The 72,089-nt window shown below is 46.4% G+C and overlaps 1 protein-coding gene across 8 annotated transcripts; it reads left to right on the forward strand.

Moving 5' to 3' along the window:
* Positions 1-21,225: 21,225 nt before the first annotated feature.
* Positions 21,226-52,331, forward strand: LOC103629136 (heat shock protein 90-6, mitochondrial). Of its 8 annotated transcripts, none has more exons than XM_020539737.3 (20): positions 21,226-21,588; positions 29,427-29,627; positions 29,722-29,795; positions 29,977-30,102; positions 30,206-30,299; positions 30,399-30,482; positions 30,646-30,789; positions 30,868-30,981; positions 31,057-31,116; positions 31,223-31,297; positions 31,487-31,591; positions 32,378-32,512; positions 32,616-32,708; positions 32,797-32,874; positions 32,961-33,215; positions 44,464-44,566; positions 44,839-45,010; positions 45,095-45,200; positions 45,853-45,942; positions 51,810-52,331. In XM_020539737.3, the coding sequence occupies exons 1-20, from the start codon at positions 21,478-21,480 to the stop codon at positions 52,002-52,004; spliced, it is 2,415 nt and encodes an 804-aa protein (XP_020395326.1). In that variant the 5' UTR covers positions 21,226-21,477; the 3' UTR covers positions 52,005-52,331. The 8 variants fall into 8 exon arrangements, with proteins under 8 accessions (XP_020395326.1, XP_020395330.1, XP_020395325.1 ...); XM_020539741.2 differs by having other exon boundaries at positions 21,233-21,707; XM_020539736.3 differs by lacking the exon at positions 51,810-52,331 and adding an exon at positions 46,664-47,008 and having other exon boundaries at positions 21,267-21,588; positions 32,797-32,841.
* The last annotated feature ends 19,758 nt before the right edge of the window (positions 52,332-72,089 follow it).

Genomic DNA, 72,089 nt, shown 5'->3' on the forward strand with positions numbered 1-72,089 from the left:
CATCTACTGATAAATGGTGACAGGCTCCTTCTTCTAGTTCAGGTAAGTACAGCTTGGTTACTACTTCCTTTCCGGATGGGGACACCAACTTAAATGTTCTCTTGTCACAACTGACAGTGGCTTGATTTCTGTGTAGCCAATTCATCCCTAGGATGACATCTAACCCTTGAGTTCCCATGACTACTAGGCTAGCGGGGAAGTCTATCCCCCTTATTTCAATCCTTAGATTCGGACAAATCCTATCGGACTGAACTTTTCCCCCAACTGAATTAACTATTAAAGGCGGGATCATGGGTTCTATGGGGATGTTATGTGATTCTACCCAAGATGCAGAAACAAAAGAATGTGTGGCACCAGTATCAAATAGTACTTTTGCTGGGTAGGATTCGATTGGAAACATACCTACTGCCACATCCTGAGCATCCTGGATTGCTTCGGCCTCCAGGTGGTTCACCTTTCCACGGTTGTAGGCCTGACCACAGACTTTTGGTGCTTGCTGTGGCGCTCCTTGTCTTGTTGGGTATTGACTGTTGGCAGTTGCTGGGCTGCTTTCTTGGGATAGTTCTTCGCCCAGTAATTTTGTTCCCCACAGTAGAAGCATGCACGACCTCCTACTTGTGCTGGGGCTGCTTGGCCATTCTGGTTGGTTGCTGGGGCAGGAAGACGAGTTGCCTGGTTGTTCTGACGTTGGAACTAATTTCCTCCCGGCTGAGTGTTCTCACGGTACTGCTGCTGCTGCTGAGGAAACTGCCTCTGGTACTGGTGCTGATGTTGACGCTAATGCTGGTGCTGGTGACCTTGCTTGAATTGCTGGGGTGAGTTGTCTGAGTAGCGGAGACGACTGCTACTCCCGGCCTGAGGTCCACCAATCTTGCGCTTCCTATCCTCCATCTCCCGACGCTTCCTTTCAGTCATGATTGCTCTGTCTATCAAATGATGGAAGGTGGGGAAAGTGTGGTTCATGAGCTGGTAATGGAGGGGATCAACCAATCCTCTCAGAAAGTGGTATTGCCGCTTGGCATCTGTGTTGACGTCTTTTGGGGCATAACGTGACAGCTGCAAAAACTTATCCATGTACTCAGTGACGGACATGGGACCTTGCTGCAGGGCGAGAAACTCCTCCTTCCTCACTATCATCAGTCCCTTGGGCACATGGTAGCGACGGAAGTTGTCCCTGAACTCCTCCCAAGTAATGGCTTCAGGGTTGGCATGGGTGGCGAGGTAAGACTCCCACCAAGAATGTGTTGCTCCCCTCAGCTGTCGGGGACCATACAACACCTTCTCGCGATCGTTGCACTGGGCAGTGTGCAACTCACGCTCCACAGTACACAGCCAATCTTCCACGTCCATGGGATCAACAGAGTGGGCAAAGACAAGGTGATGGCCCCTCATGAACTCTGCCCGCTTGTCTCTGGGCACCTGTGGCATCTGGACTTGCACTGGGGGCTGTGGTGGTGGTGGCTGCTACTGCACTTGCTGCATCGCTACTAAGGTCTGACCAATTGCCTGAACTGCTTGCGTCTGCATCAGGAACATCTGCTCAATGGTCATCGGGGGTGGCGGTGGCAAATGCTGCTGCAGAGCTGCCTCCTCCTGGGGTGTTTGCTGCTCTGGCTAAGCACGCCTCGCACCTCTATGCCTGTTCTCAGACATCTGTAGAAATCACACACATATCAGACCTAACTCTGCAGTCTTTCAGCATAAGAAAAGATATACGAGAATCTTCACAGCACTGAACAAATGACCATCTTCACTGGCAGCTTCTCAGATAAATAGGAAAGTGGAAATAAATGGATTACCCAACTAAATAACTGACTTTATTAATAACTACACCAAGTTGCAGGGATACCCACACCTTGGTGACAATCATTACAAAGATCCAACTTCATTACATGACCATCATAACAAGCATCCAACATAAGATAAGCAAACTAACTCTAACTAGACTGACTGGACTAAGACACTAAACTAAGCATTATTACAGACTCCGACTCTGTCGATCTAGGGATCCAAATCTATCCGGGTCCTGCAGTCTGGGGTACCATAGTTGAAGCGACCACGGGGCGGTGAACGGTAAGGGTGCGGAATCCCAACAGGGGCGGGAGAACCACCATCAAGATAGTGGTGTGCCGCGCATTCAGCACGCAATTCCGCAACCTTCGCCTGAACCTTGCCCAACTCGTCAAGGGCGTGGTCCAACTCTATGTTGAGCACGGCGGTCAGGTTGACCATGCTGCTCAGCCTGGGATTGCTCTCACCAACTGGCGAGACAATCACGACTCCAGCATTGCCGGTTGAACGGCGATGGTAGTACTTCAGGTCAAGGTCGTCAACTACCCCACTGAATAACGAGCAATACTGAGAAAGTGCCCGTCGTGCTGCATCCTGCATGGCTGCCTCGGCAGTGTCCCTCTCAGTGATAGAATAGTGCTATGAGAAGGCCTCTGCAACACAGAGATCATCGTCCGGACGGCGCACCAAGCAAGTAGCCTCCCACTGGTCCGGGTATAACCCGCGACGATGCTGGTAGACTACACAACGGTACTCGATAGACCATGTGTGTCGGTCGAAGGCCCGACGCAACAGGGTATCGAGAGCATCGTGGAAATGACACCCGCGAGCAGTGTCACGAGTGATGGGTCTAGCGATCCATCCCTCCAGCTCCGGCTCCTCCGAGCGCTCCATGTCGTGGCTCGAACTACCACCGGCGTCGTCGTCTCCATCTCCGTCAGGGTCTCCTCCAGCAGCCGGGATGCCCTGTGGTGGTGCAGGGGGCATCTCTGGCTGAGGTGCAGGGGAAGGCGGCCTCTTAGACTCCACCTCCCGTTGAGGCGAGGGGGGAGAGTCCTGCTGCTCCTGGCGTCGGCGCTCCTGCTCCTCGTGTAGGCGACGATGCAGTCTCTCCAGGTGACTGGACTGACCTGACACCGTGCGACGTAGGGGATGCTCCTCCAGTCAAGAAGGCAAAAAGGGGATCACAGACTTACATGCAGTGCACCTGATACAGGCCATCTACAAAACACATCGTAAGCACAAGAGTAAGAGTAGAACTATGAGACCAGAAAGTAAGGAGAAAGAAAAGTGAGACAAAACTTTTGGGATAAGTAAATAATATAGAGTTGGTCAAGATGACCAACTTTTGAGAAGACACTAAGGTCAAGGTAAGAGTAAGGGTCTATAGTCCTTAGGTCAACCATTCTAGTCTAAGTTAGCGGTCCTACAGTCAGCAAGGCTCTGATACCACTTATGTCACACCCGGTTTTGGAAGGTAAACCGAATGCGAACCATGTACATGCCAGGATCAGAACTCACGTACACAACGATTACATAATTGGACATCATCACACAATGCTTGAATTAAATAGCGAAAAAGTACTTAGTTACATCAAGATGTCTGAGACATCCACAGAGTCTATTACATAAACATAGTGTTTAACAATAACATCAAAGTGCGGAGTATCGAAACATAGAATGTAAGCCTACACAGGCAGCTGACTGGAGGTTTGCCACTAAAGTAAACTAGAACTCATCGCAGTCCTGTAACTCCTCAAAGTCATCCATGTTACCAGCTTCACCTCCTGAGCACTGAGTACAGTGCGGACAACCTGGGGTGGGGTGGTTTGTAAAGCAAGGGTGAGTACACTTCAACGTACTCAGTAAATGTCCCATTTGGCTAAAGTGGACTAGCTATATGTGGAGTTAAGGTTAAGTAGTTGCTTTTAGTCGGTCAAGTTTTATTACTATAAATAGAGCCAACTTTTAGTAATAAACCCAGTTATTACCCAGGAGTACTCCCTCCAAGAGAAAATACCAGAGATCAGATTTATAACCATCATTGCTATTCATCATCATAAAAGTGATCAAAGTTCTTCTAATCAAAGAGGATCCCAAGGCTGCTCGTAACCGTGAGCACGACTGATATACCAGTTTCTAACACTCTGCAGAGGTTACACACTTTACCCACAAGCCGTGATTCCCATTCTGCTCGAGGTTCTAGCCTCCCCATTGATCACTACCAAGGTGACCTAGCAGGGTCTAACTATGTAGCCTTTACAAAGATTTCCTAGAGGCCATAGTCGTCTGTTAGTTTTCTCCAGTTTGATAAACACAGTACATCTCCCCAGAGGAAGGGTGACTAACAAAACCAAATCAAAGAACCTCTGCAACCAGCCTCGGCAGAGCAAGTAATATGCCCGGACCCCATTGACGGCCCTACGGCGAAGCCAACTACTCCTCTGGTTCCTCTAATTAATCAGCTAAGGGCGTCCCATTCTACCCTCATGGTTGCACTGTTATCCCGGGTTGTCACTCCCCAAACAGGTCCTTACGGAGAGGCACTCAGGAAAGAGCCTAAGCCCCCTAAAGTAATTACAAGAACCTCATCGGGATAACATCATCGTATCATAAAAGATCACATCATGTTCATTGATTAAGTTTAAGCAATAGCATAAGCTAACCATGATTAACCCAAAAAGGTAAACAAGGGTAAGGTAAATACAGACTAGTCAATCCTTAGGTTTCGATAATGTAATGTGGGACAGTGAAATATAAAGTAAAGTAGGACATGATAGGTCTGAGGACACTTGCCTTCACCAGGTTGTTGCTCAGAGGGATCTTCGGCAACACACTCAGGAACCACGAGTTGCTCGTTGTCTAAGTAAAGCGAGCATACATTCAATACATTTGGAAGGTAAAAATGAACATCACATCAAACATGTACAAACATTGGCACACAACTCAAAAGGGTATAGTATTAAGTACAGGGGAATGAGGTCAAGTTATAAAATGAACTAATCTTAATTGGGGGGAATTGATTACTCTCTAAGTGTTGAAACGTAACCTAAAAAGATAGAGTAATAATTAAACAAAGAAAAGATTACATTATAAGATGAACTACTCTCATTTAGGAATTTGATTATCCTTTAAATATTATCCATAACTACATATCTAATTCTATTTATCACATTATGGTCTAAAGGTTAAACCAAAAATGAATCCATGAAATGCATAACACTAATCTCACAAAATTAAATATATTTTAACTCCTAGGATTCTCCTTTTATTTATTTCATTAAATAAATAAATAAATAAATCAACATATACTTTAATTCTATATTCTAAGTGTAAAAATTAAAGTATACAGATTAGAGTTGGTCATATTTTATTTGGACAGAGAATAATCTTGTGAACATTTTGCAATTTGAACCACTAAATTTGGAGTTCATATGAAAAAGTTATAAAATAAACAAGTTTTGAAGTTTTAAATATGAAATTAGGGCTAAATCTGTGATTAAATAAAAGTCCAGGGGGCTATTCTAAAGAAACCAGGGATCTATACGCTAAAACCGAGGATGGCGTGTTGATTTCCTAAAACCAGGGGGTTTCTTAAGCAAAACAACCACGCGAAGGGGTACAGGGTAACCTCAGCCGTCGGATCAAACTTCAATGGCACAGATTAGATCACGCGGGAGCGCGGGTGCGGCTGACAAGCGGGGCCAGGGTGCCAGCGAGCCAGGACGGGCTGACCGGCTGGGCCCAGGGGCAGAGACGCGGGTGAGGGGGAGAGGGGAGAGACGGTTGGATCTGGATCGAAGGGCTAGGATTAGATCTACTCGGGTTAAGTCCAAACCAACTGATCTCGGACAGATGACCAGGATCTAACGGCAGCCGGCAGGGGGCGTACTTGGGCGCGGTGGCGCCGCTCGGTCCCGCGGCGGGAGCTTGCCGGAGACGAGGAGGCTAGCCACGACAGGGCTCCAAAGGCTTGGGGGTGGTTTAGGAGTGTTCAGGGTGATCTGGCGGACTCAGCCGAGGGCACCATGCCGGCGCGGGAGCACCAGAGGGCGCTGCACGAGAGGCGGACTATCGGCGGCGCTAGATTGCTCCGCGAGCAATCGCGCGAACAACAGGGCAGTACACAGGAAATTAGCGATGGACGACGGCGGCGGAGCTCTGGCTGCACGAGAATCACTCCGGTGAGCGCGGGCCGGCTGAACCAGGGAGGGAAGGGGCACACCGAAGGGTGTCCCGAGCAGCTGACAGTGAGGCGGAGCTCACCGTGGCACTGAACGGGGCACGAACACGATGGTGGCCGCAGAACAGGCGGCAGTCTGCGGCAGGCGGTGGCGAGGCTCTCTGCACGCGTGGGCAGAGCGAGAGAGAGGGCGAGCAAGTCTTGCAGAGGGCGCAAATGGGCGAGGGGAGGTGGGCGAGCAGGGCGCGGGGGCTCGGACGTGGCCGGGGAACGCACGAACGTGGGCGCGTCCACGACGGGGAGATCGTGGGCGAGAGGTTAGAGACGAGCTGATAGGTGGGGACGGCGGGGCAGAGAGAGGCAGAGCGGGCGCACGCGAGAGAACTAGTGCCGATAGGTCTGGCCCACGGGACAGAGAGAGAGGGGGGAGAGAGGCGCGCTCGGGTTGGCACCGACAGGCGGGACCCGCCTGTCAGGCAGATAGGGCGCGCGGGCGCGCGCGGGGGCTAGGCTAAGTGGGCTGCTGATAGTCGCCTAGAGGGGGGGGGTGAATAGGGCGAAACTGAAATTTACAAATATAAACACAACTACAAGTCGGGTTAGCGTTAGAAATATAAACGAGTCCACGAGAGAGGGCGCAAAACAAATCGCAAGCGAATAATGAAGTGTGTGACACGCGGATTTGTTTTCCCGAGGTTCGGTTCTTTCAAACCTACTCCCCGTTGAGGAGGCCACAAAGGCCGGGTCTCTTTCAACCCTTCCCTCTCTCAAACGGTCCCACGGACCGAGTGAGCTTCTCTTCTCAAATCAAAGCTGGGAACAAAACTTCCCCGCAAGGGCCACCACACAATTGGTGCCTCTTGCCTTGATTACAATGGAGTTTTGATCACAAGAACAAGTGAGAAAGAAAAGAAGCAATCCAAGCGCAAGAGCTCAAAAGAACACAAGCAAATCACTCTCTCTAGTCACTATGGCGTGTGTGGAATTTGGAGAGGATTTGATCTCTTTGGTGTGTCTAGACTTGAATGCTAGAGCTCTTGTAGTAGTTGGGAAGTGGAAAACTTGGATGCAATGAATGGTGGGGTGGTTGGGGTATTTATAGCCCCAACCACCAAAAGTGGCCGTTGGGAGGCTGTCTGTTCGATGGCGCACCGGACAGTCCGGTGCACACCGGACAGTCCGGTGCCCCCTGCCACGTCATCAATGCCGTTGGATTCAGACCGTTGGAGCTTCTGACTTGTGGGCCCGCCTTGGTGTCCGGTGCACACCGGACAGGTACTGTTTGCTGTCCGGTGTGCCAGCATGGGCGATTCTGACTCCTGCGCGCGCTGTGCGCGCATTAAATGCCGCAGCAGGTAGCCGTTGGCGCGAAGTAGCCGTTGCTCTGGAGTCGCACCGGACAGTCCGGTGCACACCGGACAGTCCGGTGAATTATAGTGGACTATCCGTTGGAGTTTCCCGAAGCTGGCGAGTTCCTGAGGCCGCTTCTCCATGGCGCACCGGACACTGTCCGGTGTACACCGGACAGTCCGGTGAATTATAGCGCGAGTACCTCTAGAAATTCCCGAAGGTGACGAGTTTGTGGTGGAGTCCTCTGGTGCACCGGACATGTCCGGTGGTGCACCGGACACTGTCCGGTGGCACACCGGACAGTCCGGTGCGCCAAACCAGAGGTGCCTTCGGTTGCCCCTTTGCTCCTTTGTTGAATCCAAAACTTGGTCTTTTTATTGGCTGAGTGTGAACCTTTTACACCTGTATAATCTATACACTTGGGCAAACTAGTTAGTTCAAAGATTTGTGTTGGGCAATTCAACCACCAAAATTAATTAGGGACTAGGTGTAAGCCTAATTCCCTTTCAATCTCCCCCTTTTTGGTGATTGATGCCAACACAAACCAAAGCAAATATAGAAGTGCATAATTGAACTAGTTTGCACAATGTAAGTGTAAAGGTTGCTTGGAATTGAGCCAATATAACTACTTACAAGATATGCATGGAATGTTTCTTTCTTATATAACATTTTGGACCACGTTTGCACCACATGTTTTGTTTTTGCAAATTCTTTTTGTAAATCCATTTCAAAGATCTTTTGCAAATAATCAAAGGTAAATGAATAAGAGTTTTGCAAAGCATTTTCAAGATTTGAAATTTTCTCCCCCTGTTTCAAATGCCTTTCCTTTGACTAAACAAAAACTCCCCCTAAATGAGATACTCCTCTTAGGGTTTTGATATACCATTTTTGAAATACTACTTTCTCCCCCTTTTGAACACAATAGGATACCAATTGATAAATACTTTTAGAAAGCACTAAGTTTTTGAAATTGGTGGTGGTGCGGTCCTTTTGCTTTGGGCTCATACTTTCTCCCCCTTTGGCATGAATCGCCAAAAATGGAATCATTAGAGCCCTCGAAGTACTATCTTCCCCTTTGGTCATAAGTAAATGAGTTAAGATTATACCAGAGACGAAATCCGGTCCTTTAGCTTTGGGCTCTTACTCTCTCCCCCAAAGACAAGGTCCTTTTATTGGAGCGATGGCGAAGGATGAGTTACGGAGTGGAAGCCTTTGTCTTTCGCCGAAGACTCCAATTCCCTTTCAATATACCTATGACTTGGTTTGAAATAGACTTGAAAACACATTAGTCATAGCATATATGATCAAAAGTATAAATGAGCTATGTGTGCAATCTAGCAAAAGAAGTTGCGAGAATCAAGAATATTGAGCTCATGCCTAAGTTTGGTAAAGGTTTGTTCATCAAGAGGCTTGGTAAAGATATCGGCTAATTGATCTTTAGTGTTAATGTAAGAAATCTCGATATCCCCCTTTTGTTGGTGATCCCTAAGAAAATGATACCGAATGGCTATGTGCTTAGTGCGGCTATGCTCGACGGGATTGTCGGCCATTTTGATTGCACTCTCATTATCACATAGCAAAGGGACTTTGGTTAATTTGTAACCGTAGTCCCGCAGGGTTTGCCTCATCCAAAGCAATTGCGCGCAACACTGTCCTGCGGCAATGTACTCGGCTTCGGCGGTGGAAAGAGCGACCGAATTTTGCTTCTTTGAAGCCCAAGACACCAAGGATCTTCCCAAGAACTGGCAAGTCCCCGATGTGCTCTTCCTATTAATCTTACACCCCGCCCAATCAGCATCCGAATAACCAATCAAATCAAAAGTGGATCCCCGAGGGTACCAAAGCCCAAACTTAGGAGAATAAGCCAAATATCTCAAGATTCGTTTTACGGCCGTAAGGTGGGATTCCTTAGGGTCGGATTGGAATCTTGCACACATGCAAACGGAAAGCATAATGTCCGGTCGAGATGCACATAAATAAAGCAATGAGCCAATCATCGACCGGTATACCTTTTGATCCACGGACTTACCTCCCGTGTCGAGATCGAGATGCCCATTTGTTCCCATGGGAGTCTTGATGGGCTTGGCATCCTTCATTCCAAACTTGGTTAGAATGTCTTGAGTGTATTTGGTTTGACAAATGAAGGTGCCCTCTTGGAGTTGCTTGACTTGGAATCCTAGAAAATACTTCAACTCCCCCATCATCGACATCTCGAATTTCTGTGTCATGATCCTACTAAACTCTTCACATGTAGACTCGTTAGTAGACCCAAATATAATATCATCAACATAAATTTGGCATACAAACAAGTCATTTTCAAGAGTTTTAGTAAAGAGTGTAGGATCGGCCTTGCCGACTTTGAAACCATTAGCAATAAGGAAATCTCTAAGGCATTCATACCATGCTCTTGGGGCTTGCTTGAGCCCATAAAGCGCCTTAGAGAGCCTATAGACATGGTTAGGGTACGGTTAGGGTACTCACTATCTTCAAAGCCAGGAGGTTGCTCAACATAGACCTCTTCCTTGATTGGTCCGTTGAGGAAAGCACTTTTCACGTCCATTTGATAAAGCTTAAAGCCATGGTAAGTAGCATAGGCTAATAATATTCGAATTGACTCAAGCCTAGCTACGGGTGCATAGGTTTCACCGAAATCCAAACCTTCGACTTGTGAATACCCTTTGGCCACGAGTCGAGCTTTGTTCCTTGTCACCACACCATGCTCATCTTGCTTGTTGCGGAAGACCCATTTGGTTCCTACAACATTTTGGTTAGGACGTGGAACTAAATGCCATACCTCGTTCCTCGTGAAATTGTTGAGCTCCTCTTGCATCGCCACCACCCAATCCGAATCTTGAAGTGCTTCCTCTATCCTGTGTGGCTCAATAGAGGAAACAAAAGAGTAATGCTCACAAAAATGGGCAACACGAGATCGAGTAGTTACCCCCTTATGAATGTCGCCGAGGATGGTGTCGACGGGGTGATCTCGTTGTATTGCTTGGTGGACTCTTGGGTGTGGCGGTCTTGGTTCTTCCTCATCCTCCTTTTCTTGATCATTTGCATCTCCCCCTTGATCATTGCCATTATCTTGAGGTGGCTCATCTTCTCGATTTTGCCCTTCATCAACTTGAGCCTCATCCTCATTTTGAGTTGGTGGAGATGCTTGCATGGAGGAGGATGGTTGATCTTGTGCACTTGGAGGCTCTTCGGATTCCTTAGGACATACATCCCCAATGGACATGTTCCTTAACGCTATGCATGGAGCCTCTTCATTACCTATTTCATCAAGATCAACTTGCTCTACTTGAGAGCCGTTAGTTTCATCAAACACAACGTCACATGAGACTTCAACTAGTCCAGTGGACTTGTTAAAGACCCTATATGCCCTTGTGTTTGAGTCATAACCAAGTAAAAAGCCTTCTACAGTTTTAGGAGCAAATTTAGATTTTCTACCTCTTTTAACAAGAATAAAGCATTTGCTACCAAAAACTCTAAAGTATGAAATGTTGGGCTTTTTACCGGTTAGGAGTTCATATGATGTCTTCTTGAGGATTCGGTGAAGATATAACCGGTTGATGGCGTAGCAGGCGGTGTTGACCGCTTCGGCCCAAAACCGGTCCGGTGTCTTGTACTCATCAAGCATGGTTCTTGCCATGTCCAATAGAGTTCGATTCTTCCTCTCCACTACACCATTTTGTTGAGGGGTGTAGGGAGAAGAGAACTCATGCTTGATGCCCTCCTCCTCAAGAAAGCCTTCAATTTGTGAGTTCTTGAACTCCGTCCCGTTGTCGCTTCTTATTTTCTTGATCCTTAAGCCGAACTCATTTTGAGCCCGTCTCAAGAATCCCTTTAAGGTCTCTTGGGTTTGAGATTTTTCCTGTAAAAAGAATACCCAAGTGAAGCGAGAATAATCATCCACAATAACTAGACAGTACTTACTCCCGCCGATGCTTATGTAAGCGATCGGGCCGAATAGATCCATGTGTAGGAGCTCCAGTGGCCTGTCACTAGTCATGATGTTCTTGTGTGGATGATGGACTCCAACTTGCTTCCCCGCCTGACATGCGCTACAAATCCTGTCTTTCTCAAAATGAACATTTGTTAATCCTAAAATGTGTTCTCCCTTTAGAAGCTTATGAAGATTCTTCATCCCAACATGGGCTAGTCGGCGGTGCCAGAGCCAACCCATGTTAGTCTTAGCAATTAAGCATGTGTCGAGTTCAGCTCTATCAAAATCTACTAAGTATAGCTGACCCTCTAACACACCCTTAAATGCTATTGAATCATCACTTCTTCTAAAGACAGTGACACCTACATCAGTAAAAAGACAGTTGTAGCCCATTTGACGTAATTGGGAAACAGAAAGCAAGTTGTAATCTAAGGAATCAACAAGAAAAACATTGGAAATAGAATGGTCAGGAGATATAGCAATTTTACCAAGTCCTTTGACCAAACCTTGATTTCCATCCCCGAATGTGATAGCTCGTTGGGGATCTTGGTTTTTCTCATATGAGGAGAACATCCTTTTCTCCCCGGTCATGTGGTTTGTGCACCCGCTGTCGAGTATCCAACTAGAGCCCCCGGATGCATAAACCTACAAAACAAATTTAGTTCTTAACTTTAGGTACCCAAACTGTTTTGGGTCCTTTGGCATTAGAAACAAGAACTTTGGGTACCCAAACACAAGTCTTGGAGCCCTTGTGTTTGCCCCCAACAAACTTGGCAACGACCTTGCCGGATTTGTTAGTCAAAACATATGATGCATCAAAAGTCTTAAATGAAATGCTATGTTCATTTGATGCATTAAGAGTTTTCTTTCTAGGCAACTTAGCACGGGTTGGTTGCCTAGAGCTAGATGTCTCACCCCTATACATAAAAGCATGGTTAGGGCCAGAGTGAGACTTTCTAGAGTGAATTCTCCTAATTTTGCTCTCGGGATAACCGGCAGGGTACAGAATGTAACCCTCGTTATCCTGAGGCATGGGAGCCTTGCCCTTAACAAAGTTAGACAAATTTTTAGTAGGGGCATTAAGTTTGACATTGTCTCCCCTTTGGAAGCCAATGCCATCCTTAATGCCAGGGCGTCTCCCATTATAAAGCATACTACGAGCAAATTTAAATTTCTCATTTTCTAAGTTGTGCTCGGCAATTTTAGCATCTAGTTTAGCTATATGATCATTTTGTTGCTTAATTAAAATCATGTGATCATGAATAGCATCAACATCAATATCTCTACATCTAGTACAAATAGTAACATGCTCAATGGTAGATGTAGAGGGTTTGCAAGAATTAAGTTCAACGATCTTAGCATGTAATATATCATTTTTATCTCTAAGATCGGAAATAGTGACATTGCAAACATCAAAATCTTTAGCCTTAGTAATCAAATTATCATTTTCTACTCTAAGGTTAGCAAGAGAAATGTTTAATTCTTCAATCCTAGCAAGCAAGTCATCATTATTATCTCTAGGATTGGGAATTGAAACATTACAAACATGAGAATCAACCTTAGCATTTAAACTAGCATTTTCATGTCTAAGGTTGTCAATCATCTCACGGCAAGTGCTTAGCTCACTAGATAATTTTTCACATTTCTCTATTTCTAGAGCATAAGCCTTTTTAACCTTAACATGTTTCTTGTTTTCTTTAATTAGACAATCCTCTTGGGAGTCCAAAAGGTCATCCTTTTCATGAATAGCACTAATCAATTCATTTAATTTTTCTTTTTGCTCCATGTTAAGATTGGCAAAGAGAACACGCAAATTATCCTCCTCATCACTATCATTATCATCACTAGAAGACTCATATTTAGTGGAGGAGTTGGATTTAACCTTCTTCTTTTTGCCGTCCTTTGCCATGAGGCACTTGTGGCCGACGTTGGGGAAGAGGAGTCCCTTGGTGACGGCGATGTTGGCGGCGTCCTCGTCGTCGGAGGAGTCGCTTGAGCTTTCGTCGGAGTCCCACTCCCGACAAACATGGGCATCACCGCCCTTCTTCTTGTAGTACCTCTTCTTCTCCTTCCGCCTCCCCTTCTTGTCGTCACCTCGGTCACTGTCACTAGATATAGGACATTTAGCAATAAAATGACCGGGCTTACCACACTTGTAGCAAACCTTCTTGGAGCGGGACTTGTAATCCTTCCCCCTCCTTTGCTTTAGGATTTGGCGGAAGCTTTTGATGACGAGCGCCATTTCCTCATTGTCGAGCTTGGAGGCGTCTATTGGTTGTCGACTTGGTGTAGACTCCTCCTTCTTCTCCTCTGTTGCCTTGAATGCAACGGGTTGAGCTTCGGATGTGGTGGCATCATCAAGCTCGTTGATCTTCCTCGAGCCTTCGATCATGCACTCAAAACTTACAAAATTCCCGATAACTTCCTCGGGGGTCATTTTAGTATATCTAGGATTACCACGAATTAATTGAACTTGAGTAGGGTTAAGGAAAATAAGGGATCTTAGAATAACCTTAACCACCTCGTGGTCATCCCACTTTACGCTCCCGAGGTTGCGCACTTGGTTCACCAAGGTCTTGAGCCGATTGTACATGTGTTGTGGCTCCTCCCCTTTGCGAAGCCGGAACCGACCGAGCTCCCCCTCAATCGTTTCCCGCTTGGTGATCTTGGTGAGCTCATCGCCTTCATGCGCGGTCTTGAGTAAATCCCAAATCTCCTTTGCGTTCTTCAACCCTTGAACTTTGTTATACTCCTCTCTACTCAAGGAGGCTAGGAGTATTGTTGTTGCTTGAGAGTTGAAGTGCTCGATTTGGGCCACCTCATCCTCATCATAGTTCTCATCCCCTACAGTCGGTACTTGTCCACCAAACTCAACAACATCCCATATACTTTTGTGGAGCGAGGTTAGATGAAATCGCATTAAATCGCTCCACCTAGCGTAATCTTCACCATCAAAAGTTGGTGGTTTGCCTAATGGGACGGAAAGTAAAGGTGTATGTTTGGAAATGCGAGGGTAGCGTAGGGGGATCTTACTATACTTCTTGCGCTCTTGGCGCTTAGAAGTGACGGAGGGCGCATCGGAGTCGGAAGTCGATGTTGATGAGGTGTCGGTCTCGTAGTAGACCACTTTCCTCATCCTCTTGTGCTTGTCGCCTTTCCGATGCGGCTTGTGGGAAGAAGATTTTTCCTTCTTCTCTTTGTGGTGAGAAGAGGAAGACTTTTTCTCCTTCCGTTTGGAGGAGTCCTTCTTCTTCTCCTTCCTCTTGGTGCGGGACTCTTCCGATGAAGTGCTCCCGTGGCTTGTAGTGGGCTTTTCGCCGGTTTCCATCTCCTTCTTGGCGTGATCTCCCGACATCACTTCGAGCGGTTAGGCTCTAATGAAGCACCGGGCTCTGATACCAATTGATAGTCGCCTAGAGGGGGGGTGAATAGGGCGAAACTGAAATTTACAAATATAAACACAACTACAAGCCGGGTTAGCGTTAGAAATATAAACGAGTCCACGAGAGAGGGCGCAAAACAAATCGCAAGCGAATAATGAAGTGTGTGACACGCGGATTTGTTTTCCCGAGGTTCGGTTCTTTCAAACCTACTCCCCGTTGAGGAGGCCACAAAGGCCGGGTCTCTTTCAACCCTTCCCTCTCTCAAACGGTCCCACGGACCGAGTGAGCTTCTCTTCTCAAATCAAAGCTGGGAACAAAACTTCCCCGCAAGGTCCACCACACAATTGGTGCCTCTTGCCTTGATTACAATGGAGTTTTGATCACAAGAACAAGTGAGAAAGAAAAGAAGCAATCCAAGCGCAAGAGCTCAAAAGAACACAAGCAAATCACTCTCTCTAGTCACTATGGCGTGTGTGGAATTTGGAGAGGATTTGATCTCTTTGGTGTGTCTAGACTTGAATGCTAGAGCTCTTGTAGTAGTTGGGAAGTGGAAAACTTGGATGCAATGAATGGTGGGGTGGTTGGGGTATTTATAGCCCCAACCACCAAAAGTGGTCGTTGGGAGGCTGTCTGTTCGATGGCGCACCGGACAGTCCGGTGCACACCGGACAGTCCGGTGCCCCCTGCCACGTCATCAATGCCGTTGGATTCAGACCGTTGGAGCTTCTGACTTGTGGGCCCGCCTTGGTGTCCGGTGCACACCGGACAGGTACTGTTTGCTGTCCGGTGTGCCAGCATGGGCGATTCTGACTCCTGCGCGCGCTGTGCGCGCATTAAATGCCGCAGCAGGTAGCCGTTGGCGCGAAGTAGCCGTTGCTCTGGAGTCGCACCGGACAGTCCGGTGCACACCGGACAGTCCGGTGAATTATAGTGGACTATCCGTTGGAGTTTCCCGAAGCTGGCGAGTTCCTGAGGCCGCTTCTCCATGGCGCACCGGACACTGTCCGGTGTACACCGGACAGTCCGGTGAATTATAGCGCGAGTACCTCTGGAAATTCCCGAAGGTGACGAGTTTGTGGTGGAGTCCTCTGGTGCACCGGACATGTCCGGTGGTGCACCGGACACTGTCCGGTGGCACACCGGACAGTCCGGTGCGCCAAACCAGAGGTGCCTTCGGTTGCCCCTTTGCTCCTTTGTTGAATCCAAAACTTGGTCTTTTTATTGGCTGAGTGTGAACCTTTTACACCTGTATAATCTATACACTTGGGCAAACTAGTTAGTTCAAAGATTTGTGTTGGGCAATTCAACCACCAAAATTAATTAGGGACTAGGTGTAAGCCTAATACCCTTTCAGCTGCCTTGGGCCGAATTAGCTTTTCCTTTTTCCTGGAATTTCTAATTGTTTTTCTATTTATTTTCTCTAGTGTTTTCAATTCAAATTCAAATTCAAATCAAGTTTCAAATTCAAACCAAATCAAATATGTGCAACATTTCAAAGAATATTTAGGCTCAATATGATGCAACATTCCATGACTCATATGTTTTGGACAAAATAAATTAAATAATCCTTCACTAATTCAACTAACCCTAATTAAAAGAAGAAGAAAGGGAGAAAACTAGAGAGAGGGGAACTAGAGTGAGATAGAGAAGAGTAACACCTGAATTTAGATGATCATAAGAAAGAAAATTTATACCCCCAAATTCAGGGTGTTACAACTACTACTGTCATCACTAGAGGATGGGATACTCATTTTACCTCGTGCCATAAGGCACTTGCGTCATGACTGTGATGAGCGTGATGAGGACCGGTGGCTGCGTGCCCTTGGAGGTTCATCTTCGCTTGAGGAGTCATCCTAAGTTTTGACACTTGTAAGCGCTTTGCCTTTGCTCCTCCCCTTTGTGGGTTTGATCATATTTGGACAACTGTCCCTGAAGTGTCCCTTTTCCCGCATGTGAAGCATCCTCTCTTTCTTTGCTTTTTCCTATCAATGTTAAAGAGAAGATCCTCGACCTACAGAGGCACACCCATTAGATTAATCTTGCGAATCATTCCCATTACCTTTCCGACGCGTCGGATTGTTTCTTCGTCCTTGGAGGATGATGTTGATGGTTGATTATCTTCGTCATCATCACTTTCTTCTTCTTCCTCTTCTTCACTTGAGGAGCTTGGAGTGGGAGCCTTCTTCTTTCCCTTGTTTTTTTCATCACATGCAAAATCATATGGTCTTGAAGAAGTTGGCTCCTCTTATTGACCCATTTTTCGCGACATCTCAAACGCCTCAATTTTTCCAATCACAATGGTCGGGGTCATTTGACTCAAGTCCTCCATATTGTGAAGAATAGTGATGATACTCCCATATTTTTGTCGTGGTAGTAGAGAGATAATCTTCCTCACAATGTCCGCATCACCTAGCTTATTGATGCCAATAGAATTGAGCTCATTGATGATTAGATTTAAATGAGAATACATGTCTCTAACAAGCTCATTTTCTTTCATGGAAAAAGAATTATACTCATTTAAAACTAGGCAATGTTTTTGGTCACGGACAATGGATGTGCCGTCATGGAGCTCATGCAATTTTAGCCAAATCTCATTAGCAGTTTTTAATGTGAAAACTTGATTGAAAATTTTCATGCTAAGAGATTCATACAAGCAATTTTTTGCTCTAGCATTCAAATGAATTCCCTTTTCTTCACTCGTGGTGAGTTTCTCGGGATTTTTAGGTGGTTTCATCCCGTCACGAGTGACTCTCCAAACACCTAGATCAACGACCTCTAGGTAACAAGCCATTCTAGCACTATAATATGGGAAGTTAGTGCCGTTGAAGTGTGGTGTCCTATGGGTATCCATCCCCATCCTCTAAAAAGCATCGACTCGATTAGCGGTGAAGCTAAAACGTTTCAAATGAGCCAAACCAGGATCTGATACAATTGAAGAAAACAGTGACGCTTAAAGGGGGGGGGGTGAATTATGACTTCTAAAAATTCTCTCCGAACTAGGTCATAATTCAATCCCTAGAGCAAAACCTATGTAAATAAACAATCTAGAATGTGCAAACTAGGTTTTGTCTAGGTGTTGCTATCTCTATAGCAAATGCTAAGTTTCAATCTAAATAATCTAACCAAAAGACAAGATTGAAACTTAAATACTTAATGTAAATGCAGAAGGTAAAGAGCAAGGTAGAGATGCAAACTCTTGTGGATGACGCCAGTATTTTTACCGAGGTATCCGGAACCACACAAGGTCCCGACTAATCCTCGTTGGTGCCCCTACGCAAAGAGAAGCCCACGTGAGGGCCAAGCACCTCGGTCGAGTAACTCCGTAGAGAGCCGCGGGCCTTCTCCACGCACAAGTGGTGCTCCGCTTCCGACTCCTCTCGGACGCTCCCCGCCATCTCCACTATCGAGCTTCCCGCCGAAACGCCGCGGGCCTCGTTCCCTCCGGTACACGGTGGCGGCCGTGACACAAACTCGGTTGTCACGGTCTCGTGAGACTCTCGCCCCACTCAGTACAATTACAACGACTCGCGCAAGAGCCAAGGGGTTGTGTGGTTTTTCTAAACTCACTCAACTAACTAGGATTCACCTAGAGCAAGCACATAAGCGATCTAACTAACTGAAGCACTTCACAAAGCACCTACGCTAATCACCGAGTGGTTCTATTAAGCGCTTGGGTGTATGAGCACTTGAAAATGTCTACAATATGTCTTGGTATGTTGCTTGGGCTCCCACCCCTTCAAATACCCGGTTGGTGGGGTATTTATAGCCTCCCCCACAATTCTAGCCGTTGGACAGAAAAGTTGTTGCTTCTGTCGTCGGGCGCACCAGATAGTCCGGTGCATACCAGACATCCACTGTTCACTGTTCGGTGCCCTGGCCACGTCAACCGACCGTTAGGGTCTGTAGCAGTTGGCCGTTGGATCCGACCGTTACCCAGACTATCCGGTGCACACCGGACAGTTCGGTGATATAGCTCGAGAACGCCAAATTGTGGGTCTCTCTGTGCAGACTGCCCGGTGTCCCACCGGACAGGTACTGTTCACTGTCTGGTGCACCACCAGTGCTGGCTGACTGCCCACTTCATGGATTTCTTCACTGTTTCTTTTGGGCTTCTTTTGTTCTTGAGTCTTGGACTTCTACACATCTTTTATGTCTTTTTTTGAGGTGTTGCATCCTTAGTGTCTCAGTCCAATTCTCTTCGCATCCTGTGAACTATAAAAACAAACACTAGCAAACATATTAGTCCACAAGAGATTAGTAGCTCTAAGGGAGATCGAGAAGGACAAGATCATAGTTGCCAAAGCTTACAACAAGAGGGTTAAGGCTAAGTCGTTCCAAGTTGGACACCTAGTGTGGAAGACCATCTTGCCGCTAAGAAGAATAGACCGAAAGTTCGGCAAATAGTCCCTAAGCTGGGGAGAACCTTAAAAAATCACATATGTAATATATGCTAATGCTTACATGTTACAGACTTTACAAGGTGAGGACCTACCCAAAGCACTAAACAGTCGCTTCTTGAAGCGATATCATTCTAGTGTATGGCAAGATGTTTAGAAAATCGATGTTGCCACATCGAGTTGATTCCAACCTGCACCAATGCTTTTGGTTTGCTCAGCTTTCCTAAAAGGTAGGGGGCACATGTTGAGCACTATTTGTGGCACTAGGCACGACCGGACGGTCCGCGATTGGACCGGATCAGACGTGATTAACCTCTTTTTCGCGCATGATTATTCATCTAAACTCGTGGATTCTGTTGAGGAACGACTAGGAACGGGTCCAGACCTCCCACTTATATATATATATATATATATATATGAAGGGGTACGGTCGATTACGCACATCAACAATCAAACAAAATCAATATACCTCCCGTTCCTTTACTTTTTGCCCTAAGAGTAGACAATAACCTAGCCTTCTTCACCTCTCTTCGACTCTACGTCGTCTGGAGGTGTCTTGGGTGGCCTACCGATCCCAAGACAAACCCTAAGGTCACTCCTTCCTGACGGGTCCGTACCGAGAGGCAATATCCTAGTGCTGTTTGCGAACGCCGCCACCCCTGTGCACACGCGGACCATTCGACCACTAGGCATGGACCGTCCGACTCTACGCAGGGGAACTCACTCCTAGTGCCTGATCGCGGACCATCTGGCCCTAGGCTGCGGATCGCCTACACCGCTACAGAGAGCTCGCCAAGCGGAACAACTTCTAGTGATTGGTGCCTAGATCCGTGTCAACATAAGTCTAATCAATGCATGATTAGTAAATGTTTACTGTAGCATCGCATGGTCGAATCATGAACTAATTATGTTTAATAAATTCATCTTATCGTATAGTCGTTATCTATATAATTAGTTTAATAAATAGACTATATTTAATACTTTTAATTAGCATCCAAACATCTAATGTGACAAGTAAAGTTTAGTAAGGGAAACCGCTTCGGATTAAAGGCAGCTGTTTGAACTGCTGCAGCTGTAATCTATAGGGACAAATCACTGTAAAAGTAGTATAAGCCGGTATAGATTAAAGTCAAGCGAATATACCGGAGACTACTCTACTAACTTGTGAGACATATCCTATCTTAACCTTGGGACCGGGAGACCTCTTAGTGCATGTACAACTCAATTAAATGAAGGTTCTTTAAAGACTAAATAGAAAAAAATAAGAGACAAACTTATCACATAGAGTCCGTTTCTACTAGACTCCATGTATATATATAATGTGGATTTAGTATATTTATTATCTAACGATTCTTTTACTTGAAAACGGATCATATCGTCAGGATTGTACATGGCCTCATGGCCGCATGTCAACAACGCCTGTATGTACAGCTGTTGGTGGCTGCAGCTGGCGCAGCATTTCTCCCACGCAACGCTCAGAACCTTCCCCGCAAACCATTAAGGTAGTGTTTGGTTGAAGAGTCAAATAGAATAGAACTGTTCTGTCCCAATTTTATTGTTATTTGGTTACAAAGTAACTAGAATAGAGTGACTCTAATTAGAAAATATTCTCCTCAGATCCGGAACCATCCCACTCCAAAAAATCAATAGGACGGAGCCGCTCCGTTCCCAGCCCGCTCCCACAGCTCGCCCTCCCATCCATGCGCAGCAGCTCGCGCGCCTCCCTCTGCAACCAAACAAAAAACAGAGCCACTCCGTTCCAGTTCACTCTACAACCAAACAAAAAATAGAGCCGTTCCGTTACAACTTACCAAACACAAAACAGAACGGCTCCATTCTTAGAATCAAGGATGGAACGACTCCGTTCTACTTGACTACTCAACCAAACACTGTCTAAATCCAGAGAACATATCTAGTGCACATATAAGATTGGTGCACATAGTGCACACATTAAATCATCACCACACATTTTAGATCTAACGTCTCTAGTTGTATGATATATTTTGCTAATAACACCCTCAATTGTGATATATTTTGCTAATGACACCCTCAACCGTGGTGGTGTTATTTGTAAATTGAATGCTAATTAGAGACGTTAGACCTAAAATGAGTGGTGATGATTTAATATGTGCCCCATATGCACCGGATATATCCTCCTAAATCCACCACCAATTCAATCCCCATTCCTCTACTAACCCACTGACACCCCGACCTCATCGGTGGGCCCTCATTGTCAGCAACTAACCCTTCTCCCATCTTGTTGCCTGCAAGACGCACGCCATCACTGGCTCTCCCATCGCTACCCAGAACCCTAGCCTCCTCCAAAAACCCTTGTGGCATCGTCATCTCCATTGTCCACTCGCTGCCCCGCCCGAGCCCCCGCTTGTTTCCGCGGCCTCGCCATTTGCGTGGTTGAAGAAGCGAAAGATGCTCGGCGCCTCTAGGCGATCCCTCAGTGCCGCCGCCCGCAGCCGCGTGGCTGCCGGCGTAGCCTCCGCCGTCACCGCCGACGCCTCAGTGCCGGCCCGCCCCATAAGTGTAGCCATCCTTTTTGCTTTCTTTATTGATGGCGGTTAGCCATGTTAGGTCCGTATACACATCAATCTGGGCGTTGTACGTTGATTTGGTCTTGCATTGATGCTTCGGTTTAGGGGAAGGTTATTGATTCTATCGCGTTCCTGTCATTCACCACTTGCGTCTATATTGATTGAATTTTATTCCTCTTTTGTATATTTGGAACTGGATCATTCTAATAGGCACAGATCAATTTATTGTAAAATTAGAGAAATGAGTGACATGCTTCCTTTATATTTAAATATATTAAATATTCTAATTCCGAATAAAACAAACATATAACTCAGATAAATGCAATATGTAATTATAACAACAATGAACAATAGCAATTCTAGAACATGTAAACATGTAAAATAGCTGCCCAGGTCTATTTCAAAATTAAACATGGCTTGCAGATGAAGCAGACATATTTTGCACATAAACATTATTGTTTATCTTTTTATATTGCTCTCAAAACAGCGGGTTGCTGTAATAAACAGCCCTCCAGCGCTAAATGGTGATCAGAGATCCTCGACTAACGTGACAGTCCTATCCAATGATTTCAAGTCGCCTAGTCGCCTGGTCGAACCTCGGGACCGACCAACCGACTAGTCGCGATTAGGCGATGACTAGGGCGACTAGTCGACCCCTAGTCGGTCCCTGGTCGTCCTAGACTAGTAGCTATACTTATATAGGTATATATATATAAATATACCTGTATACAATTATACATTATATAAATTAGAACAAACAACTAGGATAAACAAAGTAACATATTGCTTCATTTTGATTTGTGACTTACCTGAACTTGACATGTGACATCCCATAATGGCATAATCTCCAATTCTTCATCTCTCCATCTGTCCATCAACCTTGCAGACCTACCTCTTGAGTCTTGAACACTTGATTCCTGAAGACTGCAAGAGAAGGACTGCAGCAGGGTGTTGTAGCCGCCGACAAATCAGGAGTTCAGGACTACAGGGGCGGTGCCAAGAAAGGAGAGGAGAGGAGACGAGCCGGCTGGAGACTGTGTTGGCGGCTAGGTTAGAACAGGAGAGGGTGCTCTAAATTATACTGTAGATGGGTTAAAAAAGGCCCAATAACTAAACCCTACCCGGGACGACCAGGTTACATAAATCGGACGACTAGTTGCCCTAATCGACGATTAGTTAGACGACCAGGACGACTAGGTATTCTAGTCGAGTCGTCCAGCAAATTGTACCCTAATTACCGACCAGCCCGACTAATCGCGATTAGTCGGACGACTTGAAATCATTGGTCCTATCTTACTAAATCATGGTTTTAGAACAAATATTATAAGCCTAGAAATCAAACATGAATATCAAGATCAAAACATTGTGCACAAGAATTAAGGAACAATAATGAACTTAAATAATCAGCTTGCACAATAGTGAAAGAAATTACTAGGCATAAATAATATTACCACTGAAAATAACAATACACTAAAACCCAGACTGTCACGTCGTCTCACTACACAACTATCATCATCGAGCAATCAAATACGCCCACAGATTGTGCAATCACACCCAAGTAAATAATACTAGCAGATTGCACAAAATTATTCAATAAATATAGAGATGCAACGAGTAACTCACAACACGTAGATTGTCTACGTGGGAAGACCAGCTCAGCGAACACAAGGTTCTGTTCCAGAAAACCAATTACTATAATGGCCTCCAGTTCTGATGTCATTAAGCCTGAAGCGTTCGACGGCGCAAGCCTTAAGCGCTGGCAGATTAAGACTCACATGTGGCTCACTGACCTAAAATTATTTTGGGTAGTGACGTCAGTTGTTCCCCAGGTTGCATCAGATAATTCTGATGATGCAGCAAAGGCCGCCGCACTAGCGGAGAAGGCCAAGTGGGACGAAGCCAATGAGGCATGCTTGTCTCGTGTGTTGAACATCTTGTCGAACGACTTATTTGACGTGTACTCTGGTTTTACCTCCGCTAAGGGTCTATGGACTGAACCTGAGAACGAGTTCTCTGAAGTTGACAATGGCAATGAGTTATTCACAACGGAAAACTACCTCAACTATAAAATGGCTGAGGGAAGGTCTGTTATGGAGCAGCTACAGGAGATTCAACTCCTTGTTAGGGACTTGGTCCAATATGGCTGCGTCCTACTAGACAGTTTTCATGTGAATGCAATACTGGCAAAGGTCCCGCCTTCTTGGCGAGACTTTGCGACTTCACGCCGCCACATGAAGAAGCAAATGACTCTCACTGAGTTGTGAGCTGCGATAAATGTGGAAGAGTGTGCAAGGTCCAGTAACAAGCCATCCCAGCAACTCCAGGCTCACGTTGTTGAGAAGGGTGGAGATAGAAAATTCCAGAAGAAGAACTCTCCACAGAAGAATCGAAACCAACCTAAGTCCAAAAAGATGAAGAAGAAAAAGGAGGACTTTATCTGCTACGTTTGTGGTGTCTCCGGGCATACAACTCGGAGGTGCAAACTTAGGAAGGGAAAAGGTCCTCCACCTCAGCGCAAAGAAGGGAACGTGGTGGTTAACTCCACCCCAGGGTATGCACCTCAGGCCTTTATGGCAAGTCCATCAGATGATTGGTGGATGGATTCCGGTGCTACTGTTCATATTTGTGCTGATCGATCCATGTTCTCTTCATTCCAGGGATACAACAGCGCACCAGTCTTGATGGGAAATGGTGTTCCGGCAGCAGTTCGAGGTACTGGACAGGTCTACCTGAAGTTAACTTCAGGAAAGACGCTCGTGCTGAAGGACGTACTCTATGTGCCCTCGATGAGCCGGAACCTCATATCAGTGTCGCTGCTATGTCGACAGGGTCCCAAATTAGTGTTTGAGTCTAATAAAGTGGTCCTGTCTAAGTTTGGTACTTTTGTTGGAAAGTCATATGAGTCAGGCGGTTTGTTCCGTCTTTCTGTTTTGAATAATCATTCTTCTTACCATGTTAATGTGTTCTGTAATAACGATTCCATTAATGATATATGGCATTCCCGTTTGTGTCATGTGAATTTTGAGGCCATTAAGAGATTAAGTGACATGTCTTTAATTCCTGAATATAAACATGTTAAAGGTGTAAAATGTGGTATTTGTGTGCAAGCTAAGCAGCCTAGAAAACCGTTTCATACGGTTGAAGGCAGAAGTACCACTCCTTTAGAACTAATTCACTCAGATGTCTGTGAGATGTATGGTATAATCACAAAAGGCGGTAAAAGATACTTTCTTACCTTGATAGATGATGCTACCAGGTTCTGTTATATTTACTTACTCATAACCAAAGATGAGGCACTAGAACACTTTAAGATCTATAAGACTGAAGTTGAAAACCAGTTAGACAAGAAAATTAAAAGGCTGCGGTCTGATAGAGGAGGTGAATACCTTTCCAACCTTTTTGATGAGTACTGCAAAGAGTGTGGAATCATTCATGAAACCACCGCTCCATATTCACCTCAGTCAAATGGGGTAGCTGAAAGGGAGAACCGAACGATGTGTGACTTAGCTAATGCTTTGTTGCAAAGTTCGGGGATGCCTGACATCTGGTGGGGCGAGGCAGTACTCACGGTATGCTATGTCCTGAACAGGGTACCGCCTCGCAACCGTGAGGCCACACCCTATGAAGGATTTAAAAGAAGGAAGCTAGATCTTTCGCATCTTCGGACTTGGGGCTGCCTTGCAAAGGTGAATGTCCCGTTGCCGAAGAAGAGAAAGCTAGGCCCTAAGACCGTAGACTGTGTCTTCCTGGGTTATGCACATAACAATGCAGCTTATAGATTTCTAGTGGTCCATTCCGAGACGAGCGAAGTCGCTGTAAATGTCATAATGGAATCTCGTGATGTGACATTCTTTGAGAGCATCTTACCTATGCGGGATAAGGAAGTAGTAGCTCCAGATGGTCCATCTCAGGCATATTCTCTGCCCTCGAGTGTCCATGACCAGACTCCATATTTGGAGTTAAGGAGGAGTAAGAGACAAAGGACTGAAAAGTCATTGGGTGATGATTATATTATTTATCTAGTGGATGAAGAACCACGCTCCCTTACAGAGGCATATACATCTCCGGATGCAGAGTACTAGAGGGAGGCTGTCCGTAGCGAGATGGATTCAATCATCTCGAATGGAACTTGGGAGATAACTGATCTCCCAGCTGGTTGCAAGCCTGTGGGCTGCAAATGGATCTTTAGGAGGAAGAGGAGACCCGATGGTACTATTGAAAAGTACAAGGCCCGTCTTGTGGCTAAGGGTTTTACTCAAAAGAAAGAGGAGGATTATTTTGATACTTATTCTCCGGTGGCTCGATTGCCCACAATCCGTGTGCTTTTGGCGCTGTCTGCTGCTTATAAACTTCTTGTTCATCAAATGGACGTAAAGACAGCATTCCTAAATGGAGAGCTGGAAGAGGAAATTTATATGCAGCAACCAGAAGGATTTGTGGTTAAAGGACAAGAGAGCAAAGTGTGTCGCTTGATTAAATTCTTATACGGTCTTAAGCAAGCTCCCAGACAATGGCATGAGAAGTTTAATAATACTATGACCACTGCCGGGTTTTGTGTAAACAAAGCCGACAAGTGTGTGTATTATCGCTTCTCTAGGGGCAAAGGTGTCATCATGTGTTTATACGTTGATGACATATTGATATTTGGGACCGATTTGGAGGCTATCATGGAGACAAAAGTATTCCTCTACAAGAACTTTGATATGAAGGACTTGGGTGAAGCTGATGTAATATTGAACATCAAGCTAATAAAGGGTGAGGATGGGATTACTTTGACACAATCCCATTATGTGGAAAAGGTCCTGACTCGCTTTGGACATATGGACTGTAAACCAGTCACCACGCCCTATGATCCATCCTACACACTCAGTAAACATGAAGGCGAGCCTGTGAACCAGCTACTATATTCGCAGATCATCGGATCTCTCATATATCTGAGCAGTGCAACTAGACCAGATATCTCATATGCAGTATGCAGACTGGCTCGTTATTCGGCCAGTCCAGGAGATAGACACTGGGTAGCCTTGTACAGAGTGCTTCGGTATTTGAAGGGAGCGATGAATCTTGGTATTAAATATACCAGATTTCCGTCAGTACTTGAAGGATTCAGTGATGCAAACTGGATCTCTGACTCGGATCAAATGAAGTCTACAAGTGGCTATGTGTTCACTTTAGCTGGTGGGGCCGTGTCATGGAGATCGTCTAAACAAACAGTATCGATACGTTCCACCAAGGAGGCTGAATTAGTTGCGCTTGATTCAGCAACATTGGAGGCTGAATGGTCGAGAGACCTGTTGTCAGACCTTCCAATGTTAGCATAGTATACTCTGACAACACTTCTGTGTTGCTGAAAGTGAACAGTAGAAAGGACAACAAAAAATCCTCGAGGCATATCAGAAGGCGACTTGATTCATGTCGGCATGCTAGAGAGACGGGTGTAATAACCGTAGATTACATCAAGTCTGAAAAGAACCTTGCTGATCCTTTCACCAAAGGACTGGCTCAAAAACCAATTCAAGCAGCATGCATGGGAATGGGACTCGTACCCTGTTAGCGGTTTCAACTACGGATAACTGTCCTGTGTGACCGGAGGCCCGAGATCTAGGCTCCAGGAAACGAAGCACTGTGGAACTAAGAGCACAAAAGACAAAGAGTCTCATGAGCTGCTGTGCTCTGTCTGTATGGCAGGTTGAGCGATACACTCTTAATGAAGTCAATGCTATAAGCAGGGAAATTGTCCTACAGAATTTCCTTAATGATTTCACCTATATGAGCTGACTGTGGGGTCGTAGTCCGGGAGAGAATGGGGTTTTCTCTCTAGTGATCTCATGAACAGATATTAAAGGGCATGACCGTAACGCCCTGCCCCGTAAGAGAAGCAGATAATCTGCCTAGTACTATGTGCCTTTTGTGCAAAGATTCTCACACTAGGGTTTGTGGATCAAGGCGTAGTCCTTTGCTTACTCGTGCGGGGTTGGAGTACACTGGGATAGGCTTTGGTTCAAACCTAATAAGTACCTCTGCCGAAAAGTAGTATATAAACAGTACAGGAGCTCAATGACATTGATCAGAAAATAAGAGTGAAAATGGTGGGGATTGTTGTCCATTTTGTGGATTTTCACTTTATTTTAAAAAAAGAGAGCCAGCCGGGTGGGCCGCTACAAGGCCTGGTGGCCGAGCAGCCCACCAGAAAGGCACGTCTCTAGGTCTGGAAAAAGCAAGGGCAGAGAGCCGCTCGTGGAGACTAGAGGAAGTTAGGAGCTAGCCATCGGCGGCGACGGCTGGCTGGCCGAACGGTTCCGATTCCTTCGGCGAAATCTTCCAGCGCTGATGCTCATCCGTTTGCCTCCTCCCCTTCTCGGCTCCATAAATGGCATGGGCGGTAAATCCCCTGGGGCTTCACCCTGGAAACGTGAGGTTCTCTGTTCTCTCTTTCTTCCATCATTTCAGTCGCGATTTTGGATCGATTCGATCATTCCTAGTGTTCTTGTGTTGAGCGAGCCATTGGTGACTGGAAACTGGGAGAAAGTGGAGCTGCGCTCGTGGATTTCTAGCGCGCTGTTACTGTATTTCAGCGCCAGTGCGGTGCCGTTCTGCTCTGATTATTGTCCACAGTGGCCTGGTGCTTGGGCTCCCTGCTGCGCGGTGTTCCTCTTGTCGGGCTGGTGCCGTGGACGTCTCCCTCGGCTCCGGCAGCGGCTCTAGTATCTCCGTCAACCTCCCGCCGTGCAGGTCCGGACGTGGGCGGCGGAATTGGTTTTCTGGGACAGAACCTTGTGTTCGCTGAGCTGGTCTTCCCACGTAGACAATCTACGTGCTGTGAGTTACTCGTTGCATCTCTATATTTATTGAATAATTTTGTGCAATCTGCTAGTATTATTTACTTGGGTGTGATTGCACAATCTGTGGGCGGATTTGATTGCTCGATGATGATAGCGGTGTAGTGAGACGACGTGACAGTCTGGGTTTTAGTGTATTGTTATTTTCAGCAGTAATATTATTTATGCCTAGTATTTTCTTTCACTATTGTGCAAGCTGATTATTTAAGTTCATTATTGTTCCTTAATTCTTGTGCACACTGTTTTGATCTTGATATTCATGCTTGATTTCTAGGCTTATAATATTTGTTCTAAAACCCTGATTTGGTAAGATAGGACTGTCACGTTAGTCGATGATCTCTGATCACCATTTAGCGTTGGAGGGCTGTTTATTACAGCAACCCGCTATTTTGAGAGCAATATAAAAAGATAAACAATAATGTTTATGTGCAAAATCTGCCTTCTTCATCTGCAAGCCATGTTTAATTTTGAAATGGACCTGAACAACTATTTTACATGTTTACATGTTCTAGAATTGCTACTGTTCATTGCTGCTATAATTACATATGATATTTATCTGAGTTATATGTTTGTTTTATTCGGAATTAGAATATTTAAATATGAAGGAAGCATGTCACTCATTTCTCTAATTTTACAACACAATTAAGCTAAATATATTTGTATGCGAAATATATTTGTACACTATTGTTGACTATGTGAGACTATGTGAGCGTGGTTGCAGAAACAATAGCACGGGGATCTATAGAATTAATTTTCATCTCCCATCCTATGAATTTAAGATAGGATCATATCTAAACTTTGAAAAGTTGTAGAATGTCACATTTCAACTAAATAACCTAATTCATTAAGTAGATTCCAATTCCTCCAAAATAAAAGGATCCAAACGGCTCCTTAGAGGAAACTGTGATTATTCTTCAAATAAACAGTACAAATTAAGTTCTGCCACCTGTTAATAAGTTGTATATATATATGTTATGTTGTGTGATCTCAGGTGAGCAATGGAGCCCGTGGGGTTCCTCAGCAGCAGAATAGGTTGCTCTCAGTGCTTGTGGCACCCAAGATTGCAGGAATGAGCAATGTTGTGGCCCTCAAGCTGATGGATGGTGCCCTTATTGGTAGACGCTATGAATCGAGTGCAGCAGCAGTTGATTCTACGGACCAGCTAGCTGAGAAGCACGAGTACCAGGCTGAGGTACCTATGGGGTGAATTGGTCTAACTTTGTGCTATCTTCTTCTGTGGTTTGGTTATAAGATGTTACATGGTGTTTCTTCGATGTTCTATGCAGGTCAACAGGCTCATGGATTTGATTGTGCACAGCTTGTATAGTAACAAGGAAGTTTTCCTTCGAGAACTGGTCAGGTGGGTCACATTTATGGACACAATCTTCTTCAGTTAACGTGACCTGTAGAACCTCCTGTTCCTTGCCAATGTATTTGGTTGAAACTTGCCAAAATGTTTTGTAATGACTGCATCATGTTTTCTTTTTATTTTATTCCCTGACTTAGTTTGCTGTTTCCTTTCCTCTTGTTTGTGCTTACAGCAATGCTAGTGATGCACTTGATAAGTTGCGTTATCTGAGTGTCACGGACCCTGAGCTTCTGAAGGATGGTCCCCAACTTGACATTCGCATTCAATCAGACAAGGATAATGGAGTAATAACAATTACGTAAGTACTTGTTAATTATTACTTGCAGCAGGCCATTTACTTACCATACTTCTTAATGGAAAGTGATTTTCATTCTCACCTACATTTGGTTCTTCATCTTCAGTGATTCTGGGATTGGTATGACGAAACAAGAGCTTATTGATTCTCTTGGGACTATTGCAAGCAGTGGAACTGCCAAGTTCCTTAAAGCATTGAAGGTGTGATGTTGCTTCAATACTGCAGAAAAACTTTGCTGCCAAACACCCCTATATCTGGAACCCAGTCATTTGAATTATTAATTGTCTATTTTACAACAGGAGAGTCAAGAAGCGGGCATGGACAACAACTTGATTGGCCAATTTGGTGTTGGTTTCTATTCCACATTTCTTGTTTCAGAGAAGGTATACTGTTACCACGATTTATTTTTATATTGGCTATGTTGAGATAAAATTCTTTTGGTCATGTTCTTTTACTCTTATAAGTGTTTCCACTTTACTTCTCTCTTATATGTCCTATGAATCTCCAGAACTTATAAGCATTAAGTGAATACCTTCTGTGCAATAGGTTGTTGTGTCAACAAAGAGCCCAAAATCTGACAAACAATATGTTTGGGAAGGACAAGCAGATTCTGGTTCTTATACCATTAGAGAGGAAAAAGACCCAGAGAAGCTAATTCCTAGGGGAACTCGCCTTACTCTCTATCTTAAGGTATGTATGTGCTTATTCACATGTGATCTAATTTCTTGTCGTTTGCCCTATTTTAATTGTCATATTTGTTATTTCCAGCATGATGATAAGGGCTTTGCTCACCCTGAGAGGATTCAAAAACTTTTAAAGAATTATTCTCAGTTTGTTTCCTTTCCCATTTACACATGGCAAGAGAAAGGCTTCACAAAAGAGGTGAATAACCTACCTTTTTATTTCTGTTATTTGTGCCAATATATCACTTAGATGGGGCATCCATTGATCATTAAGGTCGAGGTTGATGAGGATCCAGCGGAAGCCAAAAAAGGGGATGATGATATCAAAACTGAGGTAAACTTTTAAGCAGCTGTAACTCATGGTTTTGCATGGCTTTACTGGGGACAAAATTATGTAGCGCTTTGTTACTGGTTGAGAGTTAATGTCTATCTGTATGCAGCCTAAGAAAAAGACCAAAACCGTTGTTGAGAAGTATTGGGATTGGGAGCTTTCAAATGAGACACAACCTATTTGGGTAAGATCTATTTCTGTTCTGTTTGTTGATATAATCATGATTGTCTAAGCATGTATTTTTGAAAATGTCAACGTCTGAGGCTTATGTAGTGAGTTTGCATGTGTGCATTTATTTGAGTGCCTGCAGCATCAATAGTGTGTTTTGGCAAAAGAGGTCAAACCTTATTGTATCTTCGTGTGTTATTTGCAGCTTCGAAACCCTAAAGAGGTTTCAACTGAGGAGTACAATGAATTTTACAAGAAAACCTTCAATGAGTACTTGAATCCTTTGGCCTCCTCACACTTCACTACAGAGGTACACGTCTTCGCATTTATATTGGCTGTCTGCTGTTTCTTTGTTTTGGTGATTCAATTCAATGGTTATTACTGTGATGGCTGCCCGACTGGTTTAGATCTCACAGTATATATGACTCAAATGATTTGTACACTGCAAATTTGGTCACGGCTCATTTTAAAAATCACTTACTGGGTTCAGTCAAAAAGCTGCTCTGGGAGTTCTGTCAAACAGGCGAATCAGCATAGAATCATTTGAGTAAAGAACTGTTTGGCAGAGCTCCTACTAGATTTGGCCTGGAAGATGTTCTGGGAACTGTGCCAACTGCCAAATAGGTCCTTGATACTCAGTAATATCTTCTAACAAAGTTAAATGTAACGGAGGATACAATCCCTGATGAGTATGTTTAACCAAAAAAAAATCAAAACACAAGGATCTGAAAAAAACTGGAGGTTTCTGTAGCATGGATTGATCCAGCATTCCAGCATGCATTTAAAATTAATTTTTGGAGATGATGTTGCCACTAATTCTGACACTCTTTTTTGTCAGTTTGATTTGATCTGCATTTTGAACACCTACCGACTTAATGTAGTTTTTCCTTAAACATTTGTATTCAATAATTTACAACCTTCACTGGTCCATGATCTTTCAATATTAAGATAAAACTAGCATATTGACTAGATATTTAGATCTATATAAAGTGGCAGCAATGATATAATCTCACATGGAAATGTGTTACAGTCCATTTATATGATCCCAAAGAACATCTTCACATGCAAGTGATAATACTTGATCTATTTGACACAGGGTGAGGTAGAATTTAGGTCAATTCTTTATGTTCCTGCTACAAGGAAGGATGATATAACTGATAATAGGAAGACCAAGAATATCAGACTGTATGTTAAACGTGTATTCATATCGGATGACTTTGATGGAGAATTGGTATGTTCTTCACACATCAATCATTCTTCATGGTTTGTATCAAATTTAGTACCAAGTAAGTAAATCTGATATCCGATAATTTGGGTATTGTGATTCTGGCCAGTTCCCAAGATATTTGAGCTTTGTGAAGGGTGTTGTTGACTCAAATGACCTTCCGTTGAATGTTTCTCGTGAGATTCTTCAAGAAAGTCGAATTGTAAGTTGCTTGACTTCCCCTCTTTGTCACACTATTAAAATATTGATTTGAGGAGTTTGTGTCACCCCATATTTTGCCATTTTTATAGGTTCGTATAATGAGAAAGAGGCTAGTGCGGAAAGCCTTCGATATGGTACTTGGCATTTCTTGCAGTGAAAACAGAGATGTATGCTTCCACATTTCCTTGTGGGGTATGTCCACTTCAATTAATCTTCTTTTCCTTTCAGTTTGCTCATCTAAAAATCATTGTAGGATTACGAAAGGTTCTGGGAGAACTATGGAAAAATTTTAAAGCTGGGTGCCATGGAAGACAAAGAAAATCACAAGAGAATTGCTCCTTTGTTGCGCTTCTTCTCTTCTCAAAGCAACGATGAATTAATCAGCTTGGACGAATATGTGGAAAACATGAAACCTGAGCAGAAGGATATTTACTTCATTGCTGCAGACAGCCTGAGCAGTGCCAAAAATACCCCTTTCTTAGAGAGACTAACAGAAAAAGAGTATGAGGTGAGAAATAAAGACATCTTAAAAGAATTTTCTTTTTGTTTAGATGGTTCAGTTATACGCTATACTGCTCTATTATGGTATTGAATCCACACCACTGATGCCAATTTGTTCCTTGAATGGCTGGAGTAGGTTTTGGGACCTAAGCAGCCACTGGTCTTGGTCTTGTTAATTTTCATGTGTTGGGACATCTTTGTTTTCAACCTTAGCTCACTTTGGGAACATGTGTGTGGACAGAAGCCAGTTGAAAGGATAAGAATAGGTGGTCGTTAGCTTGGAGAAAGAAGTGTTTCTGTGGAGAACATGGAATCTTAAAAAAATTCAATTATCTTCATTCACCTTTAAATAGACCGAGTACAATAACATTATCTAACGAGATAATTATGATAAATCTTGTTACTAACCTTGGGATTGATAATAGATGATTAGTCCCTAAGGACTGTAGGTAATATATATGTCAAGGGCGTCGAGCCCTTGGGTGGCCGGACCGCGGCTACGCAGCTCGTAGCCGTCGGCCGTCTTCTCCGGTGAGGTTATTCCCCTCAACCGTAGGCTTAACAGAGAAGGAGAGATTTGGGATATAATTCCTGCTTGCCTTATTAAAAGAACCGCCTGCTTTATATATAGCCAGGCCAGCCAAACCAACTCCTATTTCTTCTCTATACTTATCTTCCTAAACAACTTCTTAACAACTTATCCCTATTTGCTAGCAGCGGCCAGCTCTGATCTGTTGCTGGCCGTGAGCTTATCTTCTAAACAGACCTCCAATTTTCTAGCTACTAGCAACTGCAGCTATTCTTGCGCCCTGATCTGCTGCTGGCCGACGCTCGTAGTGGTGATTTCCCGATCTTATCCATTGGAACCTGCGGCTGTTGCCTCTTGGGCGTGTTCAGCGCGCTCACGCGCACGCCGTATGTCACGGGTACGCCGTTGCCTGACGTAGGGGCGGCCGTACATGACATCTCTCCCCTCCTCGAAGACCAGCTCGTCCTCGAGCTGGAACGCTGGATGCCGGGTGCGGAAGTCGTCGACGTCCTCCCAAGTCGCAGACTCGGCCGGCTCGCCGTGCCACTGAACAAGCACCTGGCGGACACCGCGTGCCAGGCGAGCCCGCACCACCCGGGCTGGTTCCGGCACCACCGCACCATCTATGGTCGGAGGCAGGGCGGGTGGCGACGATGGTGGCGCTCCCACAAACTTTTTTAGCACGCCAATGTGGAACACATCATGAAGACGAGCGCCGGCGGGAAGCTCCAAGCGTACAGCCACGTCGTTGATCAACTCCGAGACGCGGTACGGCCCGACGTAACGGGGCTTGAGCTTCCCTGCTACCGTGCGCGGCAGTGAGGCAGCTGCGCGCTGGCGTAGCCGTAGAAGAGCCCAGTCGCCAACCTGGTAGGTTACCAGCCGGTGCGACTTGTCGTAGTGGTGCTTCTGTGCGGACTGCGCCTGCTGGAGGCGGTAGCGTACGTCCGCGAGGAAGGCCTCCCTTGCCTCCATCTCTTGAGCTACCGCCTCGACCCTCGTCTCGCCCGGTTCGTAAGAACGGATTGAGGGTGGGTCACGGCCGTAGACCACCCGGAATGGCGTGTCACGGAGGGAAGTCTGGTACGCGGTGTTGTAGATGTACTCAGCCCATGGCAGCCAGCGCAGCCATTGCCGGGGGCGATCTCCCGTGAAGCAGCGCAGGTACATCACAATGACGCGATTTGCCGCCTCCGTCTGGCCGTCGGACTGTGGGTGGAATGCCGAGGACATGAGTAGCTTTGTTCCCATGAGCCTCATGAGCTCACTCCAGAAAGAGGACGTGAACACCGGGTCTCGGTCGGAGACAATGGACTGCGGTACCCCGTGCAGCCTGACGATGTCGGTGAAGAATGCCTGTGCCACGGACTCAGCGGTGTACGGGTGCGCCAGTGGAATGAAGTGGCAATACTTGCTGAAGCGATCGACGACGAACAGGATCACCGTCTTGCCGTGCACGCGGGGCAGCGCCTCCACGAAGTCGAGGCCAATGTCCGCCCAGACGACGGAGGGGATCGGAAGGGGGTGCAGCAGGCCGGCGGGATGAAGGTGCTCCGACTTGTACTGCTGGCAAGTTGCGCACGCCCGCACAAAGTCCTGCACCATGCGCCTCATGTTGGGGAAGTGAAAGTCGCGGCGCAGCCGGTGGAGTGTGCGGTGAACGCCCTCGTGGCCGTCTGCGTGGACAGCGGTAACGATCTCCGGTAGTAGAGGGGAGGCGGCGGGGATGTAGAGGCGCCCGTCGAATGTGACCATGCCGTCCGTCACGGCCCACGGGGCAGCGCGTGTGCCGGCGCGTACCTCATCGTGGATAGCCACCAAGGCGGGATCCATAGCCTGGGCATGGCGCAAGCGGCTGATGAAGTCGAAACGGGGTGCCGAGATAGCCAACAGCTCACCTTCCTCGGTGTTTCGGCGAGAGAGCGCGTCCGCCACGACGTTAGTCGCACCCGACCTGTACTCAACAGAGAAGTCAAAGCCCAACAGCTTCCCGACCCAATGATGTTGTGGGATCGTGGCCAGGCGCTGGTCGAGCAAGTATTTCAAGCTATAGTGATCGGTCTTGACAACGAACTGCCGACCCCAGAGATACGGCCGCCAGTGCCGCACCGCCTGGACGAGGCCGATGAGCTCACACTCGTAGGCCGCGAGAGCGCGATGTCGGGGGGCGATGGGTCTGCTAAAGAATGCCACTGGATGGCCCTCCTGTACCAGCACGGCGCCGAACCCATGTGACGATGCGTCACACTCGACGATGAATATCTTCGCGAAGTCCGGCATGGCCAGCACCGGAGCAGATGTGACTGCGGCCTTGAGGGCCGCGAATGCCGCAGCCGCCCCGTCATCCCAGGCGAAGCCATCCTTCTTGAGGAGCGCAGTCAGCGGGGCCGCCACCGGCCCGTAGTTGTGCACGAATTTGTGGTAGTAGCCCGCCAATCCGAGGAAGCCACGCACCGCGCGTACCGAACGTGGAGCTGGCCAGTCGACGATGGCCTGCACCTTGGCTGGGTCCATGGCCACACCCGCTGCCGAGATTACGTGGCCCAGGTAGGCGACGGACGGGGCAGCGAACGCACACTTTGTACGCTTGACGAAGAGGTGGTGGCGGTGCAGCTCGTCGAGCACGGCGCGGAGGTGTCGAAGATGGTCTGCCCATGTCTTGCTGTATATGAGAATATCGTCAAAAAAGACAAGGACGAACCGGCGGAGAAACGGGCGGAGCACGTCGTTCATGAGCGCCTGGAACGTTGCTGGCGCGTTGCAGAGGCCGAACGCCATCACCAGGAACTCGTACAGCCCATCGTGAGTGCGGAACGCCGTCTTGTGAATATCTTCCGGACGCATGCGCACTTGGTGGTACCCCGAACGCAGATCCAGCTTGGAGAAGTACCGTGCCCCATGGAGCTCGTCCAGCAGCTCGTCGACCACGGGAATGGGAAAGGCGTCCTTCACCGTGAGCGCGTTGAGGGCGCGGTAATCAACGCAAAAGCGCCAGGACCCGTCGGGCTTCTTGACGAGGAGGACCGGCGACGAGAAGGGCGAGTCGCTGCGGCGTACGATCCCTTGCTCCATCATGGCGGCGCACTGGCGTTCCAGCTCGTCTTTGTGGGCAGCCGGGTACCGGTATGGCCGGACTGCCACAGGCTGCGCGCCCGGCGTCAGGGTGATGCGGTGGTCGTGGGCGCGCTGCGGTGGCAGACCGGTCGGCTCGGCGAAGACGGAACTGAAGGAGTCCAGGAGTGCGTCGAGGAGCTGCTCGCTCGCCACCGTGGCGCTGATTGCTGTGGGACTGGCAGCCGAGACGCCGGTCCAGCACATCGGGCGCCCCTGGAATTGGAACTTCATGCGCCGGCTGCCCAGGTCCCACACAATAGGACCCAGCGCGCCCAGCCACCGTGTGCCGAGGACGACATCGTACCCAGCGAGCGACATGACGTAGAGATCGGCCGGGAACGGGGTACCGTCGATGGTGAGGGGGGCGTCACGGAGGACCCCGGCGCAGGTGACGCGCTCGCCGTTGGCGACCATGGTGGTGAGACGTGGCCGCTGGTGAAGGGGCAGACCCGTGCGCCGTGCCGCCGCCTCGGATATGAAGTTGTGGGTGCTGCCGGAATCGAGGAGGGCGACCAGCGAGGCGGCACCAAGCGCGACGGCGATCTGCATGGTGTCAGCCACAGGCACCCCGGCCAGGGCCTGCAGGGAGAAACAGGGGGCCTCACCGTCAACGTCCGGAGGCGCGTCGTTAGTGTCTTCAATCACCACGCCCTCCATGAAAAAAATACGTCTGCAAAACCGGTTGTGGCCACGCGTGTACTTTTCATTGCAGTTAAAACAGAGGCCCATGCGGCGCCGCTCTGCCATCTCGTCGGGGGTGAGGCGCCGTTGATTGTCCTCGCCACGGCCCTGCTGGGTGGCCCTCGGTGGTGCAGGGAGCGCCAGCGGCTGCTAGGGCGCTGGAAGCGCTGGACGTGGCGCCGGTGCGGACAGCAGACCGCGCGGGGGCGCTCGAGGTGCAGGCTGCACCAGCCGGTCGGCCTCCATCAACTCCACTTGGCGCGCCAGGCTCATGGCTGATGCGAGCGACTCCGGGTTGTGGATGCGAACGGCATGGCTGAGCGGTGGCAGCAGGCCGCCGGTGAAGAGCTGGACGCGCTGGTGTTCGTCGAGACGACCGGCGTGAGGGAGAAGGGCCTGGAATCTATTTGCATACTCTTCCACGGTCCCTGTGCGCCTGCATTCTGCGAGCTCGAACAGCGGGGCCGATCGGAGGGGAGGTCCAAACCGTAAGTTGAGGAGGTCCCTGAACCGTCCCCAGGTTGGCGTGCCCTCGTCCTCCTGGAGTTGGATGTACCACAGCTGCGCGACGTCCTCCAGGTTGTATGAGGCCATCCAAACGCGCTCCTCCCCCATGGTGCGCTGCTGGCGGAAATACGACTCATACTTGTTGAGGAAGAGCATAGGATCGGACTTGCCGTCGTAGCGTGGGAAGTCCAGCTTCTGAAATTTAGGTGGGCGATCCAGATCGCGCGGCATCTCTGCGCGTCCCCCGGCGCCGTAATCCGACGTCGATGCCGACTTTTCCTTCATGGCGGCCATGTCAGCCTCCAAGGTGGACATCTTGGTGGTGATGGCCCTAAGCATCTCCATCACGTCCTGCATGGACGGCTCGGCCATGGTGGCTGGTTGCAGGGCCGAGTCGGTGGAAGATTGGGGTGAAGGTGGAGGGCTGGTGTGGGTTGCAACGGCTGTGGATGAAGGATTGGAGCGAGTGGGAGAGGATCGCCGGGATCGCGATACCAAGTTGTCAAGGGCGTCGAGCCCTTGGGTGGCCGGACCGTGGCTACGCAGCTCGTAGCCGTCGGCCGTCTTCTCCGGTGAGGTTATTCCCCTCAACCGTAGGCTTAACAGAGAAGGAGAGATTTGGGATATAATTCCTGCTTGCCTTATTAAAAGAACCGCCTGCTTTATATATAGCCAGGCCAGCCAAACCAACTCCTATTTCTTCTCTATACTTATCTTCCTAAACAACTTCTTAACAACTTATCCCTATTTGCTAGCAGCGGCCAGCTCTGATCTGTTGCTGGCCGTGAGCTTATCTTCTAAACAGACCTCCAATTTTCTAGCTACTAGCAACTGCAGCTATTCTTGCGCCCTGATCTGCTGCTGGCCGACGCTCGTAGTGGTGATTTCCCGATCTTATCCATTGGAACCTGCGGCTGTTGCCTCTTGGGCGTGTTCAGCGCGCTCACGCGCACGCCGTATGTCACGGGTACGCCGTTGCCTGACGTAGGGGCGGCCGTACATGACATATATAGCCAGTAGGCCTGGGCCTAATGGGCCTTAACACCCCTCCTCAAACTCAAGGTGGAAATGGAGGATCTGAAGCTTTGAGTTTGATCAAGTGAAACTGATGTTGTGCTCTTGTTTGTGCTTTGGTGAAGAAATCTGCCAATTGATATTCTGAGGGCACATATTGAAGATCAATAGTCTTCTGCTGACAATGTGATCGAGTAAAGGATGCATCAACACCTATGTGTTTAGTAAGTTCATGCTTCACTGGATCATGAGCAATCTGTATAGCGCTCAAGTTATCACATAACAGAGGTGTAGAAGTGTCACAAGAGACACCAAGATCAGCCAAGAGCCAGCGCAACCAAATAATTTCAGCAGTGGTAGTAGCAAGTGCCCGAAGTTCGGCTTCAGCACTAGAACGAGATATGGCCGCTTGCTTCTTGGATTTCCATGCAATGGGAGATGACCCAAGGAAAATACAGTAACCCGTAGTAGAACAACGGTCAACAGGATCACTTGCCCAAGTGGCATCTGAATACGCATGAAGCTGAAGTGGGCTATCTGAAGCATAGAGTAAACATCTGGATCTTGTCCCACGTAAATATCGAAGCACACGAAGCAAATGACCATAATGAACTGAAGTAGGTGTTGATACAAATTGGCTCAACATATGAACAGCATGAGCAATATCAGGTCTGGTGATGGTGAGATAAACAAGACTACCCACAATATGACGATACCGAGTTGGATCTGCTAGTGGGGTCCCATCCTTCGGACGAAGTTTTAAATGAATATCCATCGGTGTTGCAACAGTGCGTGTATCAGTAAGTCCAGAGCGATCAAGAAGATCTTGTATATATTTCGACTGAGACAGATAAAAGCCTTTTTGAGTCTGCTGAACTTCAATGCCCAAGAAATAGCTAAGCGGTCCCAAATCAGACATCTGAAATTCCTTACTAAGATGTTGCTTGACATGAGAAATATGTTCTGAGTTGTCACCTGTAATCAGCATATCATCCACATATAATAGAAGTAAGGTACGACCTTGTGGAGATACATGAACAAACAATGCAGGATCATGTTCACTAGAAGAAAAACCAGCAGCTGTGATGACAGAGATGAATCGCTCAAACCAAGCACGAGGAGCTTGTTTCAGCCCATACAATGCGCGACGAAGACGACAAACATGCCCTGAGGGAGTATCAACCCCTGGAGGAGGATGCATATAAACTTCTTCTTGTAGATCGCCATTAAGAAAAGCATTCTTGACATCCATCTGGGATATAGTCCAAGAAGATGAGGCTGCAACTGCAATCAAGGTTCGAACAGTAGTCATATGCGCAACAGGTGCAAAAGTCTCATCATAATCAAGTCCTTGAGTCTGTTGAAAACCACGGGCCACAAGACGAGCTTTATACCTCTCAATGGAACCATCTGATTTTGTCTTAACTTTGAAGACCCATTTACATGTGATAGGAACAGCATGCGAGGGTAAAGGAACAATATCCCAAGTACCAGTGCGTTCAAGAGCAGCCAATTCATCAATCATAGCTAGCTGCCACTCAAGAATCCCAGAAGCTTCCTGATATGTAGTGGGTTCAACAATTGCCACACCAGCCCGTGGAAAACCATAGCGATCTGGAGGTTCAATGGTACCACGGTCACGAAGACGGTATCCCTGATCAAAAACATCATTACACTCATTATTGTTAGTACAAGAATCAGGTACAGGATCAGTATCAGGACCAGCCGTAGGAATAGAGCGGGAACGACGAATGTAGGTTTGGATGATAGGTGGTTTGGAAGAGTAAGAGGTGGATGACGTGGAGGTGGAAGGTGGTGTTATGGGAATGAGAACATCAGTTGTGGATGTAGAAGATGATGGTTCAGATGCAGGAATGGAAGGAAGACACATGAAAGAAGTGGATTCTGTGGGATAATATGTTGAGTGAGTAGACTGGTTGTGAAAGAAGGGGCGATTTTCATTGAAACTTACATCTCTAGAAATTCGAATACGACGAGTGGATGGATCATAACAACGATAACCTTTGTGTTCAGGACTGTATCCAAGGAATACGCACTCTACAGATTGAGCAGTCAATTTAGTCCGCTCACGTGGTGGTAACAAGACATAACATATACATCCAAACACACGAAGATGATCATATCGTGGAGAAGTCCCAAAAAGAACTTCACCCGGTGATTTACCAGAAAGTTTAGATGAAGGTTGTCTATTAATGAGATACACGGCAGTGGAAACGGCTTCACTCCAAAAGTGTGAAGGTACAAAAGAAGATATCAAAAGAGTACGAGCACTCTCAATAATATGACGGTGTTTGCGTTCAGCAACACCATTTTGGGCATGAGCACCAGGACAAGAAAGTTGAGCTAGAGTACCCTCTATGGTCAATATCTGGCGAAAATTATCAGATAGGAATTCACCACCAGAATCTGAACGAAAAATTTTAATAGTAGCAGAAAACTGGGTGTGAACCATGCGAGTAAAGGACTTGTAAATAGAAGGCAATTCCGAGCGGCGTTTCATGAAGTAAATCCAAGTATAACGAGAATGATCATCAATAAAAATGACATAATATTTATGACCACCTTTAGAAACAAACGGAGCTGGACCCCAAACATCAGAGTGAATTAGATCAAAAGGTTTAGCAGAATGGGAATTACTAGTAAAATATGGAAGTTGTATTTGTTTTCCAAGATGACAACCTTTACAATGAAAACTAGACTCAACATGAGTAGAGCCTAAACATCCTGACTTTATTAGGGTAGACAGACGAGATCCACATAAGTGACCCAGACGATGATGCCACTGGGCGAATGACGTCGTGGGTCCCGAAGCGGCGAGCACATGAGGTGTAGTGGTAGGAGATGAAGGAAGACGCAAAGTGTCCAAGATGTAGAGGCGAGGTGAAGATTTACGGCGACGGCCAGTCCCAATCACATCCCCTGTTTTGCGATCCTGTACAAAACAAGATGAGTCATCAAATCCAACAAAACAATTATGATCGGTAATTTGACCAACTGATAGAAGATCCATGGATAACTGAGGTACAAAAAATATATTTGGAACAGTAAAAGTTGGATCAGAAAGAGAACCCTTGTGGGTGACATGACATAATGTACCATCAGCAGTCTGAACAGAAGTGCCCTCGGTGACAGGTGTAGTAGACGCCAGCCGTGACTGATCAGATGTCACATGAAAAGAAGCTCCAGAATCAAGAACCCAGGATGATGACAAAGCACCAGCAGATGAAGTAGCAGCAACCGCAACTGAGCCTCTAGGAGATGGTCCTGTACCACGACCACGAGTAGCACGACGAACACGAAAATCAGCCAACTTCTCTGGAAACTTGGCAAAGCAGTTCTCAGACCGATGAGTGGTCTTTTTGCAGTGTTCACAAGGCTGAAATGAGTTGTTTTTAGACCTCTGGGCAGCAGCCAACACACTGTGAGAACTCAGACCAGTAAGAGATGACATAGACTTTAGACGAGTCTCTTCAGCAAGCAATTCGGACAATGCCTGAGCCATGGTAAGAGTATCCGAACTGTGAAGCAGCCTTGCACGAAGGGAATCAAATTCAGGTCGAACTCCCATAACAAATCTGTAGGTAAAGAACTTCTCAATGAACTTGTGGGCTGGACAAGGCACAGTGGTACAAGCAGGCACCATGGAGGTCAATGCACTCATAAGACGATCAAAGGCTGAATAGTATTCATCAATGGACATATCATGTTGCTCAATGACATGAGTCTGTTGCATAAGGGTATGTAAAAGAGCACCGCTGTCCTGAACAAACCGATCCTTCAGATGTGACCAGATAGCCTTAGCAGTGGTGAATTTAGACAGACTCATAATCATAGTTGGTTTAGTGCTATTGACCATAGCAGCCATTACCTTGCCATCATTGATCTGCCAAGTCTTGATTGCAGCAGCATTGCTTCTATCGGCTGCTAGGACTGGTGAATCTTCAGTCAAATGAAATAGTAAACCATGACCTCTTAATGCAGTCTGAACACAGAAGGCCCATTCGGGATAATTCTGACCATCAAGCACAATATTGACAACAATAGCATTGGTCGACATATTGAAGAACAAGAAAACAGTCAGAGAGTACCAAAATTTCTGGTGGGTAGACTGACTCCAAGCAGATCAGCACAAGTGGCAGGCGATTTCTTGACTGATCGGAGAGAACCACGTCGCCGAAACAGATCTAGGCGAGATGACCGCGTTGGTGCAGAGCACAGCAGGCAGACGACGTCCCTGTTGTTGGAGAAGCAGAGCAGATCTGTGCAGGGCGCAGAGACAGGGGAGCACGCTGTGCCTCGCGCGCAGAAGCACAGAGGCGAGCAGCTCCTCGCGCGCGGCAGAGGAGCGCACAGGAGTCCTCGCGCGCGGCAGAGGAACGCACGGCGGATCCGCGATCCGAGGCGCCGCGCGGCAGAGGAGCGCACACAGTTCCTTGCGCGCGGCAGAGCAGCTCCTCGCGCACAGGAACGCACGGCAGAGGAGCGCACAGGAGCGCGCGGCAGAGGAGCGCAGGAGCGCGCGGCAGATCCGCAACTTCGCGTCGAAGCAGAGCAGCCTCGGCGGCGGACAGGAGCGCAGGGCCTCGGCGGCGGACAGGAGCGCAGGGACGGCCGGATCCGCGACGGCGGCGGCTAGACGAGGAAGAACCGCGACGGCGGCTGGGTGGGAGGACAGCCGCGACGGCGGCTGGGCGGGAAACAGCCGCGACGGCGGCAAAAAAATAGGGTTTCGTAACCTGCTCTATACCATGTTACTAACCTTGGGATTGATAATAGATGATTAGTCCCTAAGGACTGTAGGTAATATATATAGCCAGTAGGCCTGGGCCTAATGGGCCTTAACAAATCTAACTATTGAAATTGAATGTGCATCTAAGTGCAAGTACTTTGCCATCTTATGGTCACTTTGGATGTGCTGCTGCTGTGGCTGCACGATACTGGAACAAGGCTTTGTACCATGTTTTAGGCAATTTCTTATTTTTGCTTTGCATTGTCCAGTCTTGCCTTTTCTTTGTGTTTAAGGTCTGCATGTCATTGGACGAATCGTATAAGAATAGAAGTGTCTCTACTTTGCTTACTAAGAGATTTCAGTCCCAGTTGGCACCAATATGGTTTTTTTGACGAAAAGGCTGTAGGGGAAGCCCCACAGCAATAAACTTCAATTAATTAATGAAATAATAGTAAACTGTACAAAGAGCAGGGAGAGAGATTAGTAGACAAAGGAAGAAAGAGAGAGAAGGTGAGAGGTTAGAGAGATGTAAGGCATCAATATAAATTCATTACTATATTAGAGAATGGTTATATTAGAGAATGAATCTTATGAGATATGAGATTAGTTTAACTGATGCTAGTTGTAGCTTTATAGTTCATCTTACCTTTTCTTTGGTAGGTTCTACTTTTCGTTGACCCTATGGATGAAATGGCTATCCAGAATCTGAGCTCCTACAAGGATAAGAAATTTGTGGACATTAGCAGGGAAGATTTGGACTTAGGTATGCACATAAATATGTGGTGAACATGTTGTTAACTACCAGTACTTAGATGTAGCTATTTTAATTCTGGCAAGGCTTTTCTTGTTGCCATCTATATTGATCACCATTGTACATGTATATTAAATGTGGTCAATGATGGAAATTGTCTTGTATGCATTGCATGTCTGTTTGTTTGTAGGATGCATTATTTCTTTGAAACTGAGACAATTAATTTGTTGCCTGTGTGATTTAATTTTCTTGTTTCTGCTTGTTGTGATCTCTAAATGTATCAGGTGATAGCAATGAGGAAAGAGAGGAGATAAAGCAGCAGTTCAGCCAAACCTGTGATTGGATAAAGAATCGCTTGGGTGACAAGGTTGCACGTGTTGACATATCTAATCGTCTGAGGTCATCGCCATGTGTTCTTGTTGCAGCGAAGTTTGGTTGGTCAGCCAATATGGAAAGGTTAGTGTCTATTGTTAATTGTGAATCTTTGATTGTTTATCTCACAGTTGCTACATAACTTTACAATCCTTGCTGTTGTTACAGGCTAATGAGAGCACAGACTATGGGTGATACAACCACTTTGGATTTCATGCGGTCAAGGAAGGTTTTTGAAATAAATCCAGAACATGAGATAATCAAGGCCTTGAATGTAAGTTCTCAACCTGCTATTGTCTCTTTCACTTTCAAATAGTTAGTCTGGTAGAAAAGGACTGTATACTGACAAACAATAGTCAAATGTGAAGAAAGGTATGGCTGGGAAGTAGTAGATATTGATTATGTTGGGGTGCATAGCTGATAGCACATACATATATATAGGTAAGGATGTCCTGGGTTTATAGAATAGAAACACTACCAATCAAGTAGATCCGTGCCTAATATAAAAGGAGCCAGAAGAGGCAAGAATATTCTGGGTTCATAGAAACACCACCAATCAAGGAGATCCTTTTCTAATCTACAAGAAACCAAAGGGGGGCACATCTGGACCCTGCCAGGGCAGCTGCCACCCTTGGCCCATAGGACCAGCCGGGCCTAAAGCCTAATACAATAGTCTAACAAAAATTGCCTGATCGGCTGTGATTTTTGCTGCAGTCCTGTAGGATGCTGCTGCAAGATAGTATCAGCCAGATAGCACAATAGCAAAAGAGACAAGTAGAACTTTGATCAGAGCAAAAGTTTTTAGTGCTAAAAGTTGCTTTATATTTTGATATTTTTTTGGGGCGTTACACATTTTGGTAATTTTGTTATCTTTAGGCAACAAGCACTTTTTTTGGTTCTAAAGATTTTTTTTCCTTGGAATGCAGGCGGCATGCAGGAATAACCCCGATGATCCTGAAGCCCTAAAGGCTCTGGATGTTCTCTTTGAAACTGCTATGATTTCAAGTGGCTTGTCGGTGGGTACAGTCTCATGTTAACTTTCGGTTTCATAGAGATTGCTAAGGATAACCATGTGTGCATACTGAACCTTGCTTTTGCTGTGTTTAATTTTGATTTTGAAATATAGAGACATTAGAACATAACCTGTTCATATGAAATGAAACCAAGATGCAGCATAGGAAATGTTTACGACCTTGATCTAGCAGATAGGATGGGGCAAAAATAGATTATTCGCACCTAAAATTACCACTCCCCAGCCTTGCAATTGAAATGTGTTAAGTTTGCTTACTGCATAACTGCATTAGTGTTCTTTTGGGGGGCTAGACTACATAAGGACGACTATGATCATCAATTATACCAGTGCTGGCTTCGGCACCCTGTTGCCCTTTGTTTTTGTTAGAGTAGTGTCAAGAGCGTCGAACCCTTGACTCGCCGGGCCTCGGCTACGTAACTCGTAGCCTTCGGCCGTCTTCTCCGGTAGGAGTATTCCTCCTAACCGCAGGCTTGAGAGAGAGAGGTGGGAGATGACTTGATATTTTATTGCCCTCAACAGTGCTGCGCACTTGGGGATATATAGGGCCGGCGGCCACACAAATGGAGCAAGCTCCCTAATTAACTTCCCTGCCAAAATACTACTTTCCTATTTATTCCTTGCCATAAGTGCTAAATTGCTACTTTCCTACTTATTCCTTGCCATAAGAGCCAAATTGATACTTTCCTATTTATCCCTTGCCATAGGTGGCTGCTGCTTTCCTAAACTTGAGTGCCTGCCATCTGCGGCGCTGCTGCACTGTTGGCGCGCTCTGCTGCCCGCCGGATGTCGCGAGCGCGCCTGCGCCTTGTGTACGGCTTACCGTACATGACATCTCTCCCGGCCTCGAAAGTCAGCTCGTCCTCGAGCTGGAAAGCGGGGAAGCTTGCCCTGAAATCCTCAAAATCCTCCCAGGTCGCAGACGACACTGGTTCACCGTGCCACTGTATCAGAACTTGCCGAATGCCGCGAGCCAGGCGACCCGCCAGGACACGGGAAGGTGTGGACACCACTGCGCCGTTGAGTGTAGCCGGTAGCGCAGGTGGTTCCGTTGGTGGCGCCCCAACGAACTTCTTAAGGATACCCACATGGAAGACGTCGTGGATTTTGGCGTCCGATGGAAGCTCTAGGCGTACGACCGCCTCGTTGATGATCTCCTTGACACGGTAGGGGCCGACGTAGCGGGGCTTCAACTTGCCTGTGGTGGAACGTGGCAGGGATGCCGATGGTCGTTGACGGAGACGAAGAAGGGCCCAGTCACCGACGTTGTAGACGACCTGCCTGTGATGCTGATCGTAGGCGCGTTTCTGGGATTCTTGCGCCTGATGGAGACGGTAGCGAACGTCGTCGAGGAAGGCAGCCCGTTCCTCCATCTCCTGTGCCACCGCGGGCACGCGTGCGTCACCCGGCTCGTAGGACCGGATGGTCGGTGGGTCGCGGCCGTAGACCACCCGGAATGGTGTCTCGCGGAGCGAGGACTGGTAGGCGGTGTTGTAGGTGTACTCCGCCCACGGAAGCCACCGGAGCCACTGTCGGGGTCGATCGCTGGTGAAGCAGTGAAGGTACATCATGATGACGCGGTTGGCTGCCTCCGACTGGCCGTCGGTTTGCGGATGGAAAGCGGAGGACATGAACAACTTGGTTCCAGTCAGGGCCATTAGCTCCCTCCAGAAGGCCGACGTGAAGACGGGGTCGCGGTCCGATACGATGGACTGCGGGATGCCGTGCAGCCTCACCACCTCGGCGCAGAATGCTTGCGCCACCGACTCCGCCGTGTATGGGTGCGCCAGTGGGATGAAGTGGCAGTACTTGCTGAAACGGTCGACGACAGTGAGAATGACCATCTTGCCTTGCACGCGGGGCAGAGCTTCGATGAAGTCGATGCCGATGTCCGACCACACCCCATTTGGGATCGGCAGGGGCTGTAGGAGGCCAGCTGGACGTAGGTGATCTGACTTGTATGTTTGGCATGTGCCGCACGCCCTGACGAATTCCTGCACAATACGACGCATGTTGGGAAAATGAAAGTCGCGCCGTAGTCGATGCATGGTGCGGTGGACGCCCTCGTGGCCGTCATCATGTACAGCGGCCACGATCTCCCGTAATAGGGGTGAAGTGGCTGGGATATAGAGGCGCCCCTCCATGGCGACCATCCCACCGATGATGGACCATGGTGCAGCGCGCGTGCCGGCGCGGATCTCTTCGTATAGGGCGACGAGAGCCGGATCCGTAGCCTGTGCCTGGCGCAGGCGCTCGACGAAGTCGAAACGGGGTGCTGAAATGGCCATCAGCGTGCCCTCGTCGGGGTCCCTCCTGGATAGTGCGTCGGCGACGGTGTTCGTGGCGCCCGAGCGGTATTCGACCGTAAAGTCGAATCCCAGAAGTTTGCCCACCCAATGGTGTTGGGGAATCGTGGCCAACCTCTGGTCGAGGAGATACTTGAGACTGAAGTGATCCGTCTTGACGATGAAGTGTCGTCCCCATAGGTACGGCCGCCAGTGCCGGACAGCCTGGACCAGGCCGATAAGTTCGCGCTCGTAGGCGGCGAGGTCGCGGTGGCGGGGTGCAATAGGTCGGCTGAAGAACGCGACCGGGTGTCCTTCCTGGACGAGCACCCCACCGAAGCCTGTGGAGGATGCATCGCACTCCACCACGAACCGCTTGCCGAAATCTGGCATGGCGAGGACAGGAGCGGACGACACGGCTGCCTTGAGCGCCGTAAAGGCAGCCATGGCCGCGTCATCCCAGACGAAGCCATCCTTTTTGAGGAGGGCCGTTAAGGGGGCAGCCACCGTGCCGTAGTTGTGGACGAAGCGGCGATAGTACCCGGTGAGGCCGAGGAACCCTCGAACGGCCCGGACCGAGCGCGGCGGCGGCCAGTCGTGAATGGCAGCCACCTTGGCCGGGTCCATGGCCACCCCTGCGGCCGAGATGATGTGGCCGAGGTAGGCGACAGATGTTGCTCCGAAGGAACACTTCAAACGCTTGATGAACAGCTGATGGCGTTGTAGCTCATCGAGGACGGTCCGTAGATGGCGGAGGTGATCGGCCCACGTGCTGCTGTAAATGAGGATGTCATCAAAGAATACCAGGACGAACCGTCGGAGGAATGGCCGGAGCACGTCATTCATCAGTGCCTGGAACGTGGCTGGGGCGTTGCAGAGCCCGAACGCCATCACGAGGAACTCGTATAAGCCATCGTGTGTGCGGAACGCGGTCTTGTGCACGTCTTCTGGCCGCATCCGGACCTGGTGATAGCCCGACCGTAGATCCAGTTTGGTGAAGAATTTGGCGCCGTGGAGCTCGTCGAGAAGCTCCTCCACGACCGGGATGGGGAACGCGTCTTTGATGGTGAGGGCGTTGAGGGCCCTGTAGTCGACGCAGAAACGCCACGAGCCATCGGGCTTCTTGACCAGGAGCACGGGCGATGAGAATGGGGAGTCGCTGCGACGCACGATCCCCTGGTCAATCATGGCGTTGCACTGCCGCTCCAGCTCGTCCTTGTGTGCAGCCGGGTAGCGGTACGGCCGGACAGCCACCGGTGACGCATCGGGCTTGAGGAGAATGCGATGGTCGTGGGCGCGCTTGGGGGGCAAACCCATCGGAGCTGCGAAGAGCCCCCCGAACGAGGCGAGAAGGGCCTCCAGTAGGGCGTCCGTCCCGTTGGTGGCGCGCAGCGCGGGCTCCTTGGGGCTGGGCGTGCCCGTCCAGGAGATGGAGCGCCCCTGGCGCTGGAACGTCATGCGGCGGTTGGCGAGGTTCCACACGATTGGCCCCAACGCACCAAGCCATCGTGTGCCGAGGACGACGTCGTACCCGGCCAATGGCATGACGAAGAGGTCAGCCGGGTAGAGTTCGCCCTTGACGTGTAGCGGCGCATTGCGAAGGACGCCCGCGCAGGTGATCCGCTCGCCATTGGCCACCATGGCCGTGAGGCGGGGTCGGCGCTGGATGGGGATGCCCGACTGGTGCGCCGCCGCTGCGGATATAAAATTGTGGGTGCTTCCCGAGTCGAGCAGTGCCACCAGGGAGACTGAACCGAGGGTGACGGCGATCTGCATGGTGTCCCCTGGCGCGACCCCGGCCACGGCCTGGAGGGAGAAACAGGGAGCGTCGGTCTCCGCGGCACCCGTTTCCGCCTCGGCCTCCTCAATTTCGACGCCATCCAAGAAGAAAATGCGCCTGCAAAAACGGTTGTGGCCACGAGAATATTTCTCGTTACAATTAAAACACAGTCCTTGGCGGCGTCGATCTGCCATCTCCTCTGGAGATAAGCGCCTGGAGCCGTCGCCACGGCCCGTTGCTGCGCCCAGCGGCGGCGCTGGCAGCGCCAAGGGGGCCTGTGGCGCCGGGAGCGCCTGAGTCGCTGGCCGCGGAGGTGGCGGCGGCAGGATGCCGCGCGGCCCTGTCTTGGCTGGTGCCGGGATCTTGGCGAGCTCCATCTGCTCCACCTGCCGCGCTAGGCTCATAGCAGTGTTGAGGTTGCCGGGGTTGAGTATCCGCACTGCGTGGCTGAGCGGTGGCAGCAGGCCGCCGGTGTAGAGTTGGACGCGTTGCTCCTCCGTCATCCTGCCAGCACGGGGTAGGAGCTCCTGGAATCGGTTGGAGTACTCTTCGACCGTGCCGGTGCGTCGGCACTCGGTGAGCTCGAAGAACGGCGCTGAACGGAGGGCTGGCCCGAAGCGCAGGTTGAGCAGTTCCCTGAATCTGCTCCAGGACGGGGTGCCCTCGTCTTCCTGTAGTTGTATGTACCAGTGCTGGGCGATGCCCTCGAGGTTATACGAGGCCATCCACACTTGCTCCTCCACCATTGTACGCTGCTGTCGAAAATACGACTCACATTTGTTGATGAAGAGGAGGGGATCGGTCTTGCCATCAAACCGCGGAAAGTCCCATTTCTGGAACCTTGGCGGGCGATCGATGTCGCGATGACGCTCGGGCTGGGCGCCGCTTGCGGAGGAGGAATCGGACTTCTCCTTCAGCCTGGTGATGTCGGCCTGCATGGCCTTCATCATCTCGATGACGTCGGCTAAAGTGGGCTCGGCCATGTGGATGGAGGATGGCGAACCGCTGGTGGGCGTGGTCGGGGATGGTGGTGTGGTTAGTGGATCGGTGGGCGGGACTGGGTGAGGCAAGGATCTCCGGACTCGGGATACCAAGCTGTCAAGAGCGTCGAACCCTTGACTCGCCGGGCCTCGGCTACGTAACTCGTAGCCTTCGGCCGTCTTCTCCGGTAGGAGTATTCCTCCTAACCGCAGGCTTGAGAGAGAGAGGTGGGAGATGACTTGATATTTTATTGCCCTCAACAGTGCTGCGCACTTGGGGATATATAGGGCCGACGGCCACACAAATGGAGCAAGCTCCCTAATTAACTTCCCTGCCAAAATACTACTTTCCTATTTATTCCTTGCCATAAGTGCTAAATTGCTACTTTCCTACTTATTCCTTGCCATAAGAGCCAAATTGATACTTTCCTATTTATCCCTTGCCATAGGTGGCTGCTGCTTTCCTAAACTTGAGTGCCTGCCATCTGCGGCGCTGCTGCACTGTTGGCGCGCTCTGCTGCCCGCCGGATGTCGCGAGCGCGCCTGCGCCTTGTGTACGGCTTACCGTACATGACAAGTAGATTGACTAATAAGGTGCCCCAGCATTATCTTGTGATGACCTGTATACTGGACACATGTTGTGGTGTCGACTTGTCGTTTGTTCTCTTTGATTGTGTGGCTATATCTTTAGTTTGTCTTGACTACTTGGTACAAATTCTTAATACCTGGTTTTGAATCTATCACTGCACGGCTACATTTACCTTGTGATTTGCCACAACACCTCATTTCTACCTTGTTGATGTTGCAGCCTGACAACCCCGCCGAGCTCAGCGGGAAGATCTACGAGATGATAACCACTGCCATCGCAGGCAAGTGGTCCTCACAGTCGCAGGCGCAACCTGACAACACAACTCTGCAGCACGCGGCACCTGGGAGGTCGGATGAGCCGCTTGAAGGTGAAGTGGTGGAGCCAGAGCCCGTTGAGGCTGATCAGCATAAGTAAGGGGAACCCCCTTTCGCTTTCTCGTGCTAGCTTTGAACCGTTGTGCACGTGGCGGAGAATTTTGAGTATTTGTTTTGACGGCCTTTAGCTTTATCATGAGCTGTGACGGACCTAATGTTTAGAATTTAGAAGATTAGGGATAAGTGGCGGTTGAACTACTTGAACTGGTTATGTGATCCTAGGATCGTCTCTGGACTCATTGTAGATTAATTATAACAGTTAGAAGCGCAGGTGAGGTGTCTATCACGGACACCCAAACGCATCAGAGTTGCTAAATTTGGAGCTGAGGCCTGCGGTGAATGAGATCGTCTCTTTTGTCTCGACTTCCACGACTTTCTTTGGGCTGAGGTCTGCGGTGAATTTGGAGCTGAGGTCTGCGGTGAATGCTATTTTCAGCGGTCTTACTTATTTCATCTCTTACTAGGTGAGTGTCCGTGCGTTGCAACGGAACCGTATAATAACATAATAACTTATGTATATATGTGTGTTATATTGTTATAGTTATATTCCCGTGCGTTGCGACGGAAGTAAAACATTTGTATGAAACATTGATACGGAACGACAAACATCACTATAATATGTAAAATCCGTGTGGAAAATATTATCATTGTCACACAAATTATTTCTAAAAAGTTAATTTAGAATTTTTAATTACAGACAAATGTGTCGACAACCGTACACTAATCAGCTAATCCTTTTTAGCGATATCGATAAGTCTCTGTTGTATGTTTGCAGGGATGACATATCGGCACGAATTGTCCTCATAACTTAACAGATCAATCACAAAGTTCCTTCGAAGGAATCTTTGCATCCTACAGACAAAGACATAAGAAAACAAAACATATTATCTTGTAAAACGAGGTAGCTGGAATGTATGTTTTGAACATAAACCGAACGTACTACACTCATCCCAACAAATTTCATTCGTCTGTCATTCCCCCACATGGTCATAGCTTGTAGAACAAGGTAGCTGGTATTAAACCTATAGAATAATGTTTAGACAACTATGTTTTATACAATGATTACATAAAAAAATTAAACTGCTGAGAAGGTGGTACGAAGAAAATACCCTCTTAAGTCAATTGGAACACCAGTCTGAATTGTATGTTCCCACTTAAATATATCCTCCGCTCATCCAGAACATTTCTTGTTGTAAGCAATCTTATATTTCTTTGAGGCCATGATAATCACTTCCGCAAACCTCTTGTGTGGCATGTGTTTACACCAATCTTGAGTCAGTGTAAAGTCGAGAAAAGTCACATGCTTTTTAACATGATCTATTACGAAAAGGGTGTGACATCCGTTGAATTTTCATGGCATAAGAACCTGCAAAATATCAGTCATTAGGATTGCAAAGAACTGTCCTTTATAAATACATTCGAAATGAACACATACTTACATATCTACAACCCGTGATATAATAATTCATTGATGGCCAATAATCGAGTGTTTTGGCTAACTCTTCTGCTGTAGGATCCTGATGGTACTTTGGAAGTTTACCAAAACTAACCATTCTCTGGACAATATATATATACATGTCCACATGAGGATTATATGTAGATACTATATATTAATACATTAATGATTGGAAACAAACTTACCCAGAAACGCATGTCCATATAATGCTTTCTATTATTTATGATTTCTCCTTTCGGCCCACGTGACTCTTTATTGGCAAGCAGCCGAACAATCATGTCAAAACATCTTAGAGTCATATGGAGTGGTAGCATCGCGTTTTCTGCGTGCTCGTGCGTGAAAGTAGTCGTCGTAGCAGCACGCAAACACACGTACACATGGTAACGGGAGTCGGTGCACTGATCCCCGTTAGCTTGGTAAAGCTCCACCGAACAGCCTCGCGAGTTCCTCTCCACGCATATACAAGCAGCTTGGTTCGAGACCGTTTCCAAGTCCACGCAATTCAGTAATCCACCATACATTTCTATATGTTCAATTGTACTGCTATTGCCACTCCACGTGTAATCACCAGCCTAAAAGCTCGTTTACAACTGATGCTGATTTATTTGTATTGATTTCTTTGCTTCAAAAATTAATATTCTGGTAACTAATTTTTGGCTCGTCCATGGTGAGAAAACAGGCAATTTGAGTATGTGTTATACTCTCTTCTGATAGTTTTTGCTAAATACAGTAGCATAACTTGCTCTCTTGGTAAAAACAAGACACGGAGACAAAAGCTAAAATCATGCCCTCGCTAAATATACTGTATTGTATATGTCTCCACGCATATACAGGCAGCCTGGTTTGAGGCCGTTTCCAAGTTCACGCATTTCAGTTATCCACCAAATGATTCAGTGCCATACAGTATGTTGTTATTACTCAAGCAGACAGATAGTAACGACACTAACATAAATCGGTATGAAGAATAAGAACAAAGCCAAGTTTGTGACTGAACTTCACTCAGTTTTATCCTACCAATCTAGTGATCCAAACAGTTTAACGACAGAGCCAGACTCCATGCAGGGAGAGAGAGAGTAAGAAGGAAAGAGACAGATCTGCGGTGCCGCTGCTGTTGCCGTCCTCTATCCAGCGTTGGTGTTGGCGTGAGGAAGAAGAGAACCAACACATGCACTCTGCAATGCGATCTTAATTTTTTGTGATAGGTGACAAATTCTGGAGGCGCGAAAAGAGGGAGAGCAGATAGAAACTGGGGGTGTTGCTACATTTATAGCCGATGAGGACACTGCCGATTTCCACCTTCCATAGTTCCATCAATAGAGAAAGTTGGAAAGGAAAGAGATCCACACATTCAAGGAAACAGAGCAGAGAAAAATATAGGAAGGGATCCACCTCAGCTAAAATTACGGAGGTAAATATGACATTCGCACTACAGACATAAGGCAGGAGTATCTTCTAAATGGAGCAAAATCATAAACCCAAAATAGCAGTTAAATCTGTTCAAACAAAATTTCCTAACAATATCCTACTTTTTGGTCCCATAGAAGGGCACGTGTGATTCTATTGACATTTTTTAAAGTCAGTGTCGTAATTTTCATAGTCATAGGTGAGTGCCCGTGCGTTGCAACGGGGACATATAATAACATAATAACTTATATACAAAATGTGTCTTATATTGTTATAAGAAAATGTTTCATAATCCATTTGTAATCCTAGCCATACATAAATTTTGTTATTTTAATTTAGCTGTTTTACTACTACATTACAACCATCAGTATCATGCCGACTTCGATATATGCCACGATTTTCATGGTCTCATCATTGAAGAGCACGTGCCACACCTGCTGGTAGAAGTTCCCTCGTACATTGTCAGTCATCAGGTACGCACCACCATACACGCTTGCTTAAACAAAAAAAGCAAGTGTATGTGTTTGCGAAGAGAATTAAAGGCAGGCAGACACAAAAGCTACCCCGACGATGGCGAGTGGTCATTGTTGTCGGTCCTCCTCTATGTCACCTCTGGCGCCAAGATGACGTCATAGTCCTTGATATAGTAGTCGTCGAACGCGCACGACATGGCGAGTACCGATGACTCTTGGTTGGGCTGCCAAATGAAGTGCACCCCGGGCTCATCAGCGAGGTAATACACCTAGCCGTTGCACCACCGGATGTCCTACTCCTCTACATACATCTTGTTCGAGGACACTCACACAATGTCAGCAACGGCCGTCGTGCTAGCGCACAAGAATTCATGGCCGGTCAGTAGTGACTTACGTGGCAGGTTGAGCTTCAAGTGATGATGAGCTGGACGGTGTGATGGCGCCGTTGTCGGATGTGGTGCCCAGAACAACCCAAGAGTTGCTGGCGTTGGTGACGACCATGAGGTCCCCCTGTTTGAGATGGACAGCGCGGTGCAGCCGCTCTGGACCGCGTCCAAGCGGCGACTGCGGCGGAGCTTGCCGAACACAGCGACACATGCGGCCACGTAGTACTGCTTCCAGAGGTCGAACTGGTAGTCGCCAAGCTTCTTCTCGTCGTCGATGAGCGACGCCAACGCGAGCGCCTCCTGCCAGTGGTGTTTGTTCGGGGTTTCCAAGTAAGAAACATGGATTCATCTTTAGCGTTGGTTTATGAAAATGACTCACAAGTCAGATCCATGGAAAAATATTACGGAGAATAAATGTCACACATATAAAAAAGAATTTAAGTTGAAAACATTATTCAAACAAAAAGAAATTGCATGCAAGACTCTTCTTTAAATACTACTCCCTCCATCCAAAAATATAATTCAGGAATCTCGTTGATAACTATCTACTACTACACATTGTGCAAAAGTAGCAGGTAGGCTTTGGGAGAGATGTAGTAGATATTTTTACTGTAACAGATATTGACATAAACACACATGTGGTGTAGTGGTAGCTACGAGCACATTTGCTTGAGAGGTCGCAGGTTCGAATCCCATTGTGGCCACATTTGTGTTTTTTTAATTTAATTTTAGCTAGGCGTGGGATGCACGTGGGAATGGGAATGAGATTTACGGGGAGGAAGGAATGAGAAAGACAGTGGCAGACGGGAATGGAAATGAGCTTTGCGAGGAGGGAGGAATGGGAATGGCAGAACACGGAATGACACCCGGGAATGGGAATGGGCTTTGCGGGGAGGGGGAATGAGAATGGCAGAACACGGAATGGCAGCCTACCCCTTACCGCCTTAATAAGTAGTAGAGATTTCAAACTTTATAAACTAACTTCAATTATTTTTAGCGGCCTTGTTTCCACCCCTATGCCAGGAGACATGATTCTCCATCTCCTGGTATTGTCATGCTATGCAAGGGCTTGTAGCTATCTTTCGTAGCATTATGGAGGCGCCTGTTCTTGAGTGGTGTGAGTCGTGCCTAGAGACACCTTCACTTATGGGCGTCTTGATCTAGGTCCACCTTGAGGTGCTTGATGCTTCTTGAATCTTGGCCTAGAGCCGGACATGTACACAAAGTCGTGGCGGCTCTACCTCTCTAATGTGTTCCTGATGTTATCATCGTAGGCCTATTTGGTACTGCTAGTGTAGTTTTGAAATACAATATTTTACAATTGTACATGACACAAATACTATGGTATTATTTTACTACAGTAAAATCATATTATTGCTTAAAATTGAGATATGTTTGGTTCCATTGAAAAATCAAAATATGCGTGGAGAGAACAAAAGGAAACTGAGGTCTTTGATTGGAGTTTCCAAAACTCCAAAAATACCATAGTTTTGGGGTAGTATTTGATGATAAATACTAAGCTTCCAAACATGACTTCCTTGCTTGGCTCGATGGTGAAGCATCAACATCATGATTGAGTCTCTCGCTTGTGTTAGAGCTAGGGAACCTAGCAACATGATCAATTGCTTGAGGGAGCAAGGTCGAGAGTGATCCACATGTTTCCTCCCTTTGAAGATGAGGGAGTATCCCCAATGAGAGTTTGAGGAAACATAGGACCCTATGATAGAGTCGAGCATCCTCATCCCCCGCGGTTCGACTTTGCAACTAGGTGATGGTGGCCTTGGGGCCACATGCATATGACCATGGCAAGGAGGCCTTGGAGACCTTCCACGACGGCTACCCTTCCCGATGGCCCATCAAAGGTGGAGTGGGTGGGCAAGGTGGCGATAGTGCTCTTCACGTTGGTGCATTAGACACCAAACCCTTCGTTTGCGACCGCAATAGGGAAGCACCCTAGGGAAGAAAACCTAGCCGAGAGTAGGCACCATTTGTTCTGTGCGTGGCTTCTTAAGAACCGCCTTTATCCTTCACTCTTCCTCATAGAGTTTGTTCCCCTTCTCCTTCGGGTTAGAACTCGGTTTATGTCAATAATATGTATAGTGGGTACCTAGATCAAGTTTTATGAAGAAGAACATATATAAATGGGCCCATGAGCTCGATCATGGGACCAAGAACTCAACAATCAAGACCGAGAGGAGGCCTAAAGCCATGAGGATTCCAAAGTCACAGATATGATGGAGATCTCATCAGAATAGAACATATGATCAAGATCTTAACAAATGTGGTAAAGATCCTAACAAATAAGATACACATGTAAAGATAGAGTTCGACTCATATACAACTTGGAACCGAATCGATCATGACTCCAACATGGTAACTGATTTAGTATCTATCATGTAACCACCGGTTATTAGTGTTTAGTATTGGCAACACACCACGAGATAGATCACATAGTGTTTTTTTGTGGTTGGCGAGATCGACTGTAGTTCTTAACACAACAGAACATGAAGAATATACATGTTTGGGTTACCGAAATGCGTAATACCCTACGTCATGTGTGCTATGAGGATGATCTTATTCTGTTTTTGAGGTTATAAAGTGTCTAAGAGGTAGAGTGCTCTCTAAGACTATCAGGTGGCTCATCATTTTGTAGGGGTACCTATCCCAACTCATATAGATGATGAGATTAGGCTTTTAGAGATCGTCATGTTCTTCCTTATCGTATGTCCTGCATGTGCGGTAGTTTGTTTCGACTTGTGCGTGACACAGAGCTCAAAACCGAGTTTATTAGGAGCGTCCACCATGATTCCTTGGGCTCCAAGTGTGTGTCACCTTTTGGGTTTGAGTTAGCGCAGTAGCCCACAAAATCAGCTATCCGGCCCACTCAAGCCTTTTAATAGCCTAGGGACTGAATACATGCCATGGGTATAGATGGCCAAATGGGTTGTGCCCTGGCGGGCCGGCCCAAGGCACAACCCATTTAATAGGGTTGCGGCCCGACCCAACACTATTTGAAACATGCCCATGCTGGCCCAGCACAAGAGTCATGTCGTGCCTGGACCGGCTCCTTGGCCCATAGTGTTGGCCCGGCCCGGCCCGATTATATTTTTTGTTTTAAAAGTACCAGGATACATATATTTACATTACCAATTCCATTTATAACACGAGCGAACTCTAGTCCGGTTGGTTCGCTGCACATTTTTAGCTATTCTCACAGATTATATGTGATGTTCACAATAGGCCCATCATGATCATAGGCTGGCCCGACATGGTTAACAGGTCGTCGTGTAGTGCCTAGGCCTCGGCCACGGCCACGGCACGTGGGCTGGCCCGACATAACCCATTTGGCCATCTATACCCATGGCCAAACGGATCGTTCCCTAAATGGACCATGCCTAAGCTGTAAAGCCCGAATTGGGTAGAAAAAAAATAAATAAAAAAAATAAATAAACAAATATATTTATGATATCGTTTTGAGAATTGTTGAAAACCCTTAAATGAGAATATAACATAATTTCTTTCAAAATAAATAGATAATGAAAAATTATTCTTGAAGTAACATCTAATTCTTATCCCACATCCAAAATGCTATTTTCCTAAAAAGAAATGAAAAAAAAAACAGAAATTAAACAAAAAAAAGAGCATGGCAGCCTCGCCTAGGCCGATTCTCCCTCACCTGCGGCCCACCTCCACTTTTAGCCCCGCGCCAGCCCACTAATCAGCCAGCCCGACACCCCACCACGCGCGCTCCTGTGGCCACTGAATGGTGGGACCCGCGGGTCGGGCGCTTGACGTTGTGCGCGCGAAGACAATGACATATGGGGCCCGGTTGTCTGGTGCATCTCCTTCACCGTAACAACTCCTCCGCGTTCGCCGCGCGCGCGTTTATCTCGCACCAGCTTCTGTCTGGTGGACACCGTGTGCTGTGGCTCCCTCACGTACACAACCACCTGGGTCGCTGCGTCCGTGGGACCGGATGTCAGGCTTATCCCCTCCGCGCCATACCGAACTTGAGCCACCGCATTACCAGCTGGGTTCGTTGCGATCCCATCTCTGGAGATTGAGTTTGGTTGTTGATATCCCGGATAATCCGGCTGTGTTTCAAGATATAAGTGCCCTCCTACCACAACACCGAAGCATCGGGGATCGCAGGAAGAAAGGGCTACACCGTGCGTCGAACGACATCACCGCCGCCACCGTCGAGGGCTCATCACCGGTTGTGTGTCGCCGCGGGTGAATCACCGGCGCTGGGTCCCTGAAAACCGGTTGGGGAGCTTCGCCATGTTGCTAGAAAGCTGCTAGTATCCCCCTCTGGTGGTAGCCGGCTCTGGTGACATGCCAATTGCTCACCGATGTGCGAATGCAATCGGGTAATCCACACTCTGACGTGGGCAACTCGCTTGCGTCTGCGTCGGGGCCCTGGCGCGTGGTCTGGTGGTACTGGGCCCTCGGGACATGCGGGTGGAAGTCGTGCCCTGCTATTAGAGTTTGGTGGTCGGCGCTCTCGGATCTCCCCGTTAACACCCGTCTCCACCGCAGCTCCATGTTCCGTGGATCTGGGCCATGCGACTCTTGATTCACAGGTATAGACCTGCAAACTGTTTCTGCATAGTCTCTGCCTCGCTTAGCTACATTTTACGGTTGGGTTGGTCTCTTGGTTGTTGGGGAGGGGCGTGTGATGGCAATGGCGCCGCCGCCTTGTGCCTACGCCGAGGGACCCGGTACCAGGGAAGAAGAAACACTCTTGACCGTTGGATCATGATCTGGCGCGCAGACTTAGATGATGGGCATCTGGCTGTCCGTTTTGCGATGATCGGCCAGGATTAGAAAACACTTACCCTTTCGCGGGGATTGACCCGTGGCCGTAGGATTAGTTGTCAGTGGCCGAGATTTGATCGCAACCATATTAAATCTGGTGCGTTGATCGGATCAGATGGCCCTGGTTGCATGGCAATTCTTTTAATACTGGAATCTAATCTGGACCAATTAAACCAGATCGTGCGGCTGATGATTGCCTATACCCTATCGGCCATGCCACTTTACACTTAAGCCCCTACACTTTTGTTAAACCAACCCGCCATCCTCCCAAGTCAAAACAAATTACAACCGAGCCCTAGATCTTTATAAGCTAGCCCCTGCGCTCTGTAGAATTTGTACCAGCAGTCCTTAGCCCTTGTTTTCAGCAAATAGAATTTTAGAAAGTGATTTATAATATAGGATAATCTTAGAAATTTCGTAACTTTCTCATTTAAAGTCCAAATTGACCCATTCCAGTTTCTATAATTTTGTAATATAATTGTTTATCATTTTGTGTCACTGTTTTGACATGAAAGCCACAATAAAGTTTATATCCAATTTAATCTTGTACAAAAACATATAAAACCTTCAAAATTTCATAACTTAAAATATATTACTCCAAAATTAATGATTCCTGTTTATAGAATCTTATTTTAATGTGTAGATTATTATTATGTATTTAGTTTACATGTTTGGTGTGATGTTAATTTTGCTTACACCATGTTTGTTTGTATTGCCTCGTTTAGCAGTGAGGCACGTGTCATCTGAAAAGCAAGTTGGTACCTGAAATCTCAAGTCCCAGGCAAGTTGTGCCCATGATCACTTCTTTTTACCCAGCCATGTTCTGATTAATCATAATGATCTGCATAGATTAATTTTGATGGGACCCAATAGGTTACCCTAGTTTGATTATCTTTATACCTTGTTTACCACTGAACTTTTTGGGTAGTACTTGCTAGTGCTTTATGTGGTTTTGGGTATGAAGATACATTATTCATGATCACACTTTTATTATCTATTTATTATTACTATTCATGATAAGATCATTATGTTAATTGGAACATGGAGCGACCACCCGGGAAAACAGTGCTACCACAAGGGTTTAATGGGACGCCCTTGGCTGATTAATTAGGAAAGCTAGTGGAAGACTACCTTACCCGAAAGGGGCAAGGGTAGTAGGGGAGTGGTTAGTGTGGGGAGGTCCTTGGGATGATTTTGCTGCGATGGCGGTCATGCGAGGGGTCCCTGCATTGGAGCTTCCTATAAACTGTAGCGGGTTTTCTGAAGCTAGTGGAACTTTGTAAAGGCCTCGTAGTGTTACCCTGCCTCGCCTCCTCGGTAGAGGTGTATGGGAAGTCGCGATCCCTTGGCAGATGGGTAACATGACTTGTGGGTAAAGATGCGCAACCTCTGCAGAGTGTAAAACTGGTATACTAGCCGTGCTCACGGTCATGAGCAGCTCGGACCCTCACATGATTAATTTATGGAACTAAATTCAATTTGTCATATGCATTGCATCGCAGGTGATGTTATTACTTTTCTTAATTGGGTTGATATTTACTTATACTTAGTAACTGCTAATAAAATTTTGACCAACTTTAAAAGCAATGCTCAGCTCTAACCATCCTCTTTGGTAAGCCTTACACTTCACGTGAGCTCCCATCTTTGACGAGTTCATGCACATTATTCACCACAACTTGTTGAGCGATGAACGTATGTGAGCTCACTCTTGCTGTCTCACACCCCCACAGGTCAAGATTAGGTACCGCAGGATGAGGCGCATGGAGGATGTTGTGGCGAGTTCGTGAGAGGTCTAGGCCGTCGTCTCCCATTCAACTTTGGGTTGCTGGACCGTTGTCTCCTTATAATGTAATTATTTATTTATTTTGTATAGAACTCCTATTATATAGTAAAGTTGTGACATTTGATCATGTGCCATGATTCATCATATGTGTGAGACTTGGTCCCAGCACACCTGGTGATTATGTTCGCGCCCGGGCTTTGGACCCCTAAAACCCGGGTGTGACAGAAGTGGTATCATAGGAATGTTGACTGTAGGACAGAACCTAGATAGAACTGGACAACCATTCTCTACTTACCTTTGCTACTCTGATCCTTTCTAAACTTTTCTTAATCAATTCTCAACTATTTCCGCTTTACTCTGATTATTCTTATCTTTTCTTTTCTAGAGACAAATGTGGATTTCACACTTTGAAATCTTGTACCTAAAGTGACTTTTAGGAATAGGAGACCTAATCTTAGGAACAAAAAAACAAAACTATTTTTTTATATCTATGCACTTGAATGTTTGTTCTGATGATACTTGTCTGATTTGGATCTTTGATTGAGTGTGATGAGTTGTGGAGTAATGTCCACAATTACATCTGCATATACATATAGTCATAAATACAAATAAATAAAATTCACAAGATAAAAAAATCTAGATTATCCTCCATTAAAGTGTATCTATTTTAAATAGATCCCTCTTATATTAGAAGATTCTCTCTTATCTTAATAGAAAGATTCTCCTTAACCTAACCACTTTACTTAATTCATCCTAAAATAACAACTAGGATCTAATCCAAAATAATGAGATCATGATCTAACCCAAATTAATTGGATCTTATCTAGTCGAAGCTAGTCATACGTAGATTTGATCTAATGTGATAGATTAATCTAACCTAACAAAGGCTAACCTTAAGTTGAGTTAATCAAATGTGGCTTACTTAAATAGGTTAGTTAATGCTAGAGAAATGGATTAGACCCTACCCCTATAAACATGTGTTAACCTAAACCAGTAACTTAGACCAACTTGGCCATACACAAACAACCTAAGTATTCTTGATAGGTTGCTTAATCTGTCTATTTCAAAACGAGATTCTAACCTATCCAACATGTTCATGATGGCCGTCCATTCCAACCCAACATCAAACCAGATTTCAACCTACCTCATATAGCCTGCCCTACCCATAGCTGTTTTAACCAAGACACCAAGGCCAAAGAAGACCAACCACATCAAAGAAGGATAAGCATCAACTCAAGTCTTCAAAGATCAAGTCGAATCGCCAACGGGATCAAGATCCACAGTTCTGGATGAAGTCTTTCCTTATTATAGTCTGCCTTGCCACAACCTATATTTGCCATAACCGTACCTCATCTGACATAATAAATGGCTAGACAAATGTATATCCATATTTTCCAAATCATCTACTAACGTGTATAAAAAAACTTCAAACAAAACTTTTGATTCCTAAACTAAATGAGAAACTTAATTTCAAACCAAACTGGTTGCATCCCTTTTTCTTACAAATCTCGAGGACGAGATTTCTGTTAGGGGGTAGGATTTGTAAAGCCCGAATTAGGTAGAAAAAAAATAATAAATAAATAAAATAAATAAACAAATATATTTATGATAGCGTTTTGAGAATTGTTGAAAACCCTTAAATGAGAATATAACATAATTTCTTTCAAAATAAATAGATAATGAAAAATTATTCTTGAAGTAACCTCTAATTCTTATCCCACATGCAAAATGCTATTTTCCTAAAAAGAAATGGAAAAAACAGAAATTAAACAAAAAAAAGAGCATGGCAGCCTCGCCTAGGCCGATTCTCCCTCACCTGCGGCCCACCTCCACTATTAGCCCCGCGCCAGCCCACTAATCGGCTAGCCCGACACCCCACCATGCGCGTTCCTGTGGCCACTGAATGGTGGGACCCGCGGGTCGGGTGCTTGACGTTGTGCGCGCGCGAAGACAATGACATATGGGGCCCGGTTGTCTGGTGCATCTCCTTCACCGTAACAACTCCTCCGCGTTCGCCGCACGCGCGTTTATCTCGCACCAGCTTCTTTCTGGTGGACACCGTGTGCTGTGGCTCCCTCGCGTACACAACTACCTGGGTCGCTGCGTCCGTGGGACCGAATGTCAGGCTTATCCCCTCCGCGCCATACCGAACTGGAGCCACCGCATTACCAGCTGGGTTCGTTGCGATCCCATCTCTGGAGATTGAGTTTGGTTGTTGATATCCCGGATAATCCGGCTTTGTTTCAAGATATAAGTGCCCTCCTACCACAACACCGAAGCATCGGGGATCGCAGGAAGAAAGGGCTACACCGTGCATCGAACGACATCGCCGCCGCCACCGTCGAGGGCTCGTCACCGGTTGGGTGTCTCCGCAGGTGAATCACCGGCGCTGGGTCCCTGAAAACCGGTTGGGGAGCTTCGCCATGTTGCTAGAAAGCTGCTAGTATCCCCCTCTGGTGGTAGCCGGCTCTGGTGACATGACAATTGCTCCCCGATGTGCGAATGCAATCGGGTAATCCGCACTCTGCCGTGGGCAACTCGCTTGCGTCCGCGTCGGGGCCCTGGCGCGTGGTCTGGTGGTACTGGGCCCTCGAGACATGCGGGTGGAAGTCGTGCCCTGCTATTAGAGTTTGGTGGTCGGCGCTCTCGGATCTCCCCGTCAACACCCGTCTCCACCGCAGCTCCTTGTTCCGTGGATCTGGACCATGCGACTCTTGATTCACAGGTATAGACCTGCAAACTGTTTCTGCATAGTCTCTGCCTCGCTTAGCTACATTTTACGGTTGGGTTGGTCTCTTGGTTGTTGGGGAGGGGCGTGTGATGGCAATGGCGCCGCCGCCTTGTGCCTACGCCGAGGGACCCGGTACCAGGGAAGAAGAAACAGTCTTGACCGTTGGATCATGATCTGGCGCGCAGACTTAGATGATGGGCATCTGGCCGTTCGTTTTGCGATGATCGGCTAGGATTAGAAAATACTTACCCTTTTTGCGGGGATTGATCCGTGGCCGTAGGATTAGTTGTCAGTGGCCGAGATTTAATCGCAACCATATTAAATCTAGTGCGTTGATCAGATCGGATGGCCCTGGTTGCATGGCAATTCTTTTAATACTGGAATCTAATCTAGACCGATTAAACCAGATCGTGCGGCTGATGATTGCCTATACCCCTTCGGCCATGCCACTTTACACTTAAGCCCCTACACTTTTGTTAAACCAACCCGCCATCCTCCCAAGTCAAAACAAATTACAACCGAGCCCTAGATCTTTATAAGCTAGCCCCTGCGCTCTGTAGAATTTGTACCAGCAGTCCTTAGCCCTTGTTTTCAGTAAATAGAATTTTAGAAAGTGATTTATAATATAGGATAACCTTAGAAAATTCGTAACTTTCTCATTTTAAGTCCAAATTGACCCATTCCAGTTTATATAATTTTGTAATATTATTGTTTATCATTTTGTGTCACTGTTTTGACATGAAAGCCACAATAAAGTTTATATCCTATTTAATCTTGTACAAAAACATATAAAACCTTCAAAAATTTATAACTTAAAATATATTACTCCAAAATTAATGATTCCTATTTATAGAATCTTATTTTAATGTGTAGATTATTATTATGTATTTAGTTTACATGTTTGGTGTGATGTTAATTTTGCCTACACCATGTTTGTTTGTATTGCCTCGTTTAGCAGTGAGGCATGTGTCATCTGAAAAGCAAGTTGGTACCTGGAATCTCAAGTCCTAGGCAAGTTGTGCCCTTGATCACTTCTTTTTACCCAGCCATGTTCTGATTAATCATAATGATCTGCATAGGTTAATTTTGATGGGACCTAATAGGTTACCCTAGTTTGATTATCTTTATACCTTGTTTACCACTAAACTTTTTGGGTAGTACTTGCTAGTGCTTTATGTGGTTTTGGGTATGAAGATACATTATTCATGATCACACTTTTATTTTCTATTTATTATTACTATTCATGATAAGATCATTATGTTAATTGGAACATGGAGCGACTACCCGGGAAAACAGTGCTACCACAAGGGTTTAATGGAACGCCCTTGGCTGATTAATTAGGAAAGCTAGTGGAAGACTACCTTACCCGAAAGGGGCAAGGGCAGTAGGGGAGTGGTCAATGTGGGGAGGTCCTTGGGATGATTTTGCTGCGATGGCGGTCATGCGAGGGGTCCCTGCATTGGAGCTTCCTATAAACTGTAGCGGGTTTTCTGAAGCTAGTGGAACTTTGTAAAGGCCTCGTAGTGTTACCCTGCCTCGCCTCCTCGGTAGAGGTGTATGGGAAGTCGCGATCCCTTGGCAGATGGGTAACATGACTTGTGGGTAAAGATGCGCAACCTCTGCAGAGTGTAAAACTGGTATACTAGTCGTGCTCACGGTCATGAGCAGCTCGGACCCTCACATGATTAATTTATGGAACTAAATTCAATTTGTCATATGCATTGCATCACAGGTGATGTTATTACTTTTCTTAATTGGGTTGATATTTACCTATACTTAGTAACTGCTAATAAAATTTTGACCAACTTTAAAAGCAATGCTCAGCTCTAACCATCCTCTTTGGTAAGCCTTACACTTCACGTGAGCTCCCATCTTTGACGAGTTCATGCACATTATTCCCCACAACTTGTTGAGCGATGAACGTATGTGAGCTCACTCTTGCTGTCTCACACCCCGCCACAGGTCAAGATTAGGTACCACAGGATGAGGCGCATGGAGGATGTTGTGGCGAGTTCGTGAGAGGTCTAGGTCGTCGTCTCCCAGTCAACTTTGGGTTGCTGGACCGTTGTCTCCTTATAATGTAATGATTTATTTATTTTGTATAGAACTCCTATTATATAGTAAAGTTGTGACATTTGATCCTGTGCCATGATTCATCATATGTGTGAGACTTGGTCCCAGCACACCTGGTGATTATGTTCGCGCCCGGGCTTTGGACCCCTAAAACCCGGGTGTGACATAAGCAGGCCATGCCGTGGCAGGCCGTCTGTTTGGGCATCTATATCCATGGGCATCTAGGGGATATCTATCCCCCACACCATCCCCTTGTTCAATTACAAAAGGAGGGACATAGAACCCCATGAGGGCGGATGATATCAGATTAGATCAGAATGCAACAACAACAACAACCACATATATTAATCTTCGTGTTTCTTGTGCCTTTACCTTCAGTTGTTGATCACATGACCTACCACATATAAACATTATGAACAATCTTCGATAATTGGCATGCTAGGTAGGGGAAGTCATACATCAATTGAGAGTTGATGGCAACCATGAGGTTCCCATCAGGAGAGAAATTCATCTTCAACACCCTAAGATTCATCATCTACTCCCTCGACAATCATGAGATCATCCTAGATTCGCTAGTAATCCTGTCACCATATAATCCAGATATTGATGATTTAATCTCCTTCTTGGCAACTCTAGGTCAATCAGGTCTCTCTATATCGACTCAGACTCAAGTTCGACTCAGACTACTACTTTGATCGCAGTCTCGACTCAGACTTAGATTCTTATGATCTGCTAGAAGATTGCTTCGTGTTCATGGCTAACTCTGTTGATAGTGGTTACCTTTCTGACCATGAAGAGGACAATACTGAAGAAGTAAGAATTCAGAATCAGATAAATCATGAGGATCTATGGGAGCGTGGGAGATCTGTTCATGACTAGATCAATAGTTGATTTCCATGGCCAACAAGTTTATGTTAGATATCAAAAAGTTTAGTTTAGTATGTATGCAATTTTCTAATCAAAATTTAATTTGAACGTGATGCATGATGATAATGAAGATTACCATGTCATGACTGGATCGTGACATAGTGACATCACTCCTAAATTGGCTATTTCAATAGGCTCCTTTCTTTGAGCAAGGAGAGCAGTGAGATTCCTTCAACTTCTTACGAGTTTCAACTAGAATCTCATAAGTAGCCAAGTGCTCATGAAAGGTTCGCTCAAGAGCTTTGTACTTGCACAACTCCTTGATTTTTTTTCTTATTCTTGTTCATGAGAGAATGAGCCTCTTACAATGCTTGATGAGTTGCTCCTTGGAGGTCTCCTCATACTCACTCTCACTCCCACCATTGCTCTGATCATATAGTACCTTTATGAATGGACCTAGATTGCTAGGGCTAGTGAACAACCTATAAAAACTTTCTCCACAAACCACAAGCATTAGAGCAAAGTGATTGGTATAAAAGAGTTCCTAATAGTGACTAGCTCTAACACTAATTTAGCCAAGCAAGCCTTCTACATAAGTCTAGCAGCTTGGTTTCTGTCCTGTACCACTCAAACAAACAAGATATAACTAGAAAAAGATCTACAACTAGCTAAAGCTACTAATAAGAGCAACTACAATGAAGTGTCCTAATTTTTTGGGACTCAAATGTGATTCAAATACTATTCTCAGGAGCCTAGTATACACATTTATACATCAGATGGTTCTAGATCTGCTTAAATGAGACAAACCTATACATGTGATGATCAACTTTAAGAGTTGGTCCACAACTCGGGACATGTCATCAGAGTGGGGCTAAAGCAACCCAATATACGCAATGAAGCAAATCAGCGGTCCAACAGTCATAGGCATGGTTGGGAACAGGTGTAACTCTCACCCAATTAGCAATCTCCTTCTCTAAAAAGCAACAAATAAGCAAGAGTGAGTACTTAAGTACCCAGCAGCCCACCTTCACCCATGTAATGGGGAAATCAGATATAATGCATGGAGTATGTGGAGCTCAGGGTATTTTGCAGAAAAAACAAGATGTAAAGCTATTTTGTAAAACATTCTATTTTCAAAGCGCACCCTCTCCTAAAGGATCAATTTTTTTTTTCAAAAATAGAACCAAATCCCCTGGAATAAACCATTCAGGAATCTTGGTAGTTTCCCACCGATTTTCATTTTAAAAAACAACTACTTCCCGTCCACTATAGCTCATGGCTTAACACCGGACCTTTCAAAAACCATTCTTAAAACATTTTGGAAAACAAAACACTAATTGTCAAATCCTTGCCATAACTCATCCATATCCGTGGACATGGAATATTCGAATAGATTTTTGAACACTGCACAGAGGTGTACACTTTACCCACTAGCCCGGTTTCTGAAATCTCACCATCGTGAGATCTGAATACCGAAACTCTTTCCTCTCCTGCACGACTTAACCTTAATAGTTATACCGAAAGGAACAAGGCTACCTCCTCGCCCAAACCAAGAAAAAATTACTCCCCCTCCTTATCCTTCCGGTGTTCCCCAGCCACCATAACCCTGGGGTGTAGACCGTGCAAGTTTGAATCAAGCGACTTCCCAAACCAGGTCCTTATGCGATAAGAGTATAGGTAAGGAGTATGACAAATCGATTCTTATGCGATAGGGACAATCCTTCATGTTCACACCTAACCCGGCTGAGCCAACACCTTATGGTCCTCCTAAACCAAGGAGTCCCTGATCATCCCGCTCGAAGGTGACAAGGGTGATAACCCTTTATCATACCCATTTTGAAAAACATTTTCTTTTGAAAAACTCACACCTTTTTTTCAAATCATTTTGTAATAAAAATGTCAAGGATAAAGATGAATTGCGGCAAAGTTCTAAAGCTGGGTGGCCATATTAACATTTTCTCTTAGTAGCAAAATCATATAATGCATAAAATAACAAGCCAAGGGATTTGTTTGAAAACATAGTTAATTTATGTATCAAAGGGATACAGTGAGCTTGTCGTGCTTTATCCGTCGAAAGAGTGAGAGCTTGCGGAACCGTTTGGCGTAGACTCGCGGAACTGGTCTTTACGGGACGACACAAACGCTCAGGTAACTACGCAGCATGAACAAGCAAATACACAAACTAGCAAGTACACCAACAAATATCCAATATAGTGGTTAGGAATGGTGGTGGATGGGTGAATATAGTTTTGAGTAGAGTTTGTGTTGACAAAGTAGAGATGCTTACCCGAAGGGTATATTAGAGGTGAACTAACACTAGAATTGTAGTGGCAGAGCGGGGTACCGACTAGGTGGGCGGGGTTTGCCTTGGTTCAGAGTGCCGAGGGTGTGGGGAGGGAGAGGGTAACTCTGTGGGTGTATTTATAGCTGGGTGTGTGTGGTTTAATATGGTAGAGTTTACTGTTTATGAGAATAGTGGTGAAAGAATCAGTTTAAATAGAGAATTATAGGCGAAATATGGGACAAGAGTATTTTAGAGTTTTTTGGAATATGAACCATGATTACGGGATGACATGGTTGGATAGAGGGTAATTTGATAAGAATTTAGAAATCAGAACTATCGAAATCAGAGTCTAGACAGAGGAGTTTTGGATTTTACAATCATAGGAATTAGAAAAAGAAAGGAAAAAGGAATATTACTGGAATATTCTAAAATTTGAATATTTTGGGGATATTTAGAAAATCAAATATTTTTTTGAGAAGAGTGCTAGGAATTATTTTTGGGCTATTCATGGGCGGAGGTTTATGTTGGTGGCAATTGTTCCTACCTACCATGTCACATGGGACAACAGTGAGGTGGGACCGAGACATCTGGAATACTGTGATATTCTGACCTGGGCGGGTTGTGGTATCTTGGCCTAGAGTTTTATAGGATTGATGGCATATCCATATAAACATGGTTCGACTTTCTTTTTGGAGGCCTGGTTCGAAAAACCTCAAAGTTAAGCGTGCTCAACTTGGAGCAATTCTGGGATGGATGACCAAACAGGAAGTTCTCATTGGAAGGAAAATCACAATCATCGGAGTCCGTATGAGATATTGATCTGGCAGGTCTTAGCTGGGCTCAACAACATGATGGATGAGGAGTTGAATATCTAGGCGATCGAACGAACGATGGATAGTAACTATGAACGATAAATAGTGATTATGAACGATGAATAGTTCGTATGAACGAACGATGAATAGAAATTATAAACGAACGATGAACAATGATTGGTTCGTATGAATGAACGATGAATGATGAATAATCCGTATGAATGAATGATGAATAATCCGTATGAATGGATGATGAATAGTTCATATGAACGAATGATGAACGATGAATAGAGATTATGGACGAACGACTGAACGATCGGAATTCGGCAGCATAATGGCTAAACAATAATTATTTGAAGGAAAGGACGAACAAACGAACGAACTATAATAGTTGGATGAACGATCGAATGAACGACTGAATGATCCTTGTGCCTGTGTTGTGCTTGTGTGGGAGTGAGTGGGAGTGGGTTGCCATGAAATGGCTTGTGATGGCATGAGGGAGCCCCTTGCCCCTCTCACTCCCACTTATAGGCAAGGTGGGGGATTAGGGGAGGAAGCGAGGATTAGTGGGAGATAAGCATGTATTAGCTATGGAAAAGCGAAATTAGTTTGTAGAGCTCATTGTATGACACCAGAGGTGTATGTATACGAATGAGCATAAGGAAAATTATTAAAAAAATATTTTTAGGGATTTTAAAAATGATTTTGAGGGTATTTCTCATGAGAAAAATATTTGTAGAAATATATGTGGAATATTTAGTTAGTATTTCTGGAAAGAATTTGAAGGGATCACTTGGAAAATATTTGTAGGATATTTTGAGTAGAATTTTGGAGAGAATATGGACCACTATATTTTATTTATTGAGATCAATTTGCAAACAAACATTTTGAAACGATATTTAAAAAATTATTTTGAATTTAGAATGAGTTTGAGAAATTTTCTAGATTTGAATTTTTGAGGTGCTACATATAACTAGTTATAATTATACTAACACTACTCTATCTAGTCAAGCAACTATCAAACTTACAAGTAAGAAT

The sequence above is a fragment of the Zea mays genome, chromosome 6 (assembly GCF_902167145.1).
Source record: "Zea mays cultivar B73 chromosome 6, Zm-B73-REFERENCE-NAM-5.0, whole genome shotgun sequence".
Classification (NCBI taxonomy): Eukaryota; Viridiplantae; Streptophyta; class Magnoliopsida; order Poales; family Poaceae; genus Zea; species Zea mays.

Excerpts from the sequence above, each read along its gene's own strand:
- LOC103629136 (XM_020539735.2), top strand. The coding sequence starts at position 21,478 with ATGCTCGGCGCCTCTAGGCGATCCCTCAGTGCCGCCGCCCGCAGCCGC. Across the intron at positions 31,117-31,222 it reads ATGATGATATCAAAACTGAG|CCTAAGAAAAAGACCAAAAC; the intron begins GTAAACTTTTAA and ends ATCTGTATGCAG. Across the intron at positions 44,567-44,838 it reads CAGGGAAGATTTGGACTTAG|GTGATAGCAATGAGGAAAGA; the intron begins GTATGCACATAA and ends TAAATGTATCAG.